Raw genomic sequence first — 72,089 nt, 5'->3', positions numbered from 1 at the left:
AAGGGACTGGAATCTCAGCTTGTCCCACCAACACAAGCATAGATTGGCTGAGAGACAATGATAGCATCCCTTAAGTGATTTTATCATGAATTTGACTACTCTGGTAATTATGAACTATTTAACATTGAAGCATGGCCATGGTTCTGTTATAGTATTTATTTATTTATTCATTCATTCATTCATTTATTTATTGGAAGGTAATATAGAGAGAGATGAGGAGAGAATGAGGTTTAGACAGAAGGGGTTGAAAAAGAAATAGAGTAAGAGAGACATCTTCTATCTACTAGTTCACTTCCCACAAGTTCTCAGTGGCAGGAGCTGAGCTGGTCCTAAACCAAGAACCAAGAACCAGGATTTCCACATGGGTGTAGGAGCCCAAGCATTTGGGCTATCTTCCGATTCTTTCCCAGGCACATTAGTAGTGAGCTGGATTGAAAGTGAAGCAGGTACACCTCAAAGTCGTACTTATACACTGTGTCGGCAACACAGATGGCAGTTATCAGCTAATTCACTGTGCCAATGACCGCCCAAGTTAATTTTTTGCTTGCATTACAGAATGCTTAATATTAGGTGATACACAAACGAAAGAGACAATATTTTGCTTATAGTCTGGAACCTGATAATTTCAAGAATACAACCCCAGTGCCTTTGTCAATCCAGAATTCAAGGGTGTGTGTGTATGTGTGTGTGTGTGAATGTGTGTGTGGGGGTGGGTGTGTATGTGTATGCTGTTTTTGTTTTGCTTTTAGCAATGATCAGGATGATCCTATCCATAATCATAGAAATTTTGCACAAAGGAGTCAGACCACTTCTTGCATTTTGATCTCCAATTGCACACAGCTTTATAATTAGGACCCTTAGATTCCCTTCAGACAGAAGGGAAGAAAAAAATAAAATATGGCTCTCAGGAAGGTATCAGAATAACAATTAAATGTCAAGATGAGGATGGCACGAGGTACAAACCTGAGACGCTCCTCACAATGCTATGGCTATCAAGCCTATGGTTTAAGGCAGAATCTTATCTTCATGATAATTACAAAACAGTTTTGACTAATAAGACATTGCCATGAAAAGGCAATAAATGAAATTGAAAATTTAAGCTATTAAAACAGAAAGGTAAAATAAAAACTATCAGTTTGCAGGTTTCAATCATTTTGTGACAGCACTTTTGATAATCAACAATGGATGTGCATGCCATTTGGGACTTTTTAGTAAAGTTTAATAAACAAATGTAGGAGAAAGTGTAGGTAAAATCAAAATGTCTGTAAATTATAATACACTAGCACAGCTTTAGAATTTAATAATGAAGCGGCATTCCTGAAAGAATCATATTGTCTGTATGGGCACAAGATCTCGCTGCTGCATAAAGTTAGAAAAAAAAAAGCAAAATGGAAACACAGTAGAAATTCTATGAATGTAGAGACTTTTATTGCTTGCTTCAAATGCAGAATGGGTCTGTTGGGAATTAGATATTCTATTTATTTATTTAGATTTCTTTGTTTTTATTGGAAAGGCAGATATACAAAGAGGAGGAGAGACAGAGAGGAAGATCTTCCATCTGATAATTCACTCCCCAAACAGCCGCAACAGCTGGAGCTGAGCCAATCCGAAGCCAGGAGCCAGGAAATTCTTCTGGGTTTCCCATGTGGGTATAGGGTCCCAAAGCTTTGGGCCATCCTTGATTGCTTTCCCAGGCCACAGGCAGAGAGCTGAATGGGAAGCGGGGCTTCTGGGATTAGAACCTGCGCCCATATGGAATGCTGGCACTTTCAGGGTGAGGATTTTAACCACTAGGCTATCGTTCCGGGCCCTAGATATTCCTTTTATCGAAAGAAAAAATAATTTTCAATTAGACATTAAATAAGTTAAAAATAAATTTGCTTATATAGAAATACCTTTTCAAATTATCTCACAATTTCAAATATGATATTACAATGTGAATGAGTCCCTTAAAATGGTGTATCATAAAAATGCTTACTTTTAAACAAATTTTTTTTTTAAAGATTTATTTATTTCTATTGAAAAGTCAGATTTACAGAGAGAAAGACAGACAGAGAGAAACAAAGATGTTCTCTCCACTGATTCACTCCCCAAGTGGCTGCAATGGACAGAGCTGAGCTGACCAAAGCCAGGAGGAAGGAACTGCCTCCAGGTCTCCCATGTGGGTACAGGGTCCCAAGGCTTTGGGCCATCCTCGACTGCTTTCCCAGGCCTCAGGCCAGGAGCTGGATGGGAAGTGGAGCAGCCTGGACAGGAACCTTGTGCCCATATGGGATCCTGGAGCATGCAAAATGAGGATTTTAGCAACTAGGTTATGACGCTGGGTTCAATGAAATTTTGTTACTCCTTAGTTTCTCTCTTGTTAATTTTCACATCTTTATTAATAAGACAATTGTTTATTGAATATTTACCATATAACAGGTGCTATGTATCTGCTGGGATTCAAGCTGACCTTTGTGAAACGTATTTATTTATAAAACAGCCATTCTTTCATAGAACAATATATTTAAAATAATCAAATGTGTACTCTTCCACCAAAGAAATTTAAAATATGTGACAAACGTTGTTATTAGTGTGTATTATAGATAAATAGATTTATAGAAAGGTTTATCTCTATATATCTCTATGTATTTCTATATATACATATATATCGCTCTATATATCAATATGGATATATATGTGTCACTTTCTCTGAGGAGCAGATAGATCATCGCATGTTCTACCCATTTGTGCAAATACAAACACCTCTTTCTGAATTTTCTAAAGGTTCTATACTCTTCTTTGTATTAATATGTAACCTACATAATGGCATGCATTTCATTACGCAACACTTTAGAATAATTTGTTAAATGGTTTTGGAACTGACACAAATTTTGAGCATGTATTTCAGAGTTTCATTAGTTTTACTTCCTCAAAACTATGTAAGTATCTCTTATCTGAATATTCTGACCATTACAATACATATCATGTGGGATATTTCACACTTGGCAGCCTTTCTTTCCTTCTTTCTCTCTTTCTTTCTTTCTTTCTTTCTTTCTTTCTTTCTTTCTTTCTTTCTTTCTTTCTTTCTTTCTTTCTCTCTTTCTTTCTCTCTTTCTTTCTCTCTTTCTTCCTTCCTTTCTTTTCCATGATATTAGCATTTAAAACTCTGTATCATAATTGAGAAGTCATGAAACAAGGTCAACAACTGGTATGAGTTGGAACGTCCACAACAATAAATTTCAGCACCATGAAAAAACGTGACACTGAGGTAACCAAAACATGCGTGACAAAAAGGAAAATGTATAGTGATGGAGTACTGGGGCCTACCATGTCCAGATGTGGGGGTATAATGGAACATGCATCCCTGCTTCCAGACGAAAGATGAATTGCCAATGAAACTGTTGTTCATGCGTAGACAATGGGATGCTGGACTGTCTGACACTGTCTGTACCAACAGTGTCCGGGTACACTTAAATAAGAGACTGATAGAATTATGATTCCTTATGAAGGATTACACCATTGCAGTGAAATGGGGAAAATCTGTCACAGGTGGGAATTTGGGGGAAAATCCCAGCCTATATGAAATTGTACCACATTACTCAAAATTCAAAATAAAAATATATGTAAAAAAAGCCTTTACATCAAAGTTAGAATGTTGGAAATTCTGTATCTTACTATTACTTGACTATTTCTCAATATTTCATAAAATTTCTGATGTGATTAAATGTGAATTTAGGTACTCATTTTGCTGCTTACATGTCATTTGGTAATTATTATCTTTTAAACATTAATTTTGAAAGTTTCTGAAATACAAGGTTTTAATGGAAAAGTTGGATAAGATATGATATCCAGTAGATCTGTAACAAAAGAAAAGTCTGATTGTATGTTAAAGTAATACACAAATTTCTTGGGGATTTTTGCTGTCAACAAGCCCCCAAAACATGCTCAGCTGTTAGATATGCCTTCAGGTCACAAACAGGTACAGCACATCAACTGAAAGTTATTCTCAGGTCCGTTCACTGCATGTGGCTCGAAGGTAGACTGTGGGTCGCATTTGACTTCTTAGAGTTGTTTATCAAGGACGTCACAACGCAGAACCTCCAAGGGCAGAGAAGAGACTGGAGTGAAGCCCACCATATTTGCTGCATAACCAGTGAATAGAGCAGGTTGGGGTCTCAGTTAACCAAGACCACTGTCAGAGTGTTCCCCTGGGGACACGGTGTGCCGTGTGCCTACAACTTCCCACATAGGCTAAGCAGGCAGGGATCCAGCCGCGACTTCCTTCAAAATGTACAATTAGCTGCTTCAAAGTTTTGATAAGTGATTACAATATTTATCTCTCATTTAGTATGGCTTCTTTCTTTAACTAAATATTTTTCCAATAAAATCTTTACAGTCACAAATTGTATTTTTTAAGATTTATTTTATTTTTATTGGAAAGTCAGATATATGCAGAGAGGAGGAGAGACAGAGTTCCTCATCTCCCGTCCGATGATTCACTCCCAAAGTGACCACAACGGTCAGTGCTACTCCAATCTGAAGCCAGAATCCAGGAGCTTCTTCCAGGTCTCCCACACGGGTACAGGGTCCCAAGGCTTTGGGCCATCCTCAGCTGCGTTCCCAGACCAGAAGCAGAGAGCTGGATGTGAATTGGAGCTGCCGGGATTAGAACCGGTGGCCATATGGGATCCTGGAGTGTTCAAGGCGAGGACTTTAGCTGCTAGCCCACGCTGCTGGGCCCACAAATTGTATTTTGATGGGAAATAACAGAAGATCTATATATATATTTTTTTAACTTTATGCTAATATTTTAAGAGAATGAATATGATTTTAGTTTTATGATTATTATCAGGAGCACCAAATTGGAGAAAAATGGCTATAATAGATTAAGAAGGCCATGCATGCAACATTTTTTCAAGTACCTCTATAGTAGTCGTCTCTTCCTCTCCTTCCAACACATACATGATCGAAATGTCAAAAAGCATTTTTCACAATCCTCACAGTACAAATCATTTGGGAAAGTCTGACATGCCACCATGAAGTGGAAACTGGGAATTCAAAGTGTTCACAAAGCATGGGGGTAAAACAGCTATTGTTATTACCTCACCTCCGAGTTCAGCACTTCTCATCCTGCTGATCTCTCATCCCACGGTAATGCCCAGTATGCGTCTTTTAGAACAATGTCACCCAAGTGCAATCCCAAAAATGTGCCGTAAGGAAAAGAGAAACGGGAAATCAAGCATAGCCATTTGAGAATGTCGTATGTAATAATATCAAATAAGAAAAATATTGGTATGGTCATTAAAATATCTTTTCATTTTCTAGTAAGCTGGTTATTTATTATATTTTATACCAAACATGATCTGCGATCAATGAGAATAAAACCAAAGAAAATGTATCAACATAACTCATGCCCCACTCCACCTGTAAGAGGATTTGAGAGGTGCTGTCCCTGTGTATGGGAAGCGTCTGCTGCCAGCCTCCTTTGTGCGAGGCTGCAGGCTGGCTGGGGTAGAGAGCAGGGATAGGAGGCAGCAGATGGACAGGCTTTGGGTTTTTCCTGAGCTGAGTGTTAAGTACCAGGGTTGAATCAAACTTGAGCTGCTTACAAATATTCTGAAAAAGAGTTTGATGGCCTGATGTGATAGGTATATCACATACCAACGTGAGGGGCTATCTGAAGTTTTCACATAAGTTAATTACAAAAGGACAGTTGTAGAATATCACTAGTTTCTGGAAATTCTGCAACCCAGGGGCATAAATGTGGAGTCAAAAGTGCTTAATTAGGAGTTTCTTTTTTTGTTGTTGTTTTTTGTTTTTGTTTTGTTTTGTTTTGTTTTCCATTTTAAAAGATTTATTTATTTGAAAGGCAGAGTGACATACACACATACAAAGATAGACACACAGAGAGAGGGCTTGTGTCTGCTGTTTTGTTCTCCAAATGGATGCATGGGTCTCCTATGTGGCTGCTCAAGTACTTGAGCCATCTCCATTGCTTCCCAGGCATGTTAGTAGGGAGTTGAATCAGAAACAGCATTATCTGGGACTCAGACTGGCATCCCAATATCTATATTGGAGGCCAGCATTGCAAGCGGTGGCTTGGCCCATTGCACCATGATGCTGGCCTCTTGCAGAGACTGTTTTTTTTTTTTTTTAAATTGTATTTTTGACAACCTTTACATAGTTAATTAGGGTAAAAAGGTTCAAGGACTATAGGAAAGTGGGTAAGACTATTATTTCCATATTGTTTCCTTCATGTATCTGAGGTAAAGGGAGTTTCTATAGGTGATGCTTGCTAGGATTATCACAAAAGTTCTCAGAATGATTCCTTCTTTGACATGCTTGGGCAAAACACTGTTAAATCAGAAAAAGTCAGTAGTGTGTGGTGGATGCTTAAAATACCTGTAGCTCATTTTACATTAATAACCAATCCTTAATCAAGGCAAAATGTTGTTGGAGAACTTCAAAGAAGTGGTTTTCCTCATGTGGTTGACAGTCCACTTTAAACGATACATGGTATTTTTTTTTGTCTTGGGAATTCTGTAGTGTCACTCATATTCCTCCTACACCTTTGAATAATTCAAACTCAACATCAGTATGAAAAAGAAATCATATTTATTTTGGTAGAAGTGGATTTGCAAGCATGACATGGGCATGTTTCCTAATACTTTACCGAAAGTGTAGATCAATTAGAAGAGAGAAGGGTTTGATGTTTTGATGGAAAAAAGAAAGCTAATGAGGGTGACTTTCACATTTGACTGTTCTACAAATTTTTTTTTTTACAATTTTTACTGTTAAGCAGAATATTAAAAAATAAATCAAGCACAGATAGCATGAGTTCAGAGGATGGCTCATTTGATTAAAAGCCAAGCCAATTTCTTTTTTCTTTTAACTTCTTTGGAGTTGTGATATAATTCCCTTTTCTGAGTTAATTGATCAATGAAAAGGTTGAGTTTGGATGATACTCATACCCTCTGTTAAACTGTTAACACCTGAGAGAATTAATTGGAAAATATGATAGTGCTTTATTCTAGTCTAAATAGCATCAGGAAACCAATGTCTTAGGCAGTAATTCCTAGCTGAATAAGCCAATTCTTTCCTAAAAATCTTTGCTCAAACCATTTTGTAATGATTAACCATACCTACTCATAAAATAATATTATATTCATTCATAACATATTTTCTCAAATCAACAATTGTCTTGTCATTTCTGGTTTAGAAAAAATAATGTAGATAAGCATATGGTAGGTTCAAATATTCTAAAAACACCAACACTAATATACATTATGCATCGTAACTGTCCACCTAGCTCTCAAGGGCATTATTGCATACTAGAACTGAAAGATATAAGTAGAAAAACCAACAACAACAAATATTTTAAATGTTTATTAGGTAAGCATATGTTAGAAATTCAATGTTTATTGATTCAATATTCATTTGTATTATGTAAAAAACACAAATAATATTTTATTTAATTGTCAACTGATAATTTTGGCCTTGTTGTTTTGCCTTTCTTAACTGGCTTCTTGTAAAAACGTATTTAATATACTAAATTATTTGCTTTGAATTACCTTCTCAAAACCACATAACCAATTACTGAGTAGACAGAAAATACAATTCTCAAGATCAAGCCTGTAAAATTTCTTCTGTTTTTAGGAATCATAATAGATCTTAATTTAGTTGATGTATATTCAGTTTGAGAAATAAAATTCCCAAGCCTACAAAATATCTCTGAAAAGTTCCTGGCTTAGAAATAAAACTTTTTTTTTCTTGTCTTCCTCTCCAGAACATCTCTACCTTTGATTTCCGTATAAAAATATGCCCTTCACTACCATTTAATGCAAGGCAGATAACGCAACAGAAAAGTAACTTTGAATGGTATTTTAGATGGTGATTAAGTCAACATGAAAACAAATGGACAAATTAAAGTATCCTCTACCCAGACTCTACCCCCACAGCCAAGTCAATAGTCTCCTGAAATTATTCTTCTTCTTTGTCCTGACAGGTACAAATTCTGAATTTTACCTGCTGTCCACCAGGTCCTTAAAAATGTTGACTACAATACTGTTAAACTGCAACCTCACATTAGGCGAATTTATTATTGTTGCCCATTCTACATTAACACTTTAGGGGAACAGTTCTCAAATTAAGAGTTACTCAAATTTAACAATGTTTACCAAAATGGAGATTGAATCTTTGCTTACAAGGATTATTTTTTTTTAATTGTCATTTTGAATTCCACAGCAGAAAACATAACTTGGTGTCAATTTTAACATTTATGGTCTCACAGTGAACCATGGTCTTACAGTGGAACTGAGAGTCAGTATTATCTGCATCCTGTGATAATTGTTGGAAAGAACCCTTTGACTAAGTATGTAACCTTGCAGATATCACAGAATTTTCCTCTGGTTTTATTTCCCTATTTTATTTAATATACCATTCCTGATCCCTTTATATATTAAATTTTTCATAACACCCCATGTCCTATTCATCATCCTGCCAATAGTACCCATAATTATATCACATAATATATATTTATTTTGAGTATTGAATTATCTGTTCTCCATAATTCCTTCCATAGAATGCATCATCTGCTAGTTACAGCATAGCTGCCAGGCATGGTATTGATCAGCAACAGGATCACAGCTACTCAATACGTGGGAGAAGTACATGAGAGTTCACTCTGAGACATGCTCTGTGCTATGTCTCTGTGCTAGAGTGAAAGTTGTCAAGACATATATCCTCAACAATTTTCTCATACCCTTTTCATCGAAGTATCCATCTCTTTTCACTTATACCAATTTACCAGTCAAAAATAACATTTGGAATCCTTAAAAGTTGACTGGATATTACGGAATGAACATATATTACATTTCTTCATACTGCCACAAGTATGAGAAACTAAATTTTGTTGATAGCACCGATTTTGTGTAATTAAAACCTCTTCTAAATTGAAACACTGACAATAAATAGAAGTCCAAAACTGGGGGAGGAGGGCAGCATGATGTCATCAGGGGCTGGACCTCTGGTTGTGATACCTGCCCTCTGTATGGATGCCAATTCAAGTTCTGGTTGCTATGCTTCCAAACCAGACCCTGCTAATTAGCATGGGAAAGCAGCAAAGGATGGCTCAAGCCCCTGGGCCCCTGCACATAAGTGGGAGACCCAAAGGATTCTCCTGGCTCTCAGCCTTGGATCAGCCTTGTTCTAGCTATTGTAGTCATTTTGGGAGTGAGCCAGCAAATGGAAGAACACTATCTCTACTCTATCTCTCCTTCTCTGTAATGCTGTTAAATAAAAACAAACAAACCTTTAAATGAAGTAACAATGTTTTAATAACTAGTTTTCTTTTTCACAAAACATTTGACTTTCTGTCACTTTTTAAAAGATTTATTTATTTTTAATGAAAAGTCAGATATATACCAAGAGGAGGAGAGACAGAGAGGAAGATCCTTCCTCCATTGATTTACTCACCGAGTGGTCACAACGCCAGAGCAGAAATGATGTGAAACCAGGAGTCAGGAGCTTTTTCCTAGTCTCTGGCACAGGTGCAGGGTTCCAAGGCTTTGGGCCGTCCTCAATTGTTTTCCCAGGCCACAAGTAGGAAGGTGGATAGGAAGCAGAGCGAACAGGATACCCATACGGGGTCCTGGTGAGTAGAAATTGAGGACTTTAGATCGTAGGGTACTGCACTAGACCATGTCATGTTTTGTGGCATACTGAAACTCTCTGGATATTTGTCATCCCTTACTTTATTTATACTGTTGTTCTTTCCAACTATTTGAATAAATGAAGGGCAATAAAATAAGTTTATAATGGAAGTCTTATGGCTGGCATTGTGCCTTGCTGGCTTATCTTCCCCCTGTGGCACTAATATTCCATGAGGTTGTCAGTTCATGTTCCCATTGCTCCAGTTCTAATTTAGCTCTGTACTATGACCCAGGAAGGGAACAGGGAATGACAAAAACCTGAGCTTCCCACTCATGTATGTGGGAGACATGCAAGAAACTTCTGGACCCTGGCTTTGCATTGGCTCAGGTCTGGCCATTGCAGCCATTTGGAGAGTGAAGCAGCAGATGGAAGATCTTTCAATTTCTGTTGCTCTCTTTCCATCTATAAATATGTCTTTCAAACAAATAGCAGCAGCAGCAGTAGTAGTAGTAGTAATAGAAGTACCAGAAGGAAATTTGGCAGAAATTACATTGTGTTTACTATGTCCAAAAGTATTTTGGGGAATAATCCTTTTCTCAGAACTTTTTTTGGTAGAAGAGTTTTTCTCCTGAATTGGAAACAGTTAGACCTTTGAGCTTTCAAGTAAATATTTGCCTCTGAGGAAACAAAATTTCTTTTAAAAGGCCTTATTGAATTGTGTCATTAAAAACATAGTTTTTTCAAAAACAAATAAGGGAAGAAAAAATGAAATCACTGGCTCAGGGCCTTTGAATGAGGCTCAGATATTCATATCCCAAGTAGAAAGGTTTTGAACACAATCTCCCCTTTCTGTCATTTAGCTATGACAACCTATCATCTGTATCAGCTGACAATGTTCCAAACTAATCACTGGGAGATTGATTAATCATTTAAGGTTCTACAGTTAAAAGGGAAACATTTGCTACAGGTAATATAGAGCTTGGATGTTATTTTGGGACCTTGACCTGTCTTTTGAGTTTAAGAAATGGTGCTGTCATATTTCTGGAGGAGACAGCGTCTGGTATGCAAGATAAAATGTTATTTCTTTAATATGCTCCAACCTCAAAAAAGCAGCTGGTGAGGAGCATGGATATTTGTATGACAAGCTTAGGTATTTGCTTGCCTCTGTGAAAATTAAATTGTCACTGTGCCAAAGGTATGCACAGAATATCCATTAGCAATTGATGTCATTATGTTTATGTAGAGGTAAAATTTGTTCTCGATAAAAATTGGCTATGTGAAAAGCAGTAGAGATCAATTATACACTCGAAAACTAAATTGTTAAAATTAATATCAAGGCAAACAATGAAAGAAATAATTTAGATCTTATTTAGTTACCCTTCTAAAGCTCTAAAGCACCAAATTTCTTCTAATGCAGAATAATTATATTTTTCATAGAGATTTGTAACACTAACTGATAATATTAATTGTTTTTATTTGAAAGTTTGAAAGAGGAATATCAGGAAAGGGAGGAGAGAGTCTTTGTGTCAAATCTCCTTTTGTTTGTACCACATGCTTACATTTGGCAAGCACAAGGCTAGGAAAGAGTGAAACAAGGAGTCCAGAACTCGATCACGTTTGGCACGTAGATGGAAGAGACCAAATACTGAACTTACTAGCTTCTTCCCCCAGGAGTTAAGCAAGAAGCTAGAATTAAAAAATGGAGCCAAATTTTGAGTCTTGGTACTCTGGTGTGAGATGCAGTCATCCCAAGTATCATCTGAACTTCTGCCCTGAATACTTTCCCTAGAACAGTGAGTTAAACTGAATTAGAACAATCATTAAATTTCGGCCATGTCTTGTGTGTTGTCAAGTACACTAATCCATATGCATATGTAAATCTATACAAGCACTTACCTGTAGGCATGTTGTTATTAAATATTCAATATTTTATTTGCATTCCAAGTTGAATAAAATGCATTAAAGTTTGTCATAATGTATTTAAAGTTTTATATAAACATTACCAAAAATCTACCAACATATTTAGTGTTTTTCAGAACAAAGTTATTTTTGTGTCCAAATTACTTGTCACAGATTTTGGCAGGAATATATTAATAATAAGAAGAGTAAACTTAAATGCATTCGTGTTTAAATATGGATCTCTCCAGCTAAAGATAGTGCAATATATACAATCATTTTGAAAAAAACCTTTATTTTGATTTTATAGGTTTATTTGGTTGTATTGCAAATGTAGATTTACAGAGAGGAAGGAGAAACAGAAAGATCTTTCATCAACTGGTTCACTCTTCAAATGGCTGCAACTGCTAGAGCCAACCTAATCTGAAGCCAAGAGCCTCTCCTAGGCCTCCAAGCATGGTTTTGGGCCAGCCTTTCCTGCCTCGTAGGTAACACGCAGGGAACTCCATCAGAAATGGTGCAACTTGGACATGAACTGGTGCTCCTATGCAGTACCAGCTCCTGCAAGTGGAAGATTAGCCAATTGAGCCATCACCTTGGTTCTGATGGGACTGTGGTTTGTGAACCAAGGTCAGCAAAGCAAAATGTCCTAAACAAAGAGTAGGTTTCAAGTTGTGAGAGATATAGTCTCTCGAATTCTGAATAAATAGGAAATTATAATGCACTCAGAAATCCTAAATTGTTTTCACCTTTAGAAATGAATGTGGTACAATCAATTGAGGAAGAGCTAAATGCAATGATGTGCTAGTCATTTATGAACTAGCTCATTCAGGAAGAAAAATACAAAAGACTGTTAACAAGACACACAGGTAATATTGTTTGCTGATTTCTGTGCCATACATTTCGTTAGCTTAATCAATTTAGATTTTCAGCAAATGGAGAAATAAGAAGGAATGTTGAAATTTCTTCACATGATCCATTTAAAGCTAGCTGAGACACTTTGATATAAGTAACAACGGTTATTTCAGTAAGCATTCCTTTATTTAATTTAGTACCATTATCATGAAACAGTGTATGTGCAAGATAAGATGAATCATGGACAATAAGTCTATTGCTTCACAGATGTTTGTCTTGAGCTTATTGATTTTTGAGAGGTAGCCTTAGTTTGGGATAGAATTCTGAAGGTGAAAACTGGGCAGAAGAGTCATGTCCTAGCAAAATAGTAAATGGTGGTTACAACTCTGATCTTTGCCATTCAGGAAACAACCAGATAAAGTTTCAGACTCCTGGATATACTATGGCCCACTTGTGGCTATTATTGGACAATGAAGAACAAACTAATAGATGGAAGATGTTTGTGTGTCTAACTCTTTCAAATAAATAGGTAGATAGATAGTTAAATACATAGATAAATACATAAATGGTTTAGAAAATGAGCATAAATATCCAATAATAAAATTTTGAGTCAATGAATCATAAAACAATGACTCACTCCGTAAGTGACCGCAAAGGCTGGTGCTGCGCCAATCCAAAGCCAGGAACCAGGATCTTCTTCCAGGTTTCCCATGTGGGTACAGGGTCCCAAGGCTTTGGCCATCCTTGACTGCTTTTCCAGGCCATAATCAAGGAGCTGGTGGGAAGTGGAGCTGCTGGAATTAGAACCAGTGCCCATATGATATCCTGGTGGATTCAAGCCAAGGACTTTAGGTGCTAGGCCACTGCGCCACACTCCACACCCCATGTTTAAAGGATTTAAACTTTTCTTGAAATATTAGTTTAAGCCAAAATAATTCATTCCTGTACTCAGCTAAGGTACAATATTTGTAAAGGTTAGCAAAATTCCAATAAGTCATTTTGACTTATCTAACACTGAACTTTAAGAAATTGGCCACATGGTTTTAATACACTTGAACAGTTGGAAAGTACTTTTGTTTTTAAAGTTCACACTTGGCACATATTTAGTTTTCAGTGAAGAATTGATGCCAGAACATCTTAGGGCAAATGTAGGTACTTTAAGAGCAAAATTGAAATATTTTTATCTTCTGTCTGATCCCTACGTTACAGCAATCTGATTATAGCTCACTTGAGAATAAAGACGAAGGGATATTTTATTTCTGACCAATTAATACCCTAGACCTTGTATGTCTTCTCATGTGTTTTGTCATAAAATCACTTTTCTCTGTGGCTTACCCTGTTGACAGCAGTCCGGTAGCAGATACAACCATTTACAAATGCAAGATAGCAATATCTTTTAGAGGCAAATACATATATCCATATATATATACTGTATCTATCCATCTATCTATACAGAGATATATATATATATATATATTACTTCTCTCTATATAAATACATACATATTACACCTATAAAGTATATGTTGCATTGCCATGATTTTACTTCCATCTTGAAATCATAACATTATATTAAAGGGGTATGGAGTCTTACAAATGATGAGTGCAAATGACAAAACTAAGGACACAGTAACAGACATACACACACCACATAGAACCAAAGGAAATGAATGTTGTATTTCAAGTTGCTTCCTTTAGGCACAGTATTATTAAAAGATATGGACCAAAAAACTTGGCTTTTATTTCAACAAAAAGTAACACAATACAAAGAAATGTTTAGTCTATAATATTTCTTAATGATGAAAAATCACACTAATGGGGCCCCACATTGTAGAGTAGCCTACTGAGCCTCCAGCTGAGGCACTCTCATCCCATATGGAGCCAGGTGAAGTCCTTGCAGCTCCACTTATTATCCAGCTGCCTGTTAATGTGCCTGGCAATGCATCAGAGTATGTGCTAGGGTTTGGGCGCTTGCACCTGTGTGAGAGACCTCAAAGTTCCTGGATTCAGCAGGGCCAAGCCCTGGCTGTTGTGGTTTCTGGGGGAGTAAACCACTGGATAGAGAATTCTCTCTTTTCTCTCTCTCTCTCCTCTTCTCTCTGCAAAAACTTTTTTAAAAATTAAAATTTTACAAATTTCAAATATATTTTTTAAATTTTTAAAGTAAATATTAAATTTTATTTAAAACATTTTTTAAAAATTAAAAATCATACTAATTGATGAAAAGGATATTGACTTGTTTTATTGAATGAAAAATATTCTAAATGGAATAAATCATGTATTTTTAAACATTTTCTGCCAAAACAAAATCTAAATTCAAAATGTAATGTTTTAGTTAGTAAACTGAATATGATAACATTTTAAAAATAATTATGCATCATGATAAAAATGAACATATTCTAAATGTATATATGTTTGGCTCAACATTTTAAAATTAATATGATTATCTAAATAGGCCAGGTAGGAATATATTGTGGCCATGTTAGTTGAACCAGAATAAGTGGTTAATTAACAATAATAGCAACAAGTCATGAATAAAGAAAGTTTTGAATGGGTCAAGAATAAAATAAATTTTATTTATTCTCTAAATTTGATGAAAACTATTGGATAAAAACCGTCTGAGCCAGCGGTTGAGACAGCAGTAAAAATGGCCCGATCCCACTGGCGGAGGTCATTGGATCAACTTCAGGCTTTAGCTCCTTATGCCAGCTTGGTGTTCATGTGGGTGTTGAATGGCAGCAGTGCTGACTCATGTGACGCTGAGTATCTATGACACATGGGAGAGATCAGGGTTTAAGTGGCAAGTCATGGCTTTATTTTCAGCCCATGTATCTGTGCATGTGATGCATTTGGAATTAAAACAGAGAGGGAATTTTCTCTATTAGTATCTGTCTACCTTCTCTTCAACCTGTTAAATAAATTAACAAACATAAAATTTAAAAGTTTGTCCTCACACCTAAATATGGAGTTATCCTTACATCTAATGGTGAAAAAGCTGTAAATTTACCTGCAATGAGAGACATAAGTGAAACATGCCAGTTCTAAATATTATGATTCAGAACACATCTAAAATTTCTAGTCAACATGACAAGAAAAATAAAAGGTACTTAGATGAGTAAGAAGAAACAAAATTGCAACTAATTGAAATTGGCCTTATTTTCTTCATAGGGAGTCACAAACAATCTACAAAAACCAAAATATTACCAAATTCACCACACTACAAACTGAAAATTAATTTAGAAGACTTAATAGACTAGAAGGTAAAGCATGGCAAATCCATCAGTTCACTTCATATTTACCTATAGGATTATTGTGATTCCAATCAAGATTCCATCAAATTTTATCTAGGCTAGATGACTATATAGATATAAAGGGATTAGAGCAAATACAACTACGAGCAGTAAAATGCAAGGGATAAGTGTATTCAGTTTAAAATACTAACATACAGTAATTATTAAAATATGGGAACTATAAATGAACACACACAGTGGCTTATGTAGCAGAATAAAGATCCCAGGGATCAGCGTGCTGTGAAGTGCATTAAATCACTTCTCGCAGTTCTGATATCTCAAATCAGATTGCCACTGTGTTTCCTAAAGGTTCTGCTCAGAATCCAGGTCCATGCTGATGTACCAAAGAAACAAATAATGATTCAAGTTATTGTTGTTCCTGAAATTCACATGGGAGATAAGAATGGAGTTCTTGGCTCCTGGCTTCAGTCTAACCCAGTTTTATTGCAGTTATTCAAGACATTATTTGAATAATGAACCGAGGGCAGATTCTCTTCCTATCACCAACAACTCTGTATTTTGGGTACATAAATAAGTAAGTAACAATAAATAAATCAATAAATAAAGATTTAATTGTTTAAAAAATTCTAGTAATGTCAATTTCCTAGATTTGTTAATATCATATATTTGCGAGACACTACCATTGAAAGTAACAAGATGAAATATCACTTTACATTATTTCTTACAATTGGATATAACTCATGAGAATTAATTTCATAATAAAGAATATAGCATATCACTCCCCTAATTTTTAACTTATTTGTTCGTGATTTATACCTTTTGGAAAAACAAAACAAAACAAAACAGAAACTTTTGTTTGACTCTCCAAATGGCTGTAACAATCATCTTTGGGCCAGAGTAAATCAGGAGCCAAGAACTCCATCCAACCATCCCACCCTGGTATTAGGATCTCACCTCTGTGAATTATCGGCTGCTGCTTCCAGGGATGCACATTAGAGTGAAACATGTTAAAAGTGAAGCCTGAGTTTGAACAAGACAGTCTGCAATACAATGTAGACATCGCAAAGGTTTTCCTAACAAGTGTGCTGAATACCTACTCCAACGATCTACATTTAACTGCTTAACAAGAAGTGAACCCTATTTAGCTTTAACTTTCACACATCTATGAAAGTTATTGGAATCTTTTCCAACAAGTTTTTCCACATTCCTATATCTTTGAAAGAGCTTCCTATGCTTTGCATCAATAGTGTGATGGTTTCTGGCAGCCAATTTAGGTCCTTGATCCAGTTAGAGTTGATTTTTTTTTATAACGTGACAGGTGGGGGTCTTGCTTCTTACTTCTGCTGGCTGCTATTCGATTGTCCCAATGCACTTGTTGAAGAAACTAGGATTTTTCCCATGGATTGTTTCCAATTCTCTTGTTGAAGATAATTTGGCTGTACATGTGTGGGCTCATTTCTGGGGTGTTTATTCTGTTCCACTGATCTTTCTTTCTATACCAAAACCAGACTGCTGTGATGACCACTGCTCTCTAGCATGCTTTGAAGTCTGGAATCATGATTCCTCCAGTTTGAATTTTATTCTTCAGGAAAGCTTTATATATAAGTTGCAAGAGAGAGAATATTGACTTTAGATTTTTTTGTGAAGGTTCCATTTTCTATCATGAAATTTGTGTTGAAAAGAAAATGTTAATAATGGAAAATACGGTATGTTCCATTTAAAGTTTGGTTTCACTTTCCAAATTTTATCACAGTTTGAAAATATTTATAACATTGCACATTTTTGTAAGATTTATTTATTTTTTACTGGAAAGTCAGATTTACAGAGAGGAGGAGAGACAGAGAAGAAGATCTTCCATCTGCTGATTCACTCTCCAAGCAGTTGCAATGGCCGGAGCTGAACCAATCTGAAGCCAGGAGCTAGGAGCTACCTTTGGGTCCCAAGGCTTTGGGTCATCCTTGACTGGTTTCACAGGGCACAGCAGGGAGCTGGACAGGAAGTGGGTCAGGGAGATGGGAACCCAAGCCCATATGAGATCCCAGCATGTGCAAGGTTAAAACTTTAGATGCTGGGATATCACACTAGGCCCAATGTAGTTTGAGTTTAACGTGAGAGTTACGAAGTGATGGAGCAAGAACATGGAGTATGGTACTGACATTATGGTTCAGTTAAGCTCCTGCCACTTGAGTGTCAAAATGTCATTTTGCAGTTCTCCAGTGCCACCTATCCTGTATCCAATCCGAATTCCTGCACTGCATCTGGAAAGTCTGAAAAGATTATCCCAAGTACAGGTGTTTCTGCCACTTACGTGGAGACCAGGTTGGAATCTCTGGATCATGACTTTTGCTTGCTGGAACAGTGGCTTTTGAGGCCATCTACAGTGAATGAATCCGTCAGATGGAAAATTCTCTCTTTCTCGCTCTCTTCCTTTATCATTCTCCACTTCTTCCTCTCTTGCTTTCATTCTTTGTCAATTTTTTCAAATAAATATATGTTAGTAATAATGATTAAATGCTTCAAATCATACAGAACCCATTTAATCCTAATATCTAAAACAATAATCTATAAAATGAGAAATTCACATAAATAGCAAGTACTTTTCAGTGCATTTACAAATCAAATATAATGACTCATGCTTCTGTTTTTTTATTTGTGTAAGTTGACAGCTCTATATGAATCACAAATTTATCTCCATTACAGAAACATCTTCCCATATCTATTTGAATTACATTTTATTTTAGATAAAAGTAGAAAACATTTTCCCCTTTTTAAATTTTCTGTTTGGCCCTACACACACACACACACACACACACACACACACACACACACATATATGTGAATACATATATTCACATATATACATATACATATATTCACAGGCTTGTTTGTGTCCACTTCCCATCCAGCTCACTGCTTGAAGCCTGGGAAAGGAGTGGAGGAGGGCCCAGAGCCTTGGGACCCTGCATCCACATGAGAAACCTAGAACCGCTCCTGGCTTTGGATAGGCTCAGTTCTGGCCTCTGCAGCCACTTGGGGAGTGAACTAGCAAACAGAGGATATTTCCCTCTCTCTCCTTCTCTCTGTAAATCTGACTTCCCAATAAAAATACAAAAAATGCCTTAAAAATGCTGTTATGTTTTGAATCCTGATTTTGTATTCTGTGATCTAGGTTCAGCCCAACATCCACATAACCTTATCTAAGGATGGCATATATACACATTTCTTTCCTAACAGCTCTGTACATGCTTCAGGTATAACTCCTATTCAATGTGATTTATCTGCTACACTGCTCTCCTTCCATTATAACTCAGTTAGTCCATCATTTGTGTCTTAAAGCCTAAATTTAGACACTGAAAATGAAATGTGTCCTCTGCTTTTATTTTTCCAGCATATGATTCTGATTCTCACGGCAATTAGTTAACCATATTCTATGATTGACTCTGTCCATGGCTATCCAGACTGTAGATATCTAAAAACATATTATTATTCAAGACAGTACCTAAGAATAGTTTGTTTTGTTATATACATACAAACAGGCCACATGCTTTTATGCTTACAAATGAAAAAAATGCATCCTGAATAAATTTTAATATCAGTAAATTTTACTAGTCTAAATTTCACTTAAAAATTAGCAAACCAGTGTTTCACAGAAACAAGGGATCACTTATAGAACATGAACAATGAACCCAAGACTGATATGAACTTAATCTAAAAAGCACATTTTTAATTGAAAATAATTTAACACCACTAATCCAAAATAGCATAACTTACATTGCAGCAAAATAACACGAGTTGGACAGCTATTGTTTCCCTCAGTTTTAAAATAGATTTCATGATTTAGTGGAAATGCAAATAATAATACTATTATTCTGTTCAAAACTTGAAAAACCAAGAGCGTATTAAATCAAAATACAGGAGAATTTCTATTAAGTACAAGTTTATAATATTACAGGTGGAATATAAATCATCATATGCCAAAAATATTCCTAAATACAATGAAAATATATAAATATGTTCCCACAAGTACATTCTGTTCTTTTTGGCTCCAGAATTAATATTGGCTTGTTGAGTACTCTCTCCTCATTGGAAAAAGACAAGATAAAATAGATTTTTTTTTTGTTTTCCAACTACTATTACTTTTAGGTGTGGTCTACCAAATTATCCTTTCTGATTACTTCACAACATGCAGGAATGTTTATTTATGTACAAAGATTCGTTCTACACAATCCAGCTAAATATCTCTAATCACATGTTTTGTGTTTTACCCAGGGGACAAATCTTTTTGGTGTTTATCGAAGACTAGAAATGGAAAAGAGAAGGAGAGAGTGGTCTTTTTAAGTCTTTGTTAACTCTGGTGGTGAAAGGTATCTTTCTGATTTCACTCCATCTTTGAGTAAATAACTTGTAGCTAATTTGTTTTTCCTAAGTGATGAATCCATAAAAAGGAGCTGTAATTTCTGGCTTTTGTTTATTTTTTATTTGTTTGTTTTTTTAAGGATAGAATGACAGAGAGATTGAAAAACAGAGGAAGACGTTTCACCAACAGATTCACTTCCCAAAGGACTGTGCCGGGCTGAAGCCATGAACCTGAGGCTGGTCCAGATCTCTTTCATAAATGTAAGGTTGCAAGTACTGTGTCCATCTGCTCCTGCTTTCTTATACACATTAGCAGAAAATGAATTTGAATAGGCTCATCTGAGACTCAAACCAGGGCTTTAAAATGAGATGCAGTATTCTTTGCCACAATGCTAGTAATGTTTTTTTCCCCAATCATTAAGATGGACACTCTCAAAATAACCTATCAATGTAAAAGTTGCTATAACCCCTGCCCTATTTTAATAGAAACAATAATTCCTCATGTTTAAGCACATTGCTGCTTATACTTCTTCCATCTTATTGCACAAATATTGTAGCCCTATGAAATGCCAGTAATACTGAAGTATTTTCTGAGTTTTCAAGGCTAGCCCATATAATCACCCTGCATTCTCCCACAGGTACTCTGTCACATTATCTATTCTACCCACTCTGTTTCTGCTGCTCCCCCAAATTTCTCACACCAACAGGCTCAATTCAAGGAAGAAGTAGGTCTTCATAATTTTAGAATCTCAACTTTCAGACAAAATGCCAAGTTCTCCAACTTGTATCTCAAGGAATTGTTTTAATCCAATGTCTTTAAGGTAGACAAGAATACTTTTCTACTGAATCTTCACTTGAGAAGTTAACAAATTATCAGTTCATCTCAACATTGAACAGAGAAAAACAAGGTCACTCATCTCAAAGAATGAACATTCTAAAGACTATTTTTTTGCTCATTTTTGTATGTCTTAGATTTGGTTTAAAACCTGAGAAACAGGAAATAGAGCCAAACTGAGGTCTAAAGGAAAAGGAAAAAGCATTTCTACTGAGTGGTGAGCTTGAAACCCGTCTGGTCTTCTCTACTCCCTTTGGATGTAGACTGTTTCATACACACTTTCTGTTCTACAACTACTCCTATTTCTATCTCTATAATTCATGTCAAAATTTGAATTGCTAGTTTATTAACTATTTTATAAATGCCTAAACCACAATGGATATCATTATTAAAGTAGAATGAATTTATGAATTTTGAAAAGTAGTGCCAGAAATATGGTCACAATGATTTTTTAAAAAAGATTTACTACAGAGTGAGAACTTTCCTCTGCTGGTTTGCTCCCCAAGTGGCTACAATAACCAGAGCTGAACTGAGCTGAGTTGATCTTAAGCCAAGGGTGAGGAGCTTCTTTTGGATCTTCCATGTGGGTACAAGGCCCCAAGGCTTTAGGCTGTCCTCCACTGCTTTCCCAGGCCACAAGCAGGGAACTGGATGGGATGTGGAGCTGCCTAGACTTGAGCCAGCAATCATATGGGACACAAGGGGTGCATGGCAAAGATTTAGCAACTAGCTATAGTGCCAAAACCATTTCATATTATTTTATTTATTTTATTTTTTATTTTTGAAAGTTTTACTTACATTTATTGAAAAGGCAGATCTAAAGAGAGAAGGTAAGAATAAGTTCTTCATCGGCTGGTTTATTCCCAAAGTGGCAACAGCTGCAGCTGAGCTGATCCAGGAGCTTTGTCATGGCCTCCAATATGCGTGCAGGGTCCCAAGGCTCTGGGCCATCCTCTATTGCTTTTCCAAGCCACAAGCATGGAGCTGGAAGGGATATGAACCATCACTCACATGGGATCTGGGATCCTGCAAGGCAAGGATTATAGACATTAGGCTAACACACCAGGCCAGGTCACAGTGATTTTTAAGGTTACTGGAATTTTTGAAAAACCAAACTATATACAAATTATACAACACATTTAATAATACCAACTCCCAATGGACCCTGTATTATAAAAATTAATGATAAATAAAATAGCTGGCTTCAATTTCAATCTATATATGTCAAGATACAATAATACATGTTTGGGATATAGTGAACTGTTAAGTCCTACTTAGTAAATTTTCACTATCCGAGTATCAGCTATGAGGTATCCAGGATCATTAATGTTTTTCATGTCATTATTATTTTTTGAAATGAACTTTTGAAATGAAGACTAGGTTTAATGTTATGAAAATTACACTAGTTTTTCTAAACAGTTAAAATAAAATTTATAACTGGTCCATCAGACTATTCAGAAGACATATTGATGGAAATTAGCAAAATATTGAACTCAAAGATAGATCAAATAAATTGTTGTCTTTAGAGTCTCATAAATCTTTAAAATATAGCTAGCAATTATGTATGATAAATTCAAACATTCCTTATGGAAGAAAAAATTGTCCACATGAAATATAAGAAAATTTGTTTGGCTGGGTTAAGCATTGAATTGTATAAAATTATACCAATTATTTATCAATGATTCCTGACTTTAATTCCCTTGAAGGTTTCAACACCTCACTTCTACTTTAATTGACAATTTCAATCAACTAACAACTCATTTCATAACTATAAGAGAGTTTATGATATAGAATATGTTAGAGCCAATTTTTCAGTAATTTATTTAAAATTAGTTTTTATTTTTATGATATGTTCTGACAGCAAATTACAAGTCTTTACATATCAATCTTAATCTTTTTTGAAAAAAAGAAGTCATTTATTTCCTAGGGAAGAATATTTTAGTTGTTGAAATAAGTTCTACAATCTTATCTGAAATGGCTTATAGTAAGAGCTTATTGAGTTTCTACCTCCACATGAGCCAGCTTATTGGAGTCTGCATACTTATTTAGCACAACTCTTATCCCTCACCATTTAATGTTTCTGGACATGACAGTCATAGTAATGATATTGTGACAACAAAAAGCACTCTGTATCTTGTAAGTATGTGTCTTGTGAAATGGTAATTCTGAAGTGTTGGACTTTTACTTCATAAAAATGACAGCCTTTAAAACATGACTTCAAAAAATTTAGTTTTCTCATAGGCATTAATCTGATAATATCTTTCTAATATGGTATACTACTTCATCTTTCTATGTGTCTAGAACAAGCTTCTCAACCATGGCTCTGTTGACATTTTGGCCAGTTAATTATCTGTTCAGAGTAAAGTTTCAGGCTTAGTGCATTGCAGGACACTTAGCAGCATCACAGTTCTGTGACTTTTTGATGTCCCAGCAACTCCCTTTCCCACTTGTAACAATAAATAACTGCCTTCCTTCTATAACAAATGTGTTCCCTGGAGGAAGAGTTTGTTTCCAGTTGGTGTGTACTGATCTAACATATTGGAAAAAAAAGAGAGATTTGAAGAAATGAAACTGCTTTTACAAAAGTGCATCTCTGACCAGCACATCCCTAAGACCACTAAGGGCAGTGGTGGTGTGCTTGAGCACAAACCATCAGTCTGATCATGCGTGTCTGTTCATTGTAAAGCAAGCACATGCTTATATAGGCTAAGAAAGGGGAAAGGCAGAAGGGTATCTTCTGATAGTCTTCCCAGCCAACAATGATACTGCGATTAGTTAGAAGGCGTGTTTATCACCTTGCACCCTCCAGCTATGTAGTAGATCAGTACCACATGCATAGCCGGAAGGCACACTGCCGGTCAAGTTCACCGCAAGTGGCTGGCAGGCAATGCAGGACCACACTGACTTTTCAGAGTTGCTTATCAAGGAAGTCCCAGCACAGCTCATCTAAGTACAGAAAAGGGAGACTGGAATGTAGCCCAATGATGTCTTCTGTATGGTCACTGACGGGTCAGGTTGAGGTATTGGTGAGCCAGGAGCACTGCCAGTGGCTTCCCCCAGAGCCACACTGCACTGCATCTTCATGACCTCCCACATTTACCCGCCAGCCAGAGATCCTGGCACGATCTCCCACAGGTACAGGACAGTTTTAAAAAATAAAAGTACTTGCTAAAGCATTGTGCTTTGAAAATACCTGAGTGTAAAAAATTGTATCACAAAAAATAAAAACTGTAAGAAAGAAAATTATTCAAAGTTACCATCAAAGAAGCAAAATGCTTCATATTTTAGGCATGCATTTTACCAGGTTATTAGTAACATGATTAGTGAAGGTACAATCACAAAATCAGAAGTCATGGGCTTACCATGTATCTAACTATATGTTTTGATTATTCTAAACATTGGTGACTTGTTATAGGATGAATTTAGACAAACATAGACCCTGATGAATAGGAAAAGAAAGAACATAAATTCTAAATTTCTATTGCTTCACTGACTGCTGTCAGCCATAGTTTTAGCACATGATTGAATTTATGAGCAACTCATCAGATTCTTTTCTAGAAATGACAAAATGATTTAAACAAAAAGAAAGAATAGTCTTTTTGTAATGTAATTGTTCTGGGCATGTTGAAGAAATGTATGCTTTTTAAAATTATTTTATTTATTTTTATTGGAAAGGCAGATACAAAGAGAGGAGGAGAGACAGAGAGGAAGATCCTCCATCCGATGATTCACTCCCCAAGTGACTGCAACAGTCAGTGCTGCGCCAATCTGAAGCCAGGAGCCAGGAGCTTGTTCTGGGTGTCCCACGTGGGCGCAGGCTCCCAAGGCTTTGGGCCATTCTTGACTGCTTTCGCAGGCCACATGTAGGGAGCTGGACGGGAAGTGGAGCTGTTGGGATTAGAACTGGCACCCATTTGGGACCTGCTTTCCCAGGCCACAGGCCACAGTTAGGAAGCTGGACGGGAAGTGGAGCTGCCGGGATTAGAACCAGCACCCATATGGGATCCCAGCGAATTCAAGGCTAGGACTTTAGCCGCTATGTTATTGCATCAGGCCCAAAATGTATACCCCCATTTAAACAAAATACCCTCATTAAAAAAAAAAGTTGCACACAATTCTTTTCACACATTCATGGACAAATATTTTATCAATAAATATATTTTTGGGGGAAAGATAATAATCTACAAGCCCACCAAGTAAAATATCAGATAGAAAATCATACATGATCCAAATTTACTAAAACACAACAACAATAAAGTGAAGATACGTATCATTTACAATTTTTCAAAGCCACTGAGTCTTAACCCTAACAGTGTCTTGGAAACACCAGGGAGACTTTTACAACTACTTATGCCCTGTTTTTCCATGAGCCTATTAAATCAGTCTCTCTGAGGGATTGGTGTGGCTGTCTGTGCCTTTTCATAAATCCCACTGATGCTCATCGCAGTCAGTGTTGGAAACCAATTATCTAAGTTCTCAGTGTGGCTAGGGACCCCTGAAGTTTCCTCAAAGGCATTCATGGGTACATAGTAAAAACTATTTTTATGTTAATACTCAGATTTTACTTTCTCTTTTTACTTTCATTTTTTAACAAGCTTGAGTTTTCCAGATTCTAAGTCATATGTCAAAGTAGAAAAACTGAATATTGGAGCATGTGAAAGGCAACAAAAGTTAAAGAGATTAAAATGTAAAATTGTGTCAGACTTTTCACTACTTTTAGCTTGGAAAAATGCAAATATGTCTCAAAAACATACCTTTATGAAATCATTTTGGAATTATTACTTTTATTTCCATTTGAAAATACAAATATAAAACCTTTCTTAGAGTTTATTTTTAGCATGATGAATGCTAACAACTTTAACTTCATCAAAAAAGTAGCACTTGTTGGTTGAAAATGAATTTTAAGACTAAATAGTTATCCGGGTAATTTGATGTTTAAAATCACCACATTAAACAAATTTATTTAAAACTAATAGAGGGTATCATAAAGTATGCAGCATCCTCTAAGTATTTCTTCTTGTTTTGAGTGATTTCTAAATGTCATGTCCTTTTCACACAGACCTATCACACACTTTCACTTTTCTGATAATGAAATTCTGTGAGAGTAACCTGTATTTCATGTTACAACTGCCTGCCCTTCTTTTATAAAGAAGAATCACCTTCTTAGTAACTGGTCTGCTCTAGAATTGTGCGTAACATTGAAGTCCTTTTCAGTATTAGCTGAACAGACTATGGATAAATGTAGCCAAACAAGATTTATGGGTGATAAGTAAATACAAGCTTTCCTAAAGTTGTGAAGAAAAGGTGGAACATATTGTACATTTGGGAATTTATAAACATGAAGTTCAAACATAACTTAAGAGTAAAAACAGATAGCTTGTTCCTTTAAATCCATAGTCTGTGAACAATATTACAATTGTAAATTGCATGTCATTTTATTTTGAATATTACTACAGCTGAGAAATTTCTTATATCCTTGTGTATTAATTGGGAAAATCATCTTGATCCCAGAAAAGTATTTTATGGAAGTGATTTCCATAGGAATTAGTTACATTTTTATTTTTTTAGACTCATATGATTTATGTAGTTTATATCACTTTGACACCTCACTTCTAAATAAATATTTAATCAAGAAATATACAACATTATGTATTATTAGCTATACTGTTATAATATTTGCTATTTAATTTGTAAGTTTTTTTAGGTCCTCTAATTAGCTTTTTATGTCATTTTAGAAATTTTATGTAATATAACAACTGTAACAGATAACTGATTATTGTTTGCAATCTCAGCTAGGATGTGATATTTACTACTAATTTTTACTATTCCATGCCTTCTTGGTGCCTTAGGATGCTTTTAAAATTTTAAATAGAATTGCTCCATGATATTTTATAATATTGTATGGTTGAAATTGGATTCAAAGATAACTGAATTGTAAGATTTAAAAATATAATGTAATAACTGTATAGCTGGGAGCAAACCAAATTTTGAGGCACCAATTTAACAGAAAACTAAATTTGGCATCGTTGCTAATAAGCACAGTTTCTACTGCAATAAATGATGCAGAAATTCCATTCATATTATGGAGTCTTGGAATGGCACAAATAATAGATAATGAGGCTGCTGTCTAAAATATGTGCAGAAGCCATTCAATAAATTTATACTGAATCACCAGTGTGGACTATGCTTCACTCTACACACTAGAAATTCAAAGCAAATAAAATCCTAGCCTTCCACTCTGCTTATTCTCTGTCCTTGTAATGATGCTATGTGCCCTAAGCATACAATACCAGCTTCTCTTCTGTTTAATATCCTCAATATTTTGTTTTTGTTTTGTTTTTACCTTCAGTAGGTTAATGGTTCCAATTCCTTGTGAAATGTTGTTGAGTGTATGTGGCTCATGCAAAAGATTAAAAGTGTATTTTTTGGCTTCTGATCTTTTTCTTTGCTGAAAAATATCATTATTGTTTAATAGTTGCTAACAAATGTATGTTCACAATTTTCTGACTTTTTTTGACTTTTTAGTTAGAAGACTTTAAAGCTGAACCTTGAATCAAGCCAATTCTGAATATGTTTTTTGACCAGGTTGATCACATAATTTGTGGAACAACAGCAACAAAAATGCACCAAAACCAAAGAGTCATGATGGGCTTTAAGAATTAACATTGGGATTGACTTTAAAAATTTGCTGCAACTTTCTTCCAGGTACTGCTCTCTATAGTTTACTGTTAAAGGAGAAATGTTAGGCTACGCTCAAGCTTCTGTCAATCTCTAACATTTTGAGAGGCTGTGGGCATTGTATTTTTGCTTGTCTTGTTGTTTGTGTTTTTACATAATATTAAAAAGTTAAATTTTCATGCTGCTTAAGGAGACTGGAATAACCAAGAAAGGAATCAATCATTAAGGAGCAGAAATTTTACCTGGAAAACCAATCACTTATGTTGTTTAGAATAAGGAAGGACAGGAAAATAGAAACAATATGGATAAAGTTCCTGGGACAATCTTACTTCACCAAGCTTAATCATTGTACAAATTCACTTCTGGGAAGTCACCTGCATCTTCAGATAATTTTGAATACCTGGCTTACAAATTCATTCTGTAACCTAACATTTGTTCACAAAGATTGCTAAAACAAGCATCCTAGGCTTTGTGGTTGATAAACAGCAAAACGCTGTCACAAGTTTTGCAGGATAAGAAGTCCAAGATCATGACATATCCTGAGGATCTGACTCCTTGCTCAGAAGATAGCAAGTTCATGGGAGCTCTTGAGTGCCTCTGTTTTAAGTATATCAGTGTGATTTTGGAGAATGCCACGCTCCTAATGTAATCATTGCTCAAGAGACCCTCCCTTAACATCAGCACCTTGGGAATTTGGACTTGAATATATGAATTGAATCTGGAGATTCAAACAATTGTTAGCAAAAAATGACATTACCTAATCTTCATAGCCACTAAAATCTCCTGTAACTGCTGTTACTTATTTGCTGTGTTTATTTCTAGTGGTTTTATGTTCACCCCATCGAAAGATGCATATGTGCTAAATCATAATGTGAGTTGAGGCAGTTTTTTCTTTAATTAGGCAGGATAATTGCCATGGATCAGGTTAGGCAAACTTGCAAGTCACAATAAGGATGCTTGCTAATGCCAGCAGTACAGTGAAGAAAAGCTTGGGCAGCTTTGCGTGAGAGATATTCATCCTCTTAGCTGAAAATCCACATTTTTATGTTGCCTCATGAAATCAGTTGTTAGTCAAATTCAGTTGCATTACCATATTAAATAATTAGATATTTTTGAGCTTCCAATTTTATTGTATTCTAACCCATTCTACCCACTGCCAGCAAGTCAATCACTCAAAAATACAATCTTGTCCTAATTTAAGCCAATCAGTAGCTTGTCTTTGCCTCCTTAATGAAGTCACGGCTCCCTGTGCATGTTGAATTTCCAGCAATTCCAGCTAATACAAATCTAGTATGAATTTAATAGCATGTGATTAATGATATTATTTGCTTTTATAACTGTCTTTTGTTTTCATGATGATAATGTAAAGAAAAAGCATGTTGACTGAGCTTCTGATATCATTCTTGCAGACTTACTCTATGCCAAGAATAATGTCTATAGTTAGTTCAATTTCTCTCTAATAACCCAGATATACAAAGAGCTCCTGAAATACGACAATGATAAAACAATACACCAGTGAAGAAATGAGTGGAGAAAATGAGCAGATACTTTTTCAAAGGAACAAATTCAAATGGTTAGCAGACATATGAAAAAAATCAATAAGGGAAATACGAATAAAAAATCACATCAAGGTACCACTTAATTCCTTAAGAATGGCCTATATATAGAAAACTACTAATAACAAGGATGTGGGGGAAAAAGGTACTCTTCTCCAGTGCTGGTGAGCTTGAAGAGTGGTGCAACCATTATGGAAGTCGGTATAGAGAGTTCCCAGATAGCTGAAAATCAATATACCATATGACCCAGCATTCCAATGCCTTGGAATATATCCTTAAGAAGTAATGCATACATATGAATAAGCAACAGTCAACAATAACAGACATGAAAACAACCTAGCTCCCTTTGAAAGAGAACTGGATAAGAAAACCATGATGCATAGACTCTACTCAATGGAATGCTACTCAGCCACTGAAAAGAACAAAATTCTACCATTTGCAACAAGTGTTCCCAAGTGGAGACTGTGGTGTTTCTAATTAAGTTTGTTACCAAAAATTTGTGGGCATAGGAAATATAATTGAACCAAATTCAAGTGGAGAATGGGGTTGATGTTGTAGTTCATGTGTTAATCTGTTGCTTGGCAATTTTGTAATCAATATGAGAGTTCTGAATTGAGCTGCAGCTCCTCCATTTCTGATCTAACTATGTGCTAATGCATTCTTGGAAGCAAAGAATAATGTCTCAGATGCTTTAGTTCTTGTCCACCCATTTTGGGGACTTGGATGAAGTTCCCAGTTATTGGATTTATTATTGCCCAATCTGATTGTGAAAGCGATAAGTTGGGGAATAAAGCAAGTTGATCTCTCTTTCACTCTTTCTGCCTGCCTTTCAATAAATGAACAAATAAGTACATCTTTACAAAAGGACAACATTTCCATATGGGATGTGACATCACTGGCACATGGCAAATCAAAAATAAAGTGGTGTAAAGGTAATTGAGGAAAAAAGAAACCTGGTTTTAACCAGCTTTTAGAAGTCATACAGAGGTTCAATGATGGGTTTGATCCTGAAGTTCTCTGGCCATCATGTGAATTTAACTAATCTGCCAACTTCCTTACAGATGCGAGTTGCACTCAAGAACATAGTGGACTGCAAAGCCCAACAAGTCAAGAAATGCTGAAAGAAGTCACCCAGAGCCACCTGAATTTCAGCAAGTGCAGAACTGCAGCCTTTTAACAGTAGAAAGCAGAACAACATGAGAGAAATTGAGATTAGAGTGGAAAATTGGCAATTCTAATGATCATCAAAACCGGCAATCATGTTCACACTCAGATTTTCAAGCTGAACAGTAGGGAAACTTTTGATAATGTCTTCAAAGCATTTGAAACTAATTGTTGAGTCAAAAAGCAGTTTGCAAAAAGTCAATTTCAAGTTCAACTACAAATACAACACAGAGTTATCCTGAAAATTGAAGGCCTCACAAGCAGAAAAAGAAGTACTTGCCCTGATTTGGTGAAATAAATACCACTTACCCATCTACAGCATATTAAAAGACAGCATCCATTATTTGTTCATGAAAAGAAACTAACTGAACCAAAGATGTCAAATCTGTATTGAAGCGCTATGAAAAAGGCAAGACAGGATCCAGGAGAATAAAGCAGATAACATTTATGGCAGTTAAGAATATTCTCTTCAGAGGAGAAAAAACTGTAAAAGGAACCAAGAGGAAATTCTTGAAATGTGTGTGTGTGTATGATTGTATATACACACATAATCATACAGATATTTGAAAGGGCAATGAGGCAGAGAACAATTACTACAAATTCAACAAATACTACTTAGTATGTACCTAACATTTCTTCGGGGGAAAGCTAATCATTAAAGAAAACCATAAACTGAACTTCAGCAGAATTATTTATTGTGACTTTAAGAAAGTTTTCATGAAGAAATTGGGCTTGGAACACACACTTTAAAAACACATGTCATGGTTTTGAGTAACCAGTGTATTAAAAAGAAAAAAAAATAAATAAAAAAAAAAAAAAAAGGAAAACAAGTCCTAGCCACAACCTATGATTAGCTCATTGACATTTCAATTTAGTTCATATACAGGACCGGCTGCTCTATACCTTAAAATGGCCATAAGGCACCAAACTTCAGACCAGAAAAGGTCTCCCCAAGAAACTGTTCAACCAATCTGGACAATAAGTAGCTGGACTCTATGCTTGGTATATGTTTGCAATGAAAGAATCTTGATTGAATTTGAACTGTAATACTGCATCAAGGTGGAGGAATCCACCGGGGGGAGGGGAGGGGGAGGGAGGGGGGGATACCCAGAGCCTATGAAACTGTCACATAATGCAAAATAATTAACAATAAAAAAAAAAACACATGTCAAAGGGCTTGCATTCTTATCGATAGTGAAAATGTTAAATAATCCAATTTAAAAGGCAACATCTATGAATGACAGATATGTTCATGAAAATTAGTTCAACCTCAAGGAATTGCAAATATAACCTGCAGTGTAGTATAATCCCATACCATTAGAACTGATAAACAATAAAGAAACACAAAATATAATTATCCAAGAGGATTTCTAAAATGAGAAATTCTACTTCTCACGCATCTGATGGCAGTGTGAGTGATTCAATCATTTCAAGAACTCTGGTATTTATATACGCCTTATTCTGTTTCCCAGCAACACCAGTGTTAGAAATCTATCCAAGAGGAACGAAAACATGTTCACAAATTTTTCATGCAATAATGTCAGAGATTGGTGCATTAGCAAAAAGAAAAAGCTAAAAACAATTCTAATGTCCATTTCCAGAAAAATGGAAAACCAAAAAGTGACAGAAAAATAGATTTTTAGATTAATCGACAATGTTGTTGAATGTCAAAAATGTTTATGAATGGAGGAAGTTACATACAAAATGCCACACAGCTCATGTGAGACTTAACTACAGGCAAAATTATTCAAGTTTGGAGAATTCAACATGTGCTTGATCCTTGGGTGAGTTTACTGAAAAAGAGCACAAATAAATTTTTAGAGTGATGGAAAGACCTCCCTTCAGACAGTAGTTGAAGGATGACTATAAATGTAAACTCATTGAATTAAACATTCTTCAGTTAAAAACAAAGACTGAACATTGAGCACATTTAAACATTCATTTAATTTTTCTGTCTTGAATATATGTTTCTAGTCATATATATTTTTTTCTGTATTGTACAAAGAAATGCATTGACATTAATATTTTGCACCTGAATATATCTCTCATTTTTCTAGTCTAATTGATTTCTTCATTTTTTAAAAAAAGTTTTTTTTTTATTTGAAAGAGTTGCAGAGGAAGAAAGAGAGATACACACAAAGATAGACAGAAATCATCCATCCACTGGTTTGCTCTCTAAATGGCCACAACAGCCACAGCTGAGAGCCAGGAACTTTTTCTGGGTCTCTCAGATTGGCGCAGGGGCCCCTCTTTGCTGAAATGCCCGTTGCTGCTTTCCAAGACCATTAGCAGAGAGATGAATTTGAAGTGGAGCATCAGGGAACAGAAATACAGCCAAAGGCTGAGGATTAGCTTGTTATGCCACAGTGCCCGCCCAATACTTTTTGATTTGATTTTTTAATATGTCATTCTATATAGAAAACTTAGTATCACTTTTTTTTAAGATTTAGAATAGAATTCCAAAAGAAATTACAAATAAAATAATCACAAAAATTTATTTTAAATACTTCAGACTTTTCAGATTGTTATAACAGCTAACATCATAAAGGTAAATTTATATTTTAATTCTATTTTTCAATAAACTTTGACTTTCCCATCAAGACAGAATGAGCTGCAGAAAAATACAAATTGCTTACTTTGCCATACAGTTGTATTCTTCACCATAACTTAATAAGTCAGGTTCCTGGCTTGTGTATTTATCTATTGTATGTCTGGTTGATGAGTCAGTTCCCTTGAGATGGTTTGATTCTGGGCACATTGAGTTTATGAATTTGTATGTCTGCTTTGATTGACTTAAACTAAAATTGCCACCCCCTAATCGCTGTCTGAGTGGCCAGCTGGTTTCTTCCTTGATGGATCCCTCAATTTCTTTCTAATTCTGACATAAGGCAGGTTTGGAAATTCAGGCTAGGTGATGTCACTTCATGACCACCCAACATTTTTGGCTCAAGAAAAATGAACTAATTTAATTTAAAGAAGCGGTGGCAGATAGAAATGAGCGGAGGTATAAAAAATTAAAAATACAGAATAGGGAGTTAGGCAAACATAGGTAAAACATCAAAATGCAGGAAAACATTTAAGAGTTTTAAGTCAAAGTGACCTCAGGGGAAAAAGGCAATGGTTATAATGAGGAAGAAAGTCAGAAATCAGTTCAGTAATAGTTCAGTAACAAGAAGGCAAAATAGATCGTAATTAGTGCAGAAGATTTACAGTAATAAGTGAAAGATAAGATAATATTAGGCAGAGCATCATCTAAGTTAAAAAACAAGGTGAAATGGCTTTAACCTATGAAATTTCTTTATTCCTATATTTTCTTCTGCAAATCACACTTTCTTATTGCACTGTGATGGACATCATCCATTTCAGCGATTCTCTTGAAGAGACAGACTGGGATGAACATTATTTTTGGAAATTATATTTTGCATTTTGGTGAGAGTTATAGGTTGCAAAGGAAAAAAAATACTTCCACCAACCAGCCTCCACATAAAAAAATCTCTGTAAAAACAAAATGATTGTTATTTTTTCCCATAGAAAAACAGGAATCTTTGTAAGCTAACCCAAGAAATATCACCTGGGACACTTATGTGAAGGTACTTCTAAAAGTTCAGTCAGTGCTCGACACTCGTATTTTATTGCTAGTTGGAGGTAAATACTGAGTTTCTTCCTTTTAATCCTAGGGGACACGGCAATGCAGCTGCCCACTACTAACCACTACTGCCTACTTTTTCTTCACTTGCTTGCTATGAATTTGTTCTTATTTTTTTCCTGCTTTTAAAGAAAAATTACTGGAGCTCCTTATTTGAGCTTCCAACTCTATACTAATTTTCTTTTGGGACCATGATCTTGTAGTATGTCTTGACAAGTTATTTTAGATATATTGCCGCCCTAAAACTCTGTTTTGAATTGTATAAAGGAACATCCCTGTACCTCATTAACTCTGAATCAAAACAGACTAACATTATGTGACTCATCCAGTGGTTGATTAACGTTTTGGATCGTATAAGTCACGAGGAGTTTGTTTCTCCTATGACATTTAGTTATTGAGGTGCCCATTTGATGCAGGCCTCTGCAAATGGTAAGTTTTTATGGTGACCTGTCTGGTACAGACAAGCTTGTTCTCTCAGCATCAGTGCATTGAGTGGCTGTTCTGACAGCCAAGATGTCTAGAAGGACAAATGTTTTTGGTAGTGGCCCAGTGTTACTTTGTCACGTTTGGACACCATGGGCTATTGGACCACATAATGAAAGTTATTAGCTGGGCTTGGCTCCAGAAGCAAACCATTGCCAAAAAAATTAGAAACAATTAACAGTGTGAAATAAAGATAGCAACTCTAAGGAAGATTCAGAACTCCCCTAACTAATCTTGGATCAAAGAAGTCACCAAAAAGCAGTCCTAACCAGAAACCTCTAAATGTTTTCAGTGGATCTGTGAATGATGTGCAGAATAAAGGTAATAGGAGAGAGGTCACATTAAATTGACATGGAAAAATCACACCATTTCTCATTTAAGAATGTTTGACAAACCTGTAAATGTTAATTGGACAATTAATAGCATGGCTTAAAAATAAGAAGCTGGAAGTAAAACAGAAAAGGAAGATTAAGGAAAATAAAATTTAATGCAATTTTGTTAGAATTCTGAAAACTTGAATTCTTGATAGGAAAACATATATATATATATATATATATATATATATATATATATATATAAGAATTGGTATTTTTGGTTTTATTTATTTACTTTAAAAAAGATCACAGAAGTTCATTTTAAAAATTTGAAAAAGTAAAAAATTCAAAGACCCAGAAGAAAATGAACTTCCACAATTTTCTTTCTACAGCTTTGTAGAGAGGTGGAGAAAAGTTCAGCTTTTGACACCCTACCTGGATAGAGGGTAGCAAGTTGATTGCCAGCTGTCAGTGGCTGCCCATGACCTGCACTGTTCTTGATGTCTTTTCTGGTTCCCTGCTATTCATTGGACAAGTAGTATAATATGAGGTCATATGGGAAGGAGTTCTACGAGCTCTAATAAGACCCAAAGATTGCTCATGGCTAGAAAGTTCATTTTTGACAGGATTAATTTTCTGCATATGACCAATGAGGTAATATTTCAACACTTATTTGTACAATTTGCAATTGAAACTAATGGATAATTATAATAATGAAACAGAAAATGTGAAGGATTCTGGATATCAAGGCTACTTCTGACAAATGAATTTATTATGAAACAGTAATGGAAGTGAGAATTAGGTGATTCCAATACATCAACACTAATCCTTGATTATGAAGGCTGTGTTGTGGTTATTAGGAATGTTACCTTGATTTTGAAAAATTCATACTCAAATATTTCAGGTTTAGAATTTATGATCAATAATATAAAACAAATGTTTTTAAAAATGTATCCATCTTTTTTCTATACTTTAATAATGTTAATTTTAATATGCACATAAATGTAATATATGTGTGCAAAAACTTAGCAAAATGAAATTGAAGAGAGAAAAAAATTCAAACTTATAATCTGTCTAGAAGAAATAATCTATGTGGCCTATTATAATAAATTTGATCTTTAGATGGGACCTTTTTCTTAATTTAATGAAAGCAAGCCTTTCTGTAATTGTAGAATTTGAATCCACTTTCATCTCCTGCTGCATAAATTAAATTAAAGTAAATAAGTATTTATGATATTGCAGCCAAAGAGACATTTTTGGTTATTTGTTCAACTATCCATTATTGTCAAAATGTTGATCTCTATTAGAAAAACAAAAAACAAGTAAGTAAAAAGTAGACAGAAGTCAAAATTTTAAGAACTTCGGGATTCCATACAGAAGATATAAAAAATAAGATTATGAAAACTTAAATGCTCAGGTTTTCTGTCATCATTACAGCAAGTATAGTGGTAACTTTAAGGTGATAGCTTATTGTTAAAAGATGACAAGATGAAATGAACTCCTAGAAAAAAAAATGATGTCATAAAAATAATGACAAAATTACAAAAAGAAAATTATACATATGTGTATATATATGCTGTCTGATATTATTTATTTCTCTCTAAGGCAAACATATTAAATATTTCCAGTTTATGAAAGAATGCTTCATTTACTTATACTTTCCATTTTTTCTGCTTTTAGCCAGCAAACTGATTATTTTCTGTGAAGTATGCTAAAGCATGAGAATATAAAGTGCAATGTAGTTGACACCATAGGGATCTTCCAATCTTAATTAACAGGGAAAATATACATACACTCCTTTGTAATAGGTATGAGGAAGAATCAGGCAAAACTGAGTGGTGCAGAGGAGAGACAAGAAGTCATGAATGCGCTTATACAAATGAGGAAATAATTTGTTTTTCTGAGCAGAAAAGGGGAAAAGGAAGAAAACAGGTATGAAACAGAATGTGTTCCTAGATCAACAAATAATTGGTTTTTATTAGAAACATTTTTTTAAGAACTGAAAAAGGATGCATGAACCAAGCACTGGTGTATGAAGGAGAGATTTGTATTTTACCTGTAGATTCCATTTTTGTCTTTCAAACTTCCAGGTTCAATGACAGGTTTTAAGCCTAGAAAAATCATCCTCATGTTGCTAATGTCTAAAGGTTAGTGTAGAGTGTCAGTTGGAACACAAGAGATCCTTCTGGTAGAAGAGCCTAAGATTAAGGGCATACATTGATAATCCAGGAAAAGAAAATGTTTTGATCTAGTAAGAGTGTCATGGCATTGTGTTTTTTTTTTTTTTCAAATCTTAATAGAATCTTTGAAAGTCTATTTCAATAATTGCATATTCGGGCCCGGCGGCGTGGCCTAGCGGCTAAAGTCCTCGCCTTGAAAGCCCCGGGATCCCATATGGGTGCCGGTTCTTATCCCGGCAGCTCCACTTCCCATCCAGCTCCCTGCTTGTGGCCTGGGAAAGCAGTCGAGGACGGCCAAATGCATTGGGACACTGCACCCGCGTGGGAGACCCGGAAGAGGTTCCAGGTTCCCGGCTTCGGATCGGCGCGCATCGGCCCGTTGCGGCTCACTTGGGGAGTGAAACATCGGATGGAAGATCTTCCTCTCTGTCTCTCCTCTGTATATATCTGGCTGTAATAAAATGAATAAAATCTAAAAAAAAAAAATAATTGCATATTCAATGAAATTACATAAAATAATGCAACAGCAGTTTTTATTTTTATAAAGTTATGTTTGAATCTGATGACCTTGCATCATTTGACCATGAAAAGACTCAATTCTCTATCCCCAAATCTTACACACACACACACACACACATACACACACACACACATTTGTTAGGCTTACAGATTTTCCCTTTATCTCTTCCCTTCCCGCACTCCCAACCCCAGTTTTCCCCTATAATCATAAAAATAACATAGTCCTTCAAAAACAATCACAGTTCATTCATTCATTTAAGTGTATCATGACATTTTAGGTATAGACAATGGTAGAAAGTCCAGCACTATATTGTTAAGTCAGATTTTATTTCACAAAAACATAATTCTATTAAATCAATCATGTTCATTGAAAACACTCATGTTTTGTATGCCAGTTTCTCTCCAGGACATGAAAATCCACATACAATTTTTCTTTTTTTCAAAGATTTGCTTAGTTTTATTACAAAGTCAGATATACAGAGAAGAGGAGAGACAGAGAGAAAGATCTTCCATCCGATGATTCACTCCCCAAGTGACCGCAATGGCCAATGCTGCGCCGATCCAAAGCCAGGAGTCAGGAGCTCTTCCGGGTCTCCCACGAGGGTGGAGGATCCCAAAGCTATGCTATGGCACTGGGCCCAATCCACATACAGTTTTAACAGATGTCAACCTAAGTAAGTTTTGGTTGTAGGGACACAGGACAAATACATTATATAAGACAGAATACATATTTATTAGAAAATCCATCAGATCTACTTAGTATGATATCTAATTTATAATAACTATTTTAGAGAAAACCAAGTTAACACTTATCTGTAAGTTCCAAATTTTGCAATAGATAATTTATAATTTTGCAAAAACCTCAAAATATTACAAACTTATCTACAGTGAATTGTATCAAAACCTGAAACTGAGAAGCTAAGATAGACTTGTGACACGAATTACTTTAAATATAAATTTATCTTTCTTTCTCTGAAATTTAAAATATTTTTGGGTAAAATGCACATTTTAGTGTGTATTATCTTATTGGAATAAATAAAGACTTATTTAGGGGGCTGCGCCAGGCCGCCGCGGCGCATTGTGCAGCATGATGAGCAGGGCGCTGCTGCGCCTGGTGCCACTGCCAACCGCAGCAGGATGAGGTGCTGCTGGCCGTCCCCCTCCTGGCCTGCGTTGTCTCTGTTACAGGAAACTTCCTTCATTCAAGGTCTATCCAGGAAACCAGTGAACTAAAACTTGAAAGTAAGATTGAAGAGATTGTTGAACCACTAAGAGAGAAAATCAGAGATTTGGAGAAAAACTTCACCCAGAAATACCCACCAGTGACGTTTTTATCAGAAAAGGATCGCAAAAGAATTTTGGTAACTGGAGGCCCAGGGTTCGCGGGCTCCCATCTCACCGACAGACTCATGATGGACGGCCACGAGGTCACCGTGGTGGACAACTTCTTCACAGGCCGCAAGAGAAACGTGGAGCACTGGATTGACCACGAGAACTTCGAGTTGATTAACCACGATGTGATGGAGCCTCTCTATATTGAAGTAGATCAGATATACCATCCGGCCTCTCCAGCTTCCCTCCCAACTACATGTATAATCCTATCAAGACGCTGAAGACCAATACAACTGGGACGCTAAACATGTTGGGGCTGGCAAAGCGAATCGGTGCCCCTCTGCTCCTGGCCTCCACATCTGAGGTGTATGGAGACCCTGAAGTGCACCCTCAGAGTGAGGATTGCTGGGGCCACGTGAATCCCATTGGACCCCGGGCCTGTTATGACGAAGGCAAGCGGGTGGCAGAGACCATGTGCTACGCCTACATGAAGCAGCAAGGCGTGGAAGTGCTAGTGGCCAGAATCTTCAACACCTTTGGGCCACGCATGCACATGAATGATGGGCGTGTGGTCAGCGACTTCATCCTGCAAGCTCTCCGGGGGACCACTCACGGTATATGGATCCAGCTCCCAGACAAGGGCATTCCAGTGTCAGTGATCTGGTGAACAGCCTCGTGGCGCTCACCAACAGCAACGTCAGCAGCCCAATCAACCTGGGAAACCCAGAAGAACACACAATCCTAGAATTTGCTCAGTTAATTAAAAACCTTGTCGGCAGTGGAAGTGAAATCCAGTTTCTCTCTGAAGCCCAGGATGATCCACAGAGAAGAAAACCAGACATCAGAAGAGCAAAGCTGATGCTGGGATGGGAGCCTGTGGTCCCGCTGGAGGAAGGCCGAAACAAAGCTATTCACTGCTTCCGTGAAGAACTGGATTACCAAGCAAATAACCAGTATATCCCCAAACCAAAGCCTGCCAGAATCAAAAAGGGACGAACACGCCACAGCTGAATCCCTCACGTCTTAGGACACGAGAACTCCATGTTTGACACTTGATGCGGTGTAAAAGAAATGGATGTGCCTAAAAGTTCCCCTCAGAACCCTGCAGACTTTGCCTTGCACTTTTTGGATCTGTCTTTTGATGTAAAATAGCATAAATGCATCTCTGCCGACTTCCAGGTTTTTTATCTTGCTGTGAAGGCTATGTCGTGACTGTCACTGACAGTTTTATTTACTGGTTTCTTTGTGAAGCTGAAAAGGAACATTAAATGGAATGAAAAACCTAGATGTTATTTATAAATGAGACGTTACACTATGCATAAGGAAAACGAGCAGTATTGTGAGGTAGGTGGTGTCCCAGCACTCACCTTCAGGCAGGTAAAAAGAATTCTGTTGGAGAGCTTTGTGTTTCTTTTTAATCCAGAATTTTCCCACGGTCTAGTTTTTAGCTACAAGCTTGATTTTGAGATATTTCTGTTGGTTATCATGATCAAGGATATTTGAAATCACTACTGTATTGTGCTGCACATGGGGGAGAGGTGCAGGAGGGAATGAAGTTCTTGGTCAACTGTGGTTAAATATACTATTTTAATAAAATATGGAATTTTAAAAAAAGACATATTTAGCCACAAATAGAACATAAAGATGTATACACATTCATAGTAAGAGAATAGAGAAACACAAACACGAGTAAGAAGAGCAAAATTATTTCAGATTATGTTAATTGATGTATGGTAAATGGGAATTTGGAATCTAATGGATAGTGCATTGTGCTGAACTGTGCTGAAGCATTCTAGGCTATTTTTAATTGATACTCTGAAGACTCGGCATAATTTAGGATCATGAATGTGGAAAGGTCATTAATTCAAAGAATCTCTACATTAAATGGACTTGAAGGAGTTCAGCTGCTTTCCAATACAGGAGATTCTATGAAATTCTGAAGCATCCTGAACTCTTTCTTCAGGAAAAAAGCCATCTGATAAAAGCCACTCTATCAGATTAGAAAGACAATTTTAAAAAGGGATGATATATTCATAGAAATATAAATAGATTGATAGGTATTGATTGATAGATGAATACCCTGATATTTAATTGAAACTATTTATGCTTAACATTGCACGAAGATTTAAAACTTTTCTTGTTGTTATAGTTTTTTCATAAAAATTTACATCAGGAACAACTTTAACATGAATAAAATCTATATTCAAAATATAAGTTATGAAAAAATTAAAAACATTGAAAATGATTTTCTTAGGTTTATTTCTCTTCTTGATATTGCTTCTTATTAGTTTTTAGAAATCATTGACAATGTTTCTTGAAAATGGGCAGTGCAATGGCAATTAGGGACTTGTAGAAATCTCACAATGGAAATTTATTTATTTGGGGTGATGAGCAGGTATCAGTTTATTTATTTATTTTAAAATTCTCCTCTCTTTGGAACAAATGGTCAGCTTTTCTTCCTTGAAATCTATGAAAGTCTTGACAACAGAAGTACAGTAATAGCAAGAGCAATACTGATCCCAAATTAACATCATTTGGGGGAAGAATATTTTATTGAAATACATTTTTTTCAGAACAAGAATCTCAACATGTCATCCTGAGAATTCAATTTGAGTTTGCAGTCACAAATGCTACTGGTTTCCAACAACAGAACTGTAACTGGCCACTGGAATGCAGTTCAGACAGAGAAATGGAAATCAGTCCCTTCAAAATAAAGGTACAAAAATAAGACTCATGATCCTTGAACTGATCATTACAACAGAGCTGCTATTATTTGGTTTAAAACACTATAGTCTATGAAAAGGAGAGGGTATTAAATCAGCAAAAGGGTTACTATTAAGCAGCAAGAAACAGGTGCACTTTTATAGTCTTTGCAATGCATATGAACAGGAGTTACATGTACTGAAAAGCATCAGATCCGGGGAGTTGTCCTCAACTGACCACATGTTTGACCACATGTTTCAGAATTGCTTGATGCGTGGAGACAGTGGAAGATTCTTTGGTCCTATGAGCTATAGCAAATGTTCATAACATGTATAATTCATGTTCATCCATCTTTTCCCTAAAGTATCATAAACATTGATTTCCAAAAAATACGTAATTATGTTTACTGCTTTTAACCTTCACTTACTCACAGCTCGTGGAAATAATTGTGGGTTAAGAAATAAGATATTCATTCTCTCTTGCTTAGAATATGCTCAGGACACAAATGCTCTCAGAAAAGACTATAAAATCATATATCTCTTTGCAATATTTACTGCATACATGTGCACACTACATCTCAAAGACTGTACATACAAATTATAGAGAGCAGAAGCATACATCAAGCTATTCATTTATGGATTATGGAACAAAGAAAATCAGAACTCAGAACAATGAGAAAATTATAGAAATTCTAGAAATAAGTTTCAACAGTTCTAAATTTTTCTACTGTGTAAGTCACTTCATCAGAAAATAAGAAATCTTAGTAAATAATAAATCTTAATAAATAAATAAATCTTACAATATATAGGTCATTTGGGAGAATTGTTTGAAGAAATAAAACAAGCATTTGAAAGATTCCATAAATAACATATATATTCTAGAAATATTAAGAATGATAGCTTTATATGCTTGCTTAAAGATATACTTGTTTTTATCAATGTATAGAAAATTAGTGATTTTAATATTTTTATTGGATGATATAATCTTTTTTTATACATTATTATTGCTATCATTTTATGATACAGGTCCATATTCCCTTATCCCCTCCCCAATTCCTTCCCCCCCCACCTAGTTCCTCTATATCATTACTAACATATAGTTCTTCATACTCCGTCCTATGTCCATCATTGCGGGCATGGACAATGGCAGAGAGTCCAGAATCCTATTGTCAAGATATACTAGACAGTTTCATTGTAAGTCCATCTTTGTCTGGAAACAGAAATGCATACCACACTGCATCCTCACATCTGGATGTCAGTCTCCATTTCACAGCTACTGTACATCCCCTTAAATGAAAAGCCATGATACAAAATCAACAATAGAGAGAAAAATAGAAATTTATAATGCCCTGAAGTTAAATGACATGTTACTATATATGACAGTCTCCATTACACAGCTATTATACATCCCATTAAATGAAGAGCCACAAAACAAAATCAACATCAGGGAGAAAAAGGAAATTAACAACACCATGAAGTTAAATAACATGCTATTAAATGACTAATGTGTAGCTGAAGAAATGAAATCAAGAAACTTCTTGAAGAAAATTATGCTACTGTATGATCTACGAGTCATTGAATGACTTGATCAGAGGAAAGTCATTGGTTTAGTCTTCTGTTGTCATTTTACTGGGATGTTCTTCCCATTCGCCTTTGGTTTTGGTAGGTGCTATTCCTCTTCTCTGTCAAGAGAACATCTTGAAGTATGATTTGTAGGGCAGGTTTGGAAGAGGCAAATTATTTTAGCTTTTCTTTACTGTGGAAAAATTTTATTTCATTTTCAAAGACAAAAGAAAGCTTTGCTGGGTATGTTATCCTAGGCCGACAATTTTTTCTTTTAGAATCTGAAATATGTTATTCCATTCTCTTCTTGCCTGTGAGAGTTTCCTGTGAGTTTAATTGGCATTCCTTTATATGTCAATTGATTTTTTTCACGTGCACATTTAAGTATCTTTTCCTTATGTTCAACCGAAGAGAGCTTGATGATCATATGTCGTGGTAAAGATCACTTTTGATCAAGCCTGTTGGGAGTTCTGTGCCCCTCTTGGAACTTGTTTCCCAATTTTTTCTCCAGATGAGGGAAATTTTCCTTTATTATTTCATTAAATACATTTGCAAACTCAGCTTCTCTTTCTGCACCTTCTGGGACTCCCATAACTCTTATATTTGGTCTCTTAATAGTGTCTTTCAATTCTTGAATGCTTTTTTTTTTTGGCCTGATCCAGCTCTGCTTCCAGCTTTTTGTTTGCTTCCTCCTGGTGACAGGAAATATCTTCCAGTTCTGAGATTCTTTCTTCTGCTTGCTTCATTCTATTTTGGAGACTCTCCACTGTACTTTTAATTTGCTCTACTGTGTTCTTAATTTCTGATATATCAGCCTTGATTTGCTTTATTACTTCCTTAATTTCTTTGAACTCTTGCATGAGCTTCTCATTTTTGGTCAGAATCTTTAAAATGAGTCTTACGGATTCTGTGTGCCCCATTTTCTCGATGTCTTCCTCAGTTAACTCTGAGGTTGGAATAGGGTTTTGCTCCTTTGCAGGGGAGTCTTCAGTAATATTCATTGTGCTTTTGTTTCTTCTTTTGCTCTTGGTCATTGTACTTCTGGTTATCAGAGTCTTCTCCTTGGGGCAGGTTTCTAAGCTGTGTCTCCCACAGGGCTACAATGCAATTTTACTTATTGTGGTTGGTACACAACTTTTTCCTTGCAGCCACTTGTGCCACAACCTCCAACGAGTTCCAGGACTGGGTTCTTATATCAGATTTCCACCATGGTCTCCACAGCCCCAGCTCTTGGCTCACCACTCTCCACCTTTTTTGATACCATGCCTAGGCTGCACTGTTGTCTCTGCAACCTTTCTCCCACTCCCGGTTGGAGCAGGTACCAGGATTAGAGACTCCAGGTGTCCTATATAATTAGGTTGTTGGTGGCGCTGATCTTGTCGGAACCTGTTGGACGTTAGGTCTGGGTGCCACACGGACCTATTTTGACCGGTAAGCTGCCACAGTCAGTATTATTTTCCTGGTTGCTGATGGAGTTCCGGATGGTCGTGGAGTTCAGATCGCCGTGCTGGAGTATCAGTCTCTGCAACACCACACCATCGTGTCTGCTACTTTCCTGTGTCGGTCAGTCTCCAGGTACCCCTCTGCTGTTGTTCTGTCCCTTCCTGTTTCCTGAAATATGTCCTCTCTGCTTCATCCTGGTTAAATGTTTTTCCGTCCGCATAAACATGTCCTTACCCTATTCCGCCATCTTGATTCTCTCCGGATGATATAATCTTAAATATATATTTGCACAACCTGAGTGTGAATAAACAGGTTTAAAGTTATACTTCAAGAATATTCCATTGGGCCTAGCATGATAGTGTAGCAGTTAAAGTCTTCACCTTGAACACGCTGGGATCCCATATGAGTGCCGGTTCTAATCCCGGCAGCTCCACTTCCCATCCAGCTCCCTGCTTGTGGCCTGGGAAATCAGTTGAGGACGGCCCAGTGCCTTGGGACCCTGCACCCAGGTGTGAGACTGGAAGAAGCTCTTGGCTCCTGGCTTCAGATTAGCTCAGCTGCAGCCGTTGTGGCCCCTTGGGGAGTGAACTTCCTCTCTGTCTCTCCTCCTCTCTGTGTTTCTGCCTTTCCAATAAAAATAAATAAATCTTAAAAATATATATTTCATTGATCTCAGACAAATGATAAGGAGTTAAGAATATAAACTTCACTAATTATTACTGTCACAGGCTTATTTGTCTTCACCAACGTTCATTGTTCATTTCATAATGGAGGGACAGACATTACTTACCTCAGTTGTTTGTGCATGAATTACTACATGTGACAATGTTGGTTACACAGTAGATGTTGCACAGGTGTTTGTAGTAGTCATTATATTTAATTAATGTTTTTGTAATTTTTTCACATATGAAGATTAAATACACTTTGCAAATAATTGATTTGTAAAGATAAAAATATATTCATATTATCATCAAAAATATAAATGAATAAATATGTTACAAGTGGTTTAACTTCATCCTGTTTTATTTCTTTCTAATTGCACAAATCTTTTCATGTAATGTCTAATGAATGAAAGAAATGTAAAAGCCTTTCCTCCATATGGTATTGCTCCAGAACAACTTCTAGGAAGATTTGTTCAGTAATAGCACAGATGTTCCAATCTCTGTTTCCATAAGATGCCAAGAAATGTCTGCTGGGAACAAAACTGGGAATAATTTGTGTAAATCATAGTACGTTAAGTGCATTATGTATTAAGTGTTTGTCTATTAGTGCTAGAGAAATAATGTCTTTTAAACTTCTGCACCCTGTTGTCTAGCCCATTGCAATAGAACTGGATTATGCTAATAAAAGACTAATGAGCAACTTAAATTCTGTGCCACACATCAACAAGAGATTTTGCAAGATAAATGTTATCTGGCATTTAGTTTTCCCAGAGAAGCAGAATATTTGACTCTCCCTCTAGTTGTTCTTGCATAATGCATACTGCGATTGCAGTTTATAGCAACCACATGTTCTTCTTGTCTTGCCACATGGGTTACATTTTTTGTTGTTAAATTTGGGTATTAATTTAAGCTCAATATTAAAATATTCAGAATAAAGGGACAATCAAACTTAACTCCATCTATGAATTTCCATATCTGTAGATTCTTAGCAGCACGTGTGTTGTGGTACAGCTTATGAATGAGAACGACGTTTGGTCATTATGTAAATTAGGAATTCACAATCAATCTTCTTAATACTCATATGTCCACTTATTTGCTATAGTTGCTTAACTAACTACAATCAAATGCTCACTGGAACTTTGAGACTATAGCTTACATGACCATAATTTAACTGTTCACCTTGTCGTTCTACTAGCTATATGAGAATATGTTGATTGTTGCAGTATGTCCTGCAACTGCTACTCCATAAATATGCCTCAGCACAATGAAATTAGCCATTTGTTCCCTGTTCTGCTTCTATTTCGACTTCTGAAACTGAATAGTGTCTTAGATTTATCACTAGAATGTCTTATATCTTACTAAAATATTGCCTCTATGGAGTTTACCTGGGCACCTGGTAATAAGGAAGTCACCAGTGAGGAGAAATTTCTTAGCAACCAAGAAGTTACTCATTAGCAATTGAGAAGCTCCTAGTGGCAGGGAAGTACCCGCCTAGCAGGGATATGTCTCTTGTATATATCTCCCAGATTGTAACTCCTGCTGCAACAGTAAGCAGTTTCTCCTAATCCTTCTTACCTGCTGACGCCTTGCCGGACATCACAGTGGCATTCAACAACCTCTAGCTGTTCTGCATGACTGCTACTCCCGTGCAGAATATTTCAAACTCTACCACAACTACTCCGGTAATTTCTTTCACCACTTGTGGTGTTAACCTCCATAGGTCACTTCCTTCCACATTTTGAAGGCTCATACAGGAATTGTGATCACAAGGAGCCAACCTCCAATGTGTAGCACTACTGCCTGTAGTGAACAACAAGGACAAGAAGAGGGACAGACAATAGGCTCAGTATATGGCATTGTGACTCACTAGTTCCCTCTCTCCTACCGGGCCACAGAACAACAAGGGATCGTGGGCCCAATGTTCAGAAAAGCATCTCACATTTACTTCCATAATTACTTACTATAACATATGAGTCAGGACTGTCAAATGTCACCTCCTAGATACTACCCAATTTGGAAACAAGTATCCTGCACATGGGACTCTACTTCTCTTTAATAGGGGAATGCCATTTTACAACCAGGGATCCCTATCTTGACAAGGTAATCACTAGAATAGAAATTCCCATGTATCTATTGAAGGCAAAGAGCCTCATACCTTGTGATTGTTTACATATTCTTATCAAAACATTGATATTTTAGTATTTAAAATTCTCATAATTGGGCTTGGCACGATGGCCTAGCGGCTAAAATCCCCACCCTGAATGCACCGGGATCCCATGTGGGAGCCAGTTCTAATCCCGGCGGCTCCACTTCCCATCCAGCTCCCTGCTTGTTGCCTGGGAAGGCAGTCAAGGATGGTCCAAAGCTTTGGGACTCTGCACCTGCGTGGGAGACTTGGAGGAGGTTCCTGGATCTCAGCTTTGGATTGGCGCAACACGGGCCGTTGCGGCTCACTTGGGGAGTGAAACATCAGATGGAAGATCTTCCTCTCTGTCTTTCCTCCTCTCTCCATATATGCCTTTCCAATAAAAATAAATAAATCTTCAAAAAAATTCTCATAAATGAATTATAATTTTTCCTTAATGATTTCTCTATTTGAAAATGGAGTGGTAATGATAGAAACAGCATTATCTTGTGTACTTTTTGAATATCAGAAACCTTCAAATGGATTATAACAAGGACAATTCTGATGCTTAAGAACTATGATTTTGCTTAGATGAGTCTTAGGTAATGGAGGAAGAGTAAAATAGAGGGATCGATGCAAGAAATCATGGCAAAGTGACAGAGCACTAATTTAAGAGGACACTTTGTACAGTATCTGAGCTCCTTCACAGCAGCAATTACTTGTACCATAACAGCAGCTCCAACAATCTAATATTCAATGGCACTAAATATTCATAAATGTCATTATTTTAGTTTTTATAATGGTAGTAGATGAAATCAGAAAATGATAGTTTCTTAATTATAATATCTAATATGTGAGATGTTGCTTTAAAATTTTGTGATAAGGCCCGGTTCAGTAGTCTAGTCACTAAAGTCCTTGCCTTGAACATACCGGGATCCCATTAGGGCTCAGGTTCTAATCCTGGCAGCCCTGCTTCCCATCCAGCTCCCTGCTTGTAGTCTCGGAAAGCAGTCGAGAATGACCCAAAGCCTTGGGACCCTGCACCTATATGAGAGACTGGAAGAGACTCCTGGCTCCTGGCTTCAGATCGGCACAGCTTCAGCTGGTGTGGCTGCTTGGGGAATGAATCATTGGATGAAAGCTCTTCCTCTCTGTCTCTCCTTCTGTCTGTATATCTCACTTTACAATAAGAATAAGATAAATGTTTAAAATAATACTTGTGATAAAAATTTCCAAATGTTAGGCTTTTCACTTGTTCTTTCTTCCATAATTCAAGAACCATTTTACTAATAATCTTTATTCTCTCTCCTCTCTGTCATCATCAATCCTTGCTAGTGAAGGTGTGAAAATTAAGCTTCTCTCTAATTATGCTCTGTATTATCAGCCTTGTTATTTATTACCACTGATAACTAAATGAAAAGCATTTTATAGGATGTGCATCTTTCTCAAGAGAAAGTGCTAAATGTGATATAGTGAAGTATTTATGAGCTAATTAAGTGCAATAGCAATTATTAACAATTTGCTTCTGGCTTAATAAGTTTATTTTTTTCATAGGGTTTCATGAAAATTAAGTAGAACTGCTCTTTTCATGGTTAAATCTATATTTATAAAATTCAGACCAACTCCTCATTTTAAATTGGACACTAGACATGCAAAAATGATGTTTTTCTCATGTTTAACTTAAGGCTTTTTCCAATTCTTTGTTCTTTTTCAATATCTTTTTAGAGATTTAAGATCCAATTTATAGTGAAGTATTTTCCAAATTTTAGAAAATATATTTGTTTAGAATAAACACTCTTCATTAAAGTTTGAAAAAGTTATGTCTGCATTTATGTTTATTTATATTTAAGTCATCATTGAGAAAGTCATTTGCAACATTTTGGATTTTTTACTAGAATCAATCTCAGTTCTCAAATTGGCTTTAACAAGCCAGTAATTGCACACTTATATTTATAAATATATTGAACATTGTTGTAAATGAATATTTATTAGCAGGATTGTTAATCATTATACCCTTTGTGAGAGATGGCTCAGATAGTTGTGTAAAATTGTCCTTAATGAGCCAATGACAAGCTACTAAGAAACACACAAAATGTAAAACCCTTGTAGTATTTGTTAGCAGCGGATCTCTCTGCTTGTGCTTTTAGCAGGATTGACTCAAATCTATCTATTTAAGATGCATGCCTACCTGGGCAATATAATAAAATTTAACTGTATCATTGTAAGTTTTATGATTTAAACATTTCTTTATGAATTATGTATACATTTAATGCTTAGATATTGTGCATCTTTACATGATGTAGAGTGCAACTTTGATATTTCATGAACCCCCCAACAGTTGACTGACACTACTTTAAGGCTTAGAATTATTAGTATAGATTGACAGGATTACTAACAGATTTGACTGCAAAATCCATTGAGTTGTCTCAGTTTCCAGTCTGAATACTCATGGGGAACAAACTAATTTGTGACAGAATGAAAAATAAAAATAAGGGAAGAGTAGGAGGAACAAAACAATCTTTAAGCAGTTTAAGAGGCTGTGAATTTTGTAGATTTTTCCCTGCAAAAATCTGCAATTCTTTTTACTTTGAGGATTTATTTATTTTTATCAGAAAGGTAGATTCACAGAGAGAAGAAGAGACAGAGAGAAAGAACTTCCATCCACTGGATCACTACCCAAGTAGTAGGAATGGCCCTAACTGAGCTGATGTGAAGGAGAGACTGCTCTGAGTCTCCCATGTGGGCACAGGGTCCCAAGGACTTGGGCCATCCTCTACTTCCTTTCCAGGTCGCAAGTAGGGAACTCTATGGGAAATGGAACAGCCGGGGCAGGAACCAGCAGGTATATGGGATTTGGGTGTGTACAAGGCAAGGATTTAGTCACTTAGCTATCGTGCTGGGTCCCCAAATCTGCAACTCTTACTAACCATCTTGAAAAGAATAATCGCTCTTATTCTGCCTCTAGTCTCATGTTTGCAGTCTTAAGAGTGGCACATGTAGGCTAGTGATTTTATATTTCCTCTTTTTATGTCATTTAGGGTTCTCTTTTTCAAAAAGTTTATTTCATTTTTATTGGAAAGACAGACATACAGAGAGAAACATCTTCTGTCCGCTTATTCACTCCTGAAGTGGCTTCAATGGAGTCAAGAGGATCAGAAGCCAGGGAACAGACTTCTTGGGCATCTCCCACGACGGTGCAGGTTCCAAAGGCTTTAGTGCGGTCTTCCACTGCTTCAGGATGTAAACAGGGAGCTGGATGGGAAGTAAAGTGCAGGCCCTGGTCTCCCAAGGATTAACTCCACAGCTTAGCTTGTTTCTCAGAGGGTAACAGGATGAGCAATTTTGGCCTGATACATCTCGCCACTGGCTTAACCGCAAGTTCCTGCTTCCTATTTGTCAAGTTATCTGCCAAGGGATTGGATAAACACTGGGAGGAACTCGAGGGATTTAGGGTGGCCACTAGAGGATTGGATAAACACTGGGAGGAACTCAAGGGATGTAGTGTGGCCACTACTGGGAGGAACTCGAAGGATTTAGGGTGGCCACTTGAGGACTGGATAAACACGGGGAGGAGCTAGGCAGAGTATAAAAGAAAGCCTGGAGTTTCAATAAAGATCAATCTGTCATCGACCGGCATTCTGTGTACTGCGTGTTGTCTTGTGTTGTCTCACTGCGTTGTCTTTTTTGTAACCCTAGTCCCTCTGCTCAGCTCGGGGTACGTGGCGACGCGGGCGTTGCCAACAGTAAAGCAGGCAGAATTAGAACTGGTGACCAGATTAGAACTGGTGCCCAACTGGGATTCAGACACATGCAAGGAGAGTACTTTAGTTACTGTCATGCTGGGCCTGTTTATTGTTCTTTTTAAAATCAATAACGTTAAAACTGATATTGACATTTACTTAAAGGAACAAATTGAAAATATTTTCAACTTTGCAGGCCATTCAGTTCCCAATTCTAATGACATACTCAAAAACATGTATTCATAATATATAAATCCAAAAGCTTGGCTATATTTTGATACAATTTTAAACATGGCTAAAGGCAGATGACTCAAATTCAGGCTGACTTCTGAATATATTTTACCAGCATTTCAAAGTTCGTAAAGAATGGATGTTGCTTAGGCTGATATTGTGCTTTACTAATTCCATTGTGTGAATGGAATAGAAACATTAATTCTTGTCTATAGTAGGAGAAAAAAACCACTGTTTTTCTGTCTTCTTTTCTCTCTTTCTTTCTTTCAAATGAAACAGCTTAGTTTTAAATCTACCTTTTACATATATAATGGAATATTTAAAAATTGTTTTAAAAAAGCTTTATTTTTCATTTACATATTTACTTATTTAATTTTAAGACAGAATGGCAATGACAATTGGGGAGGGAGGAAAGTAGGGAACATTGCTTCAATACTTATGGCTAAGCCATACTGAAGCCAGGAAACAGAAACTCCAACTGAGTTTTCCAATTGAGTGACAATGCTCCATGGGATTAGGACACGATTATTTGTATACCGGGAACATTGTCAGGAAAGTGGAATGGCCATGGAGCCTCCTGCAGCTGACCCGGCACTCTACTATTGTTTCCTAAGTGGCAGTTAAACCAGTTGCACCATAATGCCAGTTATACACAAAATGAGATCATCGAGAATTAGTTGAACATATGAGCAACTACAAGCTGACTTCTTCATTTTTGCATACGTGTGTGCACAGTGTCATTAGATTTTACTATATGTGTATAGCATTCACTATGATCCTATTCTTCTTAATCTATTAAAAGTAAATTCGCATTAATTAATTATATTATAGACAAAAAGTGAAAACTGAAAATGTTGAATAGTAGAATGCATTCTGTACCTAGTTCAGATGAGAGATCCTTATTTTACCAGGATTTGAAAATTCACAGAATGAATGAGTTTCCAGATATGGACAAACATTTTAAATGTCTGGTCCTTCCCCTGTTACACATGCTTATTATCAAAGTTATATTTTTGCTTAATATATGTCCTGCAATTTGTTCAGTGAATTAGAAATCACTCTTTCTGAAGGAATCATACCACATTTTCTGAGATTTAAAATTTAGCTTCTCATCTCTGACATATTGATTTTACTGAGGCCCTGTAGGGTTTGTTTGAGTTTAATCATTCCTCCACATTACAGGGCTATCAGTATTTGAAACACGTCGTCATATCTATACTAAGTGAGATAACAGATGGGGCTACTGCAGTTGCCTTTTTTGTGACATATCCTCCCTTAATTATCATGTGTATCTTTTGGGTAGATTTTATGTCCTGACTTTCTTAGATTATAAAGTAGGTATCCAAAATGAAATCACATCAAATTCCTGTCACATTCAGACTGCTATTTTTAATGCTTCTTTTGCTATTTACAGCTTCTATTGTTATTATTTTCCATGATTATTTTCCTTCCCTAATTCCCCATTTGCACTTTTTTCCATTGTTTTACCCACATTATTGTCATACTCTATTCCTTTAGTAGAAATTACAAATTAAATATTCCACTATTTAAGTATATCATCAGATTAAGTGTATTAGATAGAAAATGTAGTATCATACTGTCAAGGTATATTTAATTGTTTTGTTTAGGAGTCCTCTTTTTATTCAGGAGTAGAGGTGCATACTGCATTGTATCTTCAAGTGTCAGTATGTTAGATTGCTTTCTCAAAGGTTTATTATTTTTATTTGAAAAGAATATTCACAGAGGAGAGAGAGAGATAGAAAGAGAGGGAGGGAGTGAGGCAAAGAGAGAGAGAGAGAAGAAGAAAAGAAAGAGAGTGTGTGCCCTTCTATCCACTGGTTCACTCCCCAGATGACCACAATGGCTGGAGTTGAACAGATCCAAAGTCGAAAATAGAGGGTTGTTCCTGGTCTGCCACATGGGTACAAGGGTCCAGGCACCTGAGCCACCCTTCGTTGTTTTCCCATTCTAAAAGCAAGGAGATGGATAGGAAATAGAACAACTGGGAATCGACTTGTTATCCATGTGAGCAGCCAGCACAACAAGTGGAGATGAGTCTGTTGGGCTACCCCACTGGCCATTCATGCTGTTTTCTAGGGTAACTTTTATATAATTGCTTCTTTGGAAATCAAAGAGCAATAAATGTGTATTTTACTGACATGTATATGTTAAGTCAACTCTACTAAAATTTCAAAATTAACTAAATATGCTTTTTTCATTATAGTAAAACATTCACAACAACAACAACAAATTTGAATCAGGGCCTGGCGTGGTAGCCTAGTGGCTAAGGTCCTCACCTTGCACTTGCCAGGATCCCATATGGGCACCAGTTCTAATATCGCCAGCCCCGCTTCCCATCCAGCTCCCTGCTTGTGGCCTGGGAAAGCAGTCAAGGATGGTCCACGGCCTTGGGACTTGCACCGGAAGCATTGAACTCTTGGCTTTGGATCAGCTCAGCTCCAGCTGTTGCAGCCGCTTGGGGCGTGAATCAACGGACGGAAGATCTTCTTCTCTTTCTTTCCTGCTCTCTGTATATCTGCTTTTCTGATAAAAAATAAATCTTTAAAAAAATTATTTGAATAATCATATGTGCTCAATTTTATAGCATCAAATACATTCACATTGTCATGCAACCATATTCACTATTGATTTCCAGAATTCTTTCGTAATGAAATATGGGAGTTATTTAATGGTCTTACTTTTGAATGAGAAAAAGAATAATTTCAAGCTTACAATATAAAATTATTTTTCTTCCCGCAAGTATGCTTTCCATCCAAGATTATTTATATTAATCTACCACATTATATTTTAGAAAAATGTAATCCATTCAATTAAGAAGGGAGAAAGAGAAAGAATGCTGTCATTTGCTTCTTGCCTTGCAAATGTCAATATTAGTTAAGAGTAGGTTATATCTAAAGCTGAAAATCAAGAATTCAATTGACATCAGCGATGTGAGTGGCAAGAATACAATTGCTACGGTCATCACTGTTATATCTCAGAGTCTGCACTGACAGGAAGTTCTAGTAAGGATTCTAGTGGCATGTGGTCATCTTATCATTAGGCCAAATGCCTGCTTCTATTATTTTATTTTTCAATAAATAGAATACATGTGTCTTTTAGCTATCAGATAGATTCCTGTCAGACTATGAGTGCCGTAAACTGCTAGATAGTGTTCTGGGTGCCAATGCAACATCAGAGATAAATGTAATCTAGAGATGAACTTAACAACCTGATACTCAACACTACCAACGATTAATAAATCCACAAATTATCCATGGGAACTCATATGGGCTTCAGTCCCTGCCTCGACTGCTCCACTATCCATCCAGCTCCCTCCTTGTGGCCTAGGAAAGCAGAGGAAGATGGCCCATAGCCTTGGGAACCTTCACTAGAAGCTGGGTCAACTGACGCCTGGAGATTTTCCAGGTCCCAAGGTTTGGACCATCCTCAGCTGCCTTCCCAGGCAATAGGCAGGGAGCTGATTGGAAAGGAGAGCAGCCAGGGCCCAAACCAGTTCCAATACATGATCCCAGAGCAGACAGGGGGATGAGCCAGTCAAGGCATTGTGCTGGGCTGAAAAATAAATAAATCTTGAAAAAAACCTACAAATTATTATTTTTTCTCTACCATAGTGTTATTTGTTTAATTGAAACAGTAGGGGCCGGTGCAGTGGCTTAGCAGCTGAAGTCCTTGTCTTGAACACACTGGGATCCTATGTGAGTGCCAGTTCTAATCGGAGCAGTCCTGGTTCCCATCCAGCTCCCTGCTTGTGGCCTGGGAAAACAGTCGAGGACGCAAAGCCTTGGGACCCTGCATCTGTGTGGGAGACCTGGAATAAACTCCTGGTTCCTGGCTTCGGTTCGGTGCAGTGAATCATCTGTCTCTCTTCCTGTATATCTAACTTTGCTTCTAATTGATCGAGGTGACGCTCTGCTGGCTCTGCCTACAAACCTGAGAGGGCCTCCCTAAGAGGCCGTTGAACTTGAACTGGACAAGTGGGATGCTGGACTCTGTATGGTGTAAACTTTTAATTAGGGAATCTCAACGGAACTTGAGCCGTGGTTATGCATCAAGGTGAAGGAATTCATGAAGGGGGAAGGGTTTGAGGTGAAGGGGGGGGGAATCCCAGTACCTATGTGTCATGTAATGCAATGTAATTAATGAATAAATGAATATTAAAGCAAAAAAAAAAGAAAAAAAAGAAAATACATACGTATATAAAAAAATAATAAAATAAAATAAATCTTCAAAAAAAAAGAAAGACAGAGTAAGAAGGAGGAATTGAGGGGGGAGAGAGAGAGGGAATCATCTCCCTCCTATTCTTATGCTCAACAGCATCCAGACTTAGTGAGAAACAAGTCAGATGTTGAAATTTGATTTAGATCTCTCGTGTGAGTGGTAATTACTGGAGTATCAGAGTATCCGTTGTCATCAAGTGAACCACGAGAAAACAGGAATAGGGACAGAGAAGATAGGACCGGTGCCAGCAATTTTCTATGACTCCCACTTCCACAGTTTGCTTCTTGAATGACACTGTCATAGCCTCCTGCAGCAAAAAGAAGACTGACACATTTGCTACTGGCTCAAAATTATTTGCAATGACAGGCATACATATCCCATTGTTTCTTTCCTCCTGCACCCAATTCTGTTTTTCATATGCTATCATCATTACCTAAAATTATGGGTTTTTAAAATAGTAACAAAGGCCCTGGTGGCGTGGCTTTGTGGCTAGAGTCCTCACCTTGAACGCCCCGGGATCCCATATGGGCGCCAGTTCTAATCCCGGCAGCTCCACTTCCCATCCAGCTCCCTGCTTGTGGCCTGGGAAAGCAGTCGAGGATGGCCCAGAGCACTGGGACCCTGCACCCGCGTGGGAGACCTGGAGGAGATTCCTGGTTCCGGTCTTCGGATCAGCGCGCACCGGCCCGTTGTGGTGAATCATGGGACGGAAGATCTTCCTCTCTGTCTCTCCTCCTCTCTGTATATCTGACTTTGTAATAAAAGTAAATAAATCTTTAAAAAAAGATAAAATAGTAACAAAATCTTACTATTTAAAAATATTAGGAAAACCACAATGTTGCTAATGACATTCTATTAAACTGAACTTTCTGTATATAATTCACTTTCTCATACACAAACACTAAGCTGTCATTAATTTTTGTTTATGATGTTTTTCAATATTATGGAATTGCATTAGTGCACACAAAATAAATTGATTTTTTGTTCTCTGTAGCAAATAAAAGTAATATTTACCAAAAGCATTCAAAAATTAGTGAATCTAAAAATAAGCAATATACACATCTGAGTTTATTGCCTTTAAACCACTCATTCTGCAGCCCTTGCTGGGAATTGCTGTTTCATCGCTGAATGGAAAATGGTAGCGTTTCACTTTCTTTACACAAAACTCCCAAGGCTATTCATTAACAGAGTTTTGATAGGCCAGTTCTAATTTGTGCAATTTCTGCCAGTAATTAAATGTCCATGTCTCTCTAAAAGAGTCCTATGGATAAAGTTTCATTCAGTGTCATGTCTGAGAAAGTGGATTTATTCACAGAAATTTGATGAAATATCAGGAAATTAATTTGTTTTATTCTTTAATAGCCATCTGTTATTACTGCCAAAATAATTTTCATCATGTATTTATAGATATATCAACACCACCAAAAAGATTCCAATGGACTTAATTTATTTCTAAATTCTAACTAAGTTTTTGAATAATAATATAGGTTTCCTTCACAGCGTATCTGAAGCATGAGGTAGCCCAGGGTCATTCTAAATTCCCTTTCATTGATCTCAGTCTGCAGAACGTGTAACCTTTATAATCGGTTTCTTTAAAATTAAAGATTTGGATCGTCAAAATATTGACTCATTTGGCCAATAACAAATTTAGTCAATAATTATTTAGGACTGAGTAAACTATTGTTTGATCAGCAGGTTAGGACTGGAGATAACGGTATGAATAAAATAATATCTTTTTTTTTTTTTTTTTTTGGTAAAGAAGCACCAACAGTGTTTTTCTTTTTAAGGTTTCTTTTCTTTCTTTATTTTGCTTGTTTGCTTGTTTGAAGTGAAGAGTTACAGAGAAAGTATGAGATACTGAGGGGGAAGTTTTTCCTAATGTTGGCTCACTCTCCAAATGGTGCTAAAGTCGAGTCAGGAACTGGTTGCAGGGCTCAATCTCTTGAGCCATCCTCTGCTTCCTTTCAGGCCAAAAGCAGAAATGTAACCAGAAGTGTAGCAACTTGGCATCAGTGCCACAGATGGCACCAGTTATGGTCGCCTGCTGTTAATCTGCCATGCCATGGCGTGGAATTCAGATCATCATCATCATCATCGTCATCGTATCAACAGTATCTTTAGCAAATGCTTTAAAAAGAAGGAAAAGGGAAAAAAATTTAGTTTAGCAGTTAAGTTGCCAGTTATGATGTTTGTGTTTTTTAACAGAAACCCTACGTTTGATGCTACCTTGCTGTTGGCTCCAGCTTCTCAGAAACTCAAACGCTGGGGCATAGTCGCAACGTCTCAAGCATTTGAGTCTCTGGCACCCATGTTGGAAACTTGGATTGTCTTCTGGTCGTTCACCTTCAGCTTTCTGAGCTTTGGGGATTGATGGATCTCTCTCTCTCTTTCTCCCTCTCTCTCTCTCTCTGTAGCACTGTCCTCAAATAACAATAGCAATATTTATGAACAATGTACTAAAGAATCTTAAAAGAAGATATAGCATAGACATGGCAAATCAATTCTTGAATATGTAAAAATGCCATCTTGTCAAAATTATAATGTAGAACAACAAACTTATTCGCTAAATCTCAGCCTTAGATTTATAATCTCTTTCCTTTGCAATGTTCATTATCATTTATATTTTTCATATTTTTATTTAAAAAAAAGCTGTGATGAAATTCCAAAAGAATTACGAAGGATTCAGCTTTGCAATGAAACTTTGGAATTTAACTTTTGGTGTTGCTGACAGATATAGCACCTCCATTTTATAAATAGTATAGTTGATTTCAGGTCACTTTAGTCTATACTTTCAGTACATGGTATTAGAAGCTCTCGTAAGGTTTCATTGATCGTAACAACATGCATTTTACATTGTTTTTCATGGCATCTTATAAGAACATTTGTGGAACCTACTGTTGTGTTGTTACAGAAAGACAGGGAGGCTTGCCCATTGAGAAGAAAAGCTGGACGAAAAATTTGGAGAATGAGAACACATTGGAATCGCAAGTACAAATTGGAACTCACATCTTTCTCCAATGTTGACAGAAAGGATGACCTGGGAAGAGGCTGATGGCATTTGTTACATAAGAGTGACTGATAATATCACATCAAGTCACGCACATGGCACTTAGAACATGCAAAGAGAGCTCTCTGTTAGTATTGAGGTTTGCAGTTGCTTAGGCCCTAACATTGTACTGGGAGAGTGTCCAGGTTTTAAGCAGCTTAATGACTGTTTCATTTGGTGTGAACTTTTACACTCATGACCTTTTACAGATCTGTTCTACAAAATAAACAGTTGGACACAATGATTATTAACATTTAAATAGATAACTAAGGAATGCCTTAATACACACTACAACACAGTTAGTTAAGCTGCCACTCACAGTACCTGCATGCTGTGTCAGAATGCTGGGGTCAGCTCCGGCTACTTCATTTTCTTTTTATTTATTTATTTATTTATTTATTTATTTATTTATTTATTATTTTTAATTCATTAATTACATTGTATTATGTGACACAGTTTCATAGGTACTTGGATTCTCCCCACCCCTCCCCAAACCCTCCCACCATGGTGGATTCCTCCACCTTGTTGCATAACCACAGTTCAAGTTCAGTTGAGATTCCCCCATTGCAAGCATATACCAAACATAGAGTCCAGCATCTTATTGTCCAGAGAGAGTATACCTAAGAAACCGTTGAACTTGACGGCTACTTCATTTTCAATCCAGTGTCAGAGGAAATGCCCCAGGTGCTTGAGTCCCTATCATTCACAAAGGAGACAACAGTGAAGCTCCTGGCTCCTCAACTGAGATGGGCCTAGGCCTAGCTAATGCATCCATTTGGGGAATGAAGGAGTATGTGGAAGATCCTGCTATATGTGTCTCTCCCTTGCTGCCTGTTCAGTACTCTGCCTTTCAAATATAAAAAATAAGTATTTAAAAATATAGTGAAGCTTTAGCAAAGTTGCTACCTTGGAAAGAATTGCAAGTAGGAAAGTCAAAGTTGAAGCAGATATTTAACTGCTAAGTAGTTAAATGAGAACCTTTTATTTTTGCTTTCAAAAATTATCATTATGGGACTATTATTCTGGCATAGCAGATAAAGCCTTCATCTGCAACAATTGGAAGTAGGTTTGTGTCCTGGATGTTTTTCTGCTTGTCCAGCTCTTGCTAATGGCCTGAAAAGAGCAGCAAACGAAGGTCCAAGTTTTTGGATACCTATAAGCCGCATGGGAGAGCCTGAGAAAGTTCTGGCTATTGGTATAGTCTGGCCCAGCACTGGCACGTTTGAACTTGCAGATGAAGGTACTATTCCTGGTTCTCTCTTTCTCCCTCTCTTTCTTCTCTTCTTTAACTCTTACTTCAAACTAACAAACTAACAAAGTAAATATTGATGAAATCCTCACTTAAGTATTATCATACTCAGAAGCAGAAATAAAGGAATATAGGTTTGTATTTTTTAAGTGAATAAAATGAATAAGGATCATGGATATGAATTGATACACATTGTCCTTTCAGCCACTTTACTGGCTATGTGACCTTGAGCAAAACAATAAATCTCAGATAATCAATTTTCTTGCCAGAAACACAGATCAAATCACAGGCAATATTTTGTCTAATCTAAATATTCAGCAATTGAAACTATAACAGTACCACATGTCATTTAAAAAAAATGAAATGGGTGTTGTAAGTTTGAATTAGGATATGTATATTCATTTTTGCAACAATAAACTAGCATTAAATATAGATCTTAGTTAAAACTGAATTAACGATTTTATCTCTGATGGTAATTGCAATACAAAAGCACATGAAGAGGGAAGCAATAGGGCCATGTGCAGTAGCCTAGTGCCCAAGTCCTCGCCTTGCACACCTGGGATCCCATATGCATGCCGGTTTATGACCCAGCAGCCCTGCTCCCATCCAGCTCCCTGTTTGTGGCCTGGGAAAGCTGTCGAGGGCAGCCCAAAAGCTTGGGACCCTGCACCTGTGTAGAAGATCCGGAAGAGGCTCCTGGCTCCTGGCTTTAAATCAGCTCAGCTCTGGCCTTTGTGACCACTTGGGAGTGAATCAGCGATTGGGAAATCATCCTCTCTGTTTCTCCTTCTCTTTGTATATCTGACTTTCCAATTTCATTTTATTTAATAACACTCATTAACTTTGATGAAAATTTATTCTATTTTGGTCAATTTTTGAAGCCATTGTTATTGAGATATTCATGTTTGCGTCTATGCCTCTGTATAGCTGGTGCCTGTGACTTCTGCTTCATATTCTCCATCATGTGCAATTTGTCCAGAACACTTTTCGTTTTGTATCATTTATTGCATTACAAGAAACTAATTCATATCTTTCTCTATTTGTTTGATGCTTGAAGTTGGTGACATTTAAAGTCTCATAAATCAAATGAGGCAATAGGCTCAGATTGAAAGTGAAATGGAATATGAAGATGAATGCAAAATGAAGTGAAATGGAATTCACTATTTGAGTAGATAAGGTAGTAAATGTGACATTGTAAGTAGATGGCACTGGAACATTATGTACCTGCAGAAAAATACACATATGGGGCCAGGCAAAGGAGCCTAGTGTCTTAAGCCCTCACCTTGCATGTCCATGTGGGCACCGGCTCATGTCCTGCCTGCTCCACTTTCCACTGCTCCACTTGCGGCCTGGGAAATTAGCCAAGGACAACTCATAGCCTTGGGACCATGTACTCATATGGAAACTCAGAAGAGGGTGCTGGCTCCTGGCTTGTGATCGCCTCAGTTCCGGCCATTGTGGCCTCTTGGGGAATGAATCAGTGGACAGAAGATCTTTCCCTCTATCTCTCCTCTCTGTAAATCTGACTTGCCAATAAAAATGAATAAATCTTTAAAAAAAACATGGAAATGTTGACATTGAATAATTTTACTTATAACCTCAAAATTATTTTCAATCTTTGCTGAAACTCAGAGGTTACTATAAGCTTGAAGCTAAGCAAATGTTTTGTTGTATCAAGAAACTACAAGAAATCGAATGTGTTTGTTTTCACTTCTATTGAATTCGCTACTCCTGTAATTATTTTCTACCCAAACAACAATGAACCGTATTGGATTTTACTCCAGTGACATTAGGCCTTCAGAATGGTTTTCATGGTGCTCCTGCTGCTCCCTTCTCACTGCTTTCTCTTTGCTCTGCCCCTTTTCCTTTTTTAACATAGCATGAGGCTCATTTCATTCCAAGAGTAGATTTAGCTTCAGTTTCTCATAAATCCCCTAATTATCAATAATGAAAACATTGATTATGGAGTGTTCTCTTGTATTTGACTATGTACGTATTCTCATGATTAAGAAGATCGTGGTACTTTGTACTGTAGTGATTAGCACAGGTTAATTCCCGTTTACCTTTATTTGAGCGACTACACATCACGTGTTTGTGAGGCCAAGTTACTTTGCTAAGAGGGAGTCAGTTTTCTCTTTATGTGCATAGTGCATCTGTGTCCAACGATTATTTCTTTTACCAGGTCTGAGTATCGTTAAACATTGTTGGGATGATTTGACAGAGAATGTGTATGAGTAGACTTAAGGAGAAAAACATTGTGACATGATCTCACAGCAGTGATGTTATTTTATACAACTCTTACATGCAGTCTGAATATGATTAGATTTCTTTCTCACTATAAATTTTGAATCTATCAAAAGAGCAGTGGATGTTTTGGAAATTTCTGAGGCATTTATCTTTATACCTCTATATTTGGTAACTTCATTTTCTTTCATTCTATTTTTTCTTAACATGATTGAAATGAGTATATTTTCTCGTATTTGTGTTATCTTACTTATCTCTTGAAAATAATTGTTTTGACCTCAGATTCAGATTAAAACATACAACATATTCACGGGAGAAGCTCTAGAGACAAGCCTAACTTTTGTTGTGCTTAGGAATATAACTTCATGATTTGTATTACACATAGTAACATTACAAATTACCAACAATTTATTCGAATAAAAGGAAAAAATTCTCCATCCTAACAAATTGCAATTTAAACTTTTACAAATCTGTTAAATGATTTCAATTGTGTTATACTATGAAGAGGATGTATACTGTTACTAACTTGATCAAGTCACATAACTGAGCAACAGCAAAGAGAAGATAGTTTCATTACTATTAGTAATCGAATCACAGACATAACCTGCTAAGATTATAGTTATTCAGTTTTTTAATGTTTAATATTCTTTTTTTTCTTAAAGAGTTATTTATTTTATTACAAAGTCAGATGTACAGAGAGGAGGAGAGACAGAGAGGAAGATCTTCCATCCAATGATTCACCCCCCAAGTGACCGCAATGGCCGGTGCTGTGCCGATCCAAAGCCAGGAGTCAGGAGCTCTTCCGGGTCTCCCACGCGGGCGCAGTGTCCCAATGCATTGGGCCGTCCTTGACTGCTTTCCCAGGCCACAAGCAGGGAGCTGGATGGGAAGTGGAGCCGCTGGGATAAGAACCGGTGCCCATATGGGATCCCAGGGCGTTCAAGGCTAGGACTTTAGCCGCTAGGCCACGCCGCCGGGCCCAATGTTTAATATTCTTAAGTAAGAATGTCCTTTATGACATTTAAAAGAATACTTTATTTATAAAATGGTAATATGTTTTAGCTTGCTTTATTGTTTATTGTTGATCTGGTTTCTAATAATGCCCCCAAAATAAGCAATTTCATGAAAGAATAAATAAGACATATTTGTAATCATTTTGTTAGCAAACTAAACAATGTTAAGTAATAACCATAAGATGCTGAGAAAAATAGTTTTATGCTAGCAACTTTCATTTGAATTCTTCTTTGTCAGAAATATAAGCTTGTTGAATCTGAACATTTTTCATGTTAAGACCTAACAAGACCCTAGTCAAAATTTATTCTTCGTATAACATTTTGTGCTTATTTCATTAGAATTTTTGATTTTCAAATAATAAAAATTTGAAAAATGTGTATACTTAGTTATACCTGTGTCTTTATTTACTAAATTCATCTTATAACATTAATGACCTTTGAATTACCTGTTGTTGCATGTGTAAGATTCCAAGTTCACTAAGTATACACTAAATATATGAATAAATGGTTATAGGTGTATCTAAAAGCGTACTTAATTTAGAAAATTCTAGTGATCAGAGACACAACTGATATAACCAAGTTTTATATTGCAATAAGTTGCTAACTGTTTTTAATATAGTCTAAGCTTCTTTTAAAAATAAGTTATTACAGGCCCAGCGTGAGAGCGTAGTGGTTAAAGTTCTCGTCTTGCTTGTCTCGGGATCTCATGTGGTTACCAGTTCTAATCCTGGCAGCCCTGCTTCCCCTCCAGCTCCCTGCTTTTGGCCTGGGACAGCAGTGGAGGATGGCCCAAATCCTTGGGACACTGCACCTGTGTGGGAGACCCAGAGGGGCTCCTAGCTCCTGGCTTTGGATTGGCTCAGCTCCAACCATTGCGCTCACCTGGGGAGTGAACCATGGGACACAAGAACTTCTTCTCTGTCTCTCCTCCTCTCTGTATATCTGCCTTTCCAATAAAAATAAATAAATCTTTAAAAAAATAAGTTATTACAAAAGTAGCTGCACACACAGAAAAATACAGAATGTTGACATTGAACTGCTCTTACTCCCATTCTAACGTAGAATATGTCAGAATAACATAGAATATTACTAAAGTGATAGTAAAGATAAAATGTAAAGTATATGTGGCATACCACATAAATGACAGTTTTTGTCCCGGCTTCTCTATCACCAATCAACCTCATGCCTTTCTAACTTAGGATAGTAGCAGAGGAAGGCCCGAGTCCTTGGGTCCTGCACCCACATGAGAGACCGGAAAGAAGTTCCTTTTCCCTGACTTCAGGTTGGCTCAGCTCTGACAGTTGGGTATATATTAGGAGTGAACCCTAAGATGAAAGAAGTTTCTCTCTGTCTATCCTTCTCTCTGTAAATCTGACTTTCAAATCTTTAAAAAAGGAAAGTACAGTTTGGGATGCTATGAATAATGTAAATGGAAAATGTGATCTAAACATTTAGAGACTGCACAGTGCTTTTAAAATAAAAAAGTTAAAAGCCAAAAGAGTCGAATACATACTCAGCAGGGATGTTTTCATACTCCAAAGTTATACATGTATAATTTACTTAATCTTCAATGGAAAACTAAAAAAAAAAAAAAAACTGTGAAAACTTACTTGGTAGGAAGTGGGCAGGAGCCTTTCTTGTATGATTATGCTATGCTTTTTGCCAACACCAATTAAGGATGACAAGAAAGCATCGTACATCTTTTTCAAAGGTTACAAAATTGTAAAACATAAATCAGATATGTGTCATATATCTCATTTAAATCTTCGCAGTGCTCTGTACTACCCAGAATTCTTAAACTGTGGTTTGTATCACAAAATATGTCCCTTTTCTTTCTTGGCAAAGCAATGTAATTTTTTTTTTTTCTTGTTTGAGAGAAATCAAGACAGAGAGTATCCATTCCCTTGCTTATTTAAAAAATGCCAAGAACCAAGGCTGGAACCAATTGCTTGGAACTTAAAATACATTTTTCAGTGTATATGACAGAAATCCAGTCATCTAGAAACACCATTGCTGCCTCCCATTGCCTGCAGTAGCAGAAGTTGCAAACAGGATTCAATGTCAGAGACAGAACAAAGGCATCTGGCTGTGGGATGTAGATTCCCTAACCATTAGGCTGAGCATTTGCCGTTTTCTTTGTCCTGCTGTTTCAGTTACGCCATTCTATTGTGCTGTTTTTTATTCTTTAAACAACAGAATGACAGAGATTAAAAAAAAAAAAAAACTAATAAGTTCTCATCTGACAGCTGATGTTCTAGACAGCTATCATGTTCTGCGAAACAAGCTTCAAATACATTGTGCTTCTCTTACAATGTGAGATTGTGGGTTCATCTGATAGGATAAGGGGAGATTCTCTAAATTGCGAAGAGCACTCTCTGGGTAGCCTCTTGTGATTGTTTTTCAATTCTTCCTCTAATAACTAAAGTAAAAAAATATGTATTAAATATATTCTATAATATATATTATGTTTCACATTTTATAATGGTATATTAATGTAAAACCTCATTTTAATTAGAGGTTGGCTCATCATGTCACAAAATGATTAGATGAAATCTTGCAAAAAGACTCATTCTAGCTTCCTTCTCTTGTGTCCAATCAGCCTCTGCAAAACATGAAATTTTGTAATGCAGGTATAACACTTTTAGAAGTCTATTGGTTTCATTGATGTGGCATTCCCAAAACCTTCAAGCAAATTCTCTTTAGGATTTCCCTAAAGGAAATAGCATCACAAGTTATCATGACTTCAAACATCCAGAATATGTAAGTTAATTACTCAGGCAGGGGAGTAAGGACAGTCTACTTGTTTCCATAGCAGGATACCCAGGAAAGCAAAAGACAGTCCGTTTTGCTAGACACATTTAAGCTGTGAGTCATACTCTTGAAGTTGCATCCTGCTCATCTTAACGCAGAAAGGAAGCATCACTATTTTTTGACCTTGATAAGAACATTTCGTGCTAGCATACTGGAGAAGGAAATTAAGAGCTCTCACGCCTACTTTCTTTTTTTCTAGCAACTATGTGAAGGACTAAGAAGCAGATCAGTACACTGTGGATACCATAGATAAGCAATAATTCTCTTGAAAATAAATAGAATATTATGATCATGCCTCTCAGCTTTAAGACCTATGAAGAAGCTGAGAAAATGAAAATCTCTTTTGTCAACCTTCTGCAATCCAGTGACACAGAAATGGTTATAATAAATAGATATAGGCTGAATGTATCCAGAATTATTACAAAATTATTAATATTTCTACCTTTTGATTTCTGCCTATTAGTTAACATTACATGTTTTTCCTTTTCATGAAAAATCTAAGAATTTCCTTTTGTTTATTAAGAAAGGAAGAGAGAGAGAGAGAGAGATGGGAAAGGTGGGGTGAGAGAGAGAAAGAGAGAGAAAGATGCAGAAAGAGATTTTTTTTCTATCTGCTGGTTCACTCAACAGCAGCAGGTGCAGCTGAATCAGGCTGAGCAAGGAGCCAATTGCTCCTTCTGGGTCTTCAAACAATGACAGTGCCCCAAAGCCCTTGGGCCACCTTCTACTTTCCCTGTCACATTAATATGGCGATGGATGAGAAATGGAACAGGTGGTAGTTAAACAGCCACCCATATGTGACGTCAGCATTCCATACCTGTAATGGCTTAACCAGGAACACCACAACATTGTCTCTGGTTTTCCTTTAATGTGATGCAATACTTTATAATCACCTTTTTCTATAAAATGTTAAATAGGCCATTTTTTGTATGTCTACAGATGCAAAAATGATGTTTATCAAATATTGGCTATGATCATATTGGCTATAGTGAATAAAGATGATGTGATCATTTTTTCCTCAGAAGTCCAAAGACCTCTGTACCTCTTGAACAAAATATTTTCAGGTGTCAAATTCAAATGGATTATCATGTGCTACAATATGGAAAGGAAGCATTTGTTACCAGCGCCTGTGCATGCTTCTCATTTCTCAGACTATGAGGAACACAAAAATAGATCTTACCAATGAATGGAAGTGCTGTCTCCTCTGCTCAACTCCATTGTCACTCTCTCCAACATTGTCCTTGTGCCACAACCTACACCCTACATGATCCTGGTGATGTGGCTATGAGACATAAGCTAAATGAACAGCCTGAGTCATAACTTGGGAGAAACTGCACTATAGAACAATGGAGTAAATGATCCCCTTAGATTTCAATTTATCGCTTAAGTCATGGAGGTGTCAGACATGTGTACAGTACACTTCAGCATAAGCTAAAAAATTAGATAATCACATTTCTACTTGGATTATAATATTATTCTGTAAATTGAACTTTTTCAAGATTGTCATTTGTCCTTTTTTTTTGCTATGAGGAATCTATAATATATTTGCTCTACCATATGAACAAAATTCAACAGTGTTTTTATCCCTTTTGTGTATTCAAAATTATTCTGCTTTCTAGCTATACCCACTTCCTATAGAATAAAATCACATGTAAATATTTAACCAATATTGTATCATATTAACAGTATTGTTTTTCTCCAACAACTCTTATTGGACCTTATTTTCCTAATTATATTTCTTCACCCAAGGAATTTAATACTGAAGTTATGCTCTACAATTGTGTCTATCAATTTAGTGTACTCTAAGCAACTATAATATATATTCTCCTATACATGCAAAGAACAATTATTTTACTCTCTTGATGCTATTATCACTTACACTAACAAAACCTAAGGTAAACCAATAAATTCAATAAAATCGCAGAATCCAACTTAATTACTCAATAGTAACAAGATCTGACAAATTATAGCTAAACTGGCATGGGAGTTTTAGAGAGACATCAGGCAAAAAAACAAGACCAAAGAAATACAAATTGAAAAAGAAGAAGTCAAGTTATTCCTTAAAGATGGAGACTAAGGAACTCAGAAGAGAGTTTGATAAAGCTGCATGATGCAAAATTGACACCCAAGAGCTAATTGCCTTCATATGCAAAACAAGCATATTGTGAAGGAAAAAAAAATTGTTAAGATATGTCTCACTCATAATAGCTGCGAAAATGTAAATAATTGAGTACAAATCTATTCAAGATTATGAGGAATCTGTATGATAAAAATATAGAGAAAAAAAGAGAAAAATAATAGAGACACCAAGATGTAGAAATACCTGCTAAATGTGGATTTTATATCATCAAAATGTCCATCATGCCAAACACTATTTACAGATTTAATGCAGTACCAATCAAATGCCTGCAACATGCTTCTGAGATCTAGAAACATGCTAAAATTCATATGGAGACACAACAGATCTTGAATAGCTAAAAAATCTAAACAACAATAATAAACCTTGAGGCTTAATATACTAAGCTTTATGAAATAATGCTGGCAGTTGTAAACGAAACACCTGCAACTGATGGAGGATTAAGATTTACAATGAGCTTAAAAACTCAACAACCAAAAATAGATAAATAACCCAGTTAAACAATAGGCAAATGACATAAACAGAAAATTTTCAAAGAGTGAAATACCAATTGGCTCATGACACATGAAAAATATTCAGTATCTCCAGCCATGAGGGAAATTAAAGTAAAATCTACAATGAGATAGCACTTCACTTTAGTTAGCTTGGCCATCATGCAAAAAACAGTAAACAGTGAATGTAGGAATTAATCCAAATAAAATAAAATCAGTATATGAAAGAATTGTTTGTACAACCATGTTTCTTACAGTCTAATTCACTATAGCCAATGTAGGTACTAAATTAGGATGTTATTAATGGATGATCAGATAAAGTAAATATGTATGACAGATGGATAGACGGTAGACACACATAGATGTGCACTACGGAATACTTCTCAGTCACAAAAAGAGTGAGATCCTGGGGCCCAGGGTGGTAGCCTAGCTGTTCTCACCTTGAACCCACCAGGATCCCACCAGGATCCCATATGGGTTCCAGTTCTAGTCCCGGAAGCCCAGCTTCCCATCCAACTCCCTACATGTGGCCAGGGAAAGCAGTCGAGGATGGCCCAAAGCCTTGGGACCCTGCACCCGTGTGGGAGACCTGGAGGAAGCTCCTGGATTCTCTGTCTCTTCTCCTCTGTGTGTCTCACTTTACAATTAAAATAAATAAATAAATAAATCCTAAAAAAAGTGAGATCATGCCCTTTGCAACAAAATAAGTAAAGTGGCAAGCATTATTATTAGTGAAATGAGCCAGTGTGGGCGTTCTCTCCCAGATCTCTGCCTGCTTGGGCCCCACTGGAGGTCATGAGGATGCAGTACACTGTGTTACCAGGGGAAGCCACTGGCAATGCTCTTGGCTCACCCAGACCTCAACCTGACCTGATCACCAACCATACAGAAGAGAGCAGTGGGCTGCATCCCAGTCTCTTCTCTGACCTTGAATGAGCTGTGACAGGACTTCCTTGATAAGCAACTCTGAGAAGTCAGTGTGGCTCCACAGCTAAACACAATAAACTTGACTTGTGGCATACCTGCCAGCCATGCATGTTGTATGTGATCTGCTACATGATCGGAGGATCTAGAGAGATGAACATGCCTTCTAGTCAATTACAGTGTCTTTGTTGGGTGGGAGGACTATCGGGAGACACTTTTCTGCCTTCCCCCTTTTCTAGTCTATATAAATTTATGCTTGCTTTACAGTAGTTTGGCATGCATGATCAGACTGTCTCTGGTGGTTCTTGTTGCTGCAGAACATGGTCGCCTCACTCCCTTGGTGGTTTCAGGGCTCTACTGGTCAGAAAACTCCTGATAAGCCAGTATCAAAAGTAATTAACACATGTTTCCCTAATCTGCAATAACAAATACATGGAGTACAAAAAATTATAATCTACGTGAACAAGATGTGCATTTTGAGATTTGATTATAGTTTATACCCTATGCCTATATTTTTGAGAAAGTCTTTTTTTTTCCTACTGGTTATTTGTTGAAACCTTTACTCAATAGGTTAAAGCCTGTGATTATGAAGTAAAATGAAAATATGTCATTGTAAAAATTAAAAAAAGAAAACAGGAAAAAAGGAATTAGGAATATGTTGGGGGAAAAGCTGGCAAGAGTTATCATAAAGTGGGAGAAATCATTATGCTGATAAATCTGTATTGTGTAATTTCCTTGGGTGTTTCAATCCTTGGGTGTGCTAGTCCCAGGCCAGCACATGTGCCAGGAGCTTGGGGCCCTAGTGGAATGGAAGATCTTCAGGTAAGTACGCCACCCTACTGGTAGACTAAATTTTATAAGACTTAGCTGGGGAACCCATACGTTCCGGTCACAGGGACTATGGATTGCTCAGGGCAGGGAGAATGGAGAATGTGTATAAGTGTGGATGTTGGAGGTGAAAATGCCTTCTGAAGGTCTTTCATAGAGAAGGCCGCTATACTTGCAGGTATATGACAGAGCTAGGAGCGAGCAGTTTGGCAAAGGGATGTTGGAGGATCTTTCTGGTTCAGAAAGACACACCAACCCAGGTAGGAGACCTGAGGTGAACTAATTAGAATGGACCACCACCAACCAACTAGCACATATTGAAGCTAGGGCTGGCAGCCTACTTGGCAGGGCTAGATCACAGTACCCATCAGTGAATGTTGGATCAGATGATAGGTAATGTTAGACTGGGCCATGTTTCTAATCAGCACATGAGAGAATCAGGTCTGGGGACAGAATTGTGGGGGATATGTGAGCTCAGCCATGTGGAACTACAATTTCTTGTGTTTTTCTCAAGTGCTGAGTGCAGTGAAGGACTGAACTAGGCATGATGATGAAACCCTCTGACACATGGATACTGGTATTTGGAACAAGTCAAGCTAGTCCAGGTTGCAACACCCACTGGTGCACCCAAGAATAGGGTGCGGGGTAAGTAGGGCAGTAATATCCACCAACCCATACAAAGGCAGAAACAGAAAAGGCAGATTAGGCTGATGACGGGCTTAGTACCCACTAGCACATGTGAGATCTGGGTCTGGCAGTGGGTCTCACTGGGGAACTTGGGAAACTCCCCTGGTGGACCATAGCTCCCATTGGTGAGCACGCAATTAAGGTCTAGGTATTGGTCAGGCTGGTGATAAGTTTGTGGGTTGGTTCTTGGAGGAGTTGTGACTGGGCCAGGCTGGAGTACAGGTTATGCTGGGCTACGTTGTCACACTTGCTGGTTTTGCATGCGCAAGCAATGAAAACAGACAGGGCAAGGATAGGCTGTAGCACTCATCAATGAGAGCTGGGACAGGGGATGGCCTGGGATTAGCTTTAGCATCTGATAGTGAAGACCAAGATGGGGGATGGGCTATGCCGAGCTGGGTCATAGGCACCACTGTCACATGCAAGATCTGTGGCTGGACACAGGCCTGGTTGGGAGCTAAGGGAACAACCAGATGGGTTCTGGTTCCAGCTGGTGAGTGCGAGAGACAGAATGGGTGCACAAATTTGGTGGGGACATGACAGTAATGTCCCTGCATGGGTGTGTACTGAGTGTGGGCTGTGCCAGATTGGGGCATACTTTAGTACCTGCTGGTGCACATGGTAGCCTGGGTAGGTGTAAGAAAGGCTGGGCTAGGTCTCAGTACCTGCTAAACCAGAAAAGAGGTACTTAAGGGCATGGCCCATGTGTGGCTGGGCTGTAACACCAAACAGTAAGAATTAGAATGGGTGTGGGATGCTTGGCAAGGCCATTGTTCCTGCCATGACAAGTGGACTAAGCCATTCTGAGACAAGGACCCAACTGTGTGCACTACATTTGCCACTAGAAGGACAATTCATAGGGGAGCTTGGGTAACTACTGTGTCATGACATAGTCCCTGCTGGTAAGCACAAGAACAAAGACTTGGAGAAGCCCAGACCAGGCCTAGTTTACAGTACCTACCAGCATATGTGTAGGTCAGGTCTGAGGAAAGGCCAGGCTGGGCCAATACATAACACCCCCTGGCAGATCTGAGAAACAGTATAAGGTAAAGAATAGGCTCTATTGGGCTGCGACACCAGCCAATTCACCTTACTGCTGGGGCTGTGGGCTGGCTGGAATGAGTTAGGCTGCAGCACCCACCAGCATGAGCTGGAGTTGGGAGTAGATCACATCTAGCAGGATATAGCACCTGCCAGCAAATGCTGGTGTGAGGCCAATTACCCCCAACTTTGCCACAGCTCTCACCAGCACATGTG

At 36.9% G+C, this 72,089-nt stretch overlaps 1 pseudogene across 1 annotated transcript; it reads left to right on the top strand.

Moving 5' to 3' along the window:
• The first annotated feature begins 38,452 nt into the window (after positions 1-38,452).
• LOC101534043 (UDP-glucuronic acid decarboxylase 1-like) lies at positions 38,453-39,749 on the top strand (annotated as a pseudogene). The gene has a single exon (XR_192084.2). The product of XR_192084.2 is annotated as a UDP-glucuronic acid decarboxylase 1-like (transcript).
• The last annotated feature ends 32,340 nt before the right edge of the window (positions 39,750-72,089 follow it).

The sequence above is a fragment of the Ochotona princeps genome, chromosome 1, assembly GCF_030435755.1.
Source record: "Ochotona princeps isolate mOchPri1 chromosome 1, mOchPri1.hap1, whole genome shotgun sequence".
Taxonomy (NCBI): domain Eukaryota; kingdom Metazoa; phylum Chordata; class Mammalia; order Lagomorpha; family Ochotonidae; genus Ochotona; species Ochotona princeps.
The sequence above is the reverse complement of the archived record's forward strand: the minus strand, read 5'-3'. Positions and strand labels throughout refer to the sequence as shown.